At 33.5% G+C, this 72,089-nt stretch overlaps 3 protein-coding genes and 1 long non-coding RNA gene across 5 annotated transcripts; 1 reads left to right on the top strand and 3 right to left on the bottom strand.

Annotated features, from left to right (window-relative positions):
* Positions 1–44,959: 44,959 nt before the first annotated feature.
* On the bottom strand, positions 44,960–47,917 carry LOC131649884 (uncharacterized). The gene is made up of 2 exons (XM_058919628.1): positions 47,426–47,917; positions 44,960–47,287 (listed from the first exon to the last, which is right to left on the bottom strand). Exons 1-2 carry the CDS (start codon positions 47,915–47,917, stop codon positions 44,960–44,962), a joined length of 2,820 nt encoding a protein of 939 aa, XP_058775611.1.
* A 908-nt stretch (positions 47,918–48,825) lies between these two features.
* LOC131649883 (uncharacterized) lies at positions 48,826–49,632 on the bottom strand. The gene has a single exon (XM_058919627.1). The coding sequence runs from the start codon at positions 49,630–49,632 to the stop codon at positions 48,826–48,828; it is 807 nt and encodes a 268-aa protein (XP_058775610.1).
* Positions 49,633–50,731: 1,099 nt separating this feature from the next.
* On the top strand, positions 50,732–53,774 carry LOC131646698 (abscisic acid 8'-hydroxylase CYP707A2-like). Its single transcript, XM_058916670.1, has 7 exons — positions 50,732–50,999; positions 51,095–51,410; positions 51,611–51,997; positions 52,099–52,273; positions 52,530–52,636; positions 52,726–52,844; positions 53,172–53,774. Exons 1-7 carry the CDS (start codon positions 50,797–50,799, stop codon positions 53,263–53,265), a joined length of 1,401 nt encoding a protein of 466 aa, XP_058772653.1. The 5' UTR covers positions 50,732–50,796; the 3' UTR covers positions 53,266–53,774.
* An 8,696-nt stretch (positions 53,775–62,470) lies between these two features.
* On the bottom strand, positions 62,471–64,373 carry LOC131646696 (uncharacterized). Of its 2 annotated transcripts, XR_009297590.1 has the most exons (5): positions 63,853–64,373; positions 63,342–63,446; positions 62,998–63,140; positions 62,787–62,848; positions 62,471–62,674 (listed from the first exon to the last, which is right to left on the bottom strand). It is a non-coding gene; the product is annotated as an uncharacterized LOC131646696 (long non-coding RNA). The 2 variants fall into 2 exon arrangements; XR_009297591.1 differs by lacking the exon at positions 62,787–62,848 and having other exon boundaries at positions 63,853–64,371.
* Positions 64,374–72,089: the final 7,716 nt, after the last annotated feature.

The raw sequence follows: 72,089 nt of genomic DNA, 5'->3' as shown, positions 1-72,089 counted from the left end.
ATCATAAGATTTCGTTTCTTATTGATCTTTGAGAGTTCCAAGACTGCTGATTAACGTCATAATCATTGATGACCCTGTTCCCGAAACGTCTTGTCATTTTCAAAGATGTCTTCTCATAACTTACATTCCCACGTTTTTTATCTTACTTCTTGATCATTACTCCTACATACTAGGAGTGAAGCTAATTTATTCGACCGCCGTCGGATTAAATCACCAGCCGCCACGTGTTCTTTGGGTTTTACCCAAAAGATTTAAAAAGGGTTTCCGTTAAACCTTTAAATACTTGGTCTTGCACTTCTATACAACCTTTCATTCCTATTTCTTCATCTTCTTCAACAGAAAAACCAACATCCTCAATCTTTTCAAAATCTTGCTTTCTCAATCAAAAATCTCTCTATGGCTTCATCTTCAAATGTTCTTCAACCTGTTCTGAAGCTCCAATCAACAACACGGTCTGGGGAACAAGAGCACATTCCAAACCTTAACACCGAAGAAGTACTCACTATTTACGCTTCCCAGGTAATCATTCCCTTTGAACTTTCTGGAAAATCTCTTGCTTTTATGGGTCCGTTACCAGGTGAAAATATTTCATCTCTGAATAGATTCTTCCCTGCTTATTACAAGACTAGACCATTAGTTAGCAAAACTAAGATAGATGAAGATGGTTGTTCTCCCTCAGGAGAATCTGCTAACATTGAAGAAACTTCAACTGTAACCCCTTTGGCTTTGACGAAAATTAGGTTAAACTATATGACCCACTTTTTAAAAGTGTTTAGGTCAATTCCTTTAGCCAAAGATCCTGATTTGTACTATGCCTGGTTAGAAAAAGTAGAGAAACAGAAAGAATCCTTCTGGAAATCGTTAGGAATATACGATTTGATTCAACTGTCAAAAACAGGCTTAGAATATAACCAACCCATGCTAGTAGCAGCGGTTCACTTTTGGGATGCTTCTCACAACACTTTCCATCTCCCATGTGGAATGGTTACCCCCACTCTTTTCGATGTGGCTGCGATTACAGGACTTCGACCAACTGGCGAAACCTTCGATCCCAATGAGATGGATACTGATACTATTGGTTTTAATGACTCGCTAGTCACTTATACTGCATTCATCCAGAAGCACCATATCACCACCGAAACGGCAGTATCCGCTGAAGAGCATATTGCTTTCTTAGCGCTATGGCTCTCACGATGTGCCTTCTGCTCAAGATCCATACAAGTTGCAAAGAGATACCTTTGCATGGCTAATCAGTTGCATGCTGGAAAAAAGCTCAACCTCAGCCAACTGCTTTTAGGGTTTCTTTATGAAAACCTCAGCGAAGCTGCAAACCTTACCAAGAATTACAAATCCGGTACTTTGCTTTATGCTGGTCCTTTCTGGATATTGCAACTGTGGCTTAACGCTACATTCGAAACTCATCTTCCCTTTCGAGGAAACATCAATGAGGAAGATAGCAAAATCAAGAATCGAACTATAGAAGGGACCAGGTTAGCTTACCTAACTCCAAAAGAAGAAACTGGGAAGCTTCGTGAACACTTTCTGGCGTATTCAATGATGTTTGCCCAGCGTAATCAGTTCGATCCTTCTATGGCCCCGTTTGTACACAGAACAATAGGTCCCGAATGGTTTACTCGAAAATTCCCATCAACATCTCAGGATCAACAAACTGAGTCTATGGAAATTTGGGAAGCCTTTCTGACTCCAAGGTTATTTTCTCATCACCTTCGACCATCAAAAGGTCAATGTATTCTCGTGTGCTATCAACCAAATTTGGTCTCGAGACAGTTTGGGTTGGTTCAAATAAAACCCAAGTGCTTATATGAGAAAAGGAGCCATATGTGTTTCCATACCTTGTACTTGACTGAAGGAGAATGTGAAACAAAAATCAACAAATACGTTGGCACCACCAATTTTTCTCCTGTTCCTTTCGAACCTGCTTTTTACTCTACACCAGATTTTCACCAATGGTGGACGGATTATTATAGCTCCCAAATCTTTGATGCCGATAGTCTTGCTCAAGAACTAACTGCAGCTTTTGCTGATGTGCAGGAGAATTTTCACAAAGGTACTTCAACTCATATTAAAGAAATCCAAGCTTTTCAAAAATTCTTTGAAACTATCTACAGGCCTGATGATCTTAGTCGGACCGTTCGTGAGGCTGCAGTCATTTTGCGCGAAATGTTTTCTGCCAAACTGGATAAGTTGAAATTGCCCTCGTATGTTCGACCAGAACTACGTTATGAAGTGGCTTTCAAACTTAATCCTCCAAAATTCCCTCCACTGCCAAGTGCGGATTTTGGTGTGGCTTTGAGCCCTCCTTTTCCAAATTGGTTTGTGTGTGGCAACGTTCTAAAAGACCTTCAAAACAGTACTAAAAAACGCGCCGAACGAGTGGTTCCGACTAAGCATACCTTGGATACTTTCAAAGGACATCTACATATAGATCTTGAACATGTTCGTGTCTTGACTCCAATACCTGAAGGTTTGGATTCAGACAATCTTTTCGACTGACTTTTCTTTTCTTTGCTGATATACTGATTTCAGTTTCAACTACAGCTGTTGCACGAAGGAGGAAGATTAAGGAAGCTCCTGCCCAAAAGGATTCTGGGACATCTAAGAGCAACAAACCAAGTGAGAGTGACTCCATCGTCACTGACAAGAAGCCCACGGTACATACCCATCTCATATTCTTAATCTTGTATAATCTGTGAGTAGTACTCATCTTACTTATCATCTATTTTCCAGAGCTCGAAACCCCCAACAGGTTCGAAGCGGAAAGTTTCTTCGACAGCTGCCTCAGATGGCGAAGATAAATCCCCTCCTCGTACTAGACAAGGACACAGGAAGAAACAAAAAGCTGTTACCCCTTCAAGAAAAGGGAAAGGGATAAGTCCCTCTAAAGCTGCTTCTCCTAGCGATAAGGCATCCTCTGAAGAGTCTCCTTTGAAAGTTGCCAGCAATGCTTTCGTTGTTGAAAGTCATAATTCAAGTCCAGATAATATCCCAACCAAGGTATTTGGGTTTCACCCCACACATTATCTTGTAATTTTAACTAAATGATTGAACTGACATTTTACCTTGTTATTGCAGGATGATGCTGGCACTGCCACTTCAGGTTTTAAGGATCATGGCCTTACCATTAATGTTGACAAACTTTACGGTAATCGCCAATCTTTAACTTTCGTCAATAAACCCCTCAAAGGCTTATCTTTATGACTAACTCTGCTCCGTTTAATACAGATACCTCTCAAAACAAAACTCATGTTCTCTCCCCAGTCTTCGAAGATGTTAGGCCAATCGCCACCATATTGCCTAATGAACCAGTCGAAGAAAGCCAATCCACTGACGAATCCCCACCTACTCACCAAGACAAAAATTTGGAAGAAGATCACCCATTCTCAGGCAGCGACAATGTGAACCTACAACCACATGACAGCGAAGATACTGCATCGGAGCAAGATGCTATGGAGGAGACTTCTAAACCAGAAAAACAAGATCCTCAAGGAACTTCGACTCTTGATACAGAAGCCATTCCTAGGACAACTTCGACGCTTGCCCCTGCGAAGCCTACTCCTTCGGAGCTGGAACAACTTAAGCAAACTGATCCTCTTAGTTTCCTAAAGGCTATTATGAATGTGAATACTTCTTCGCCTTCGGAACTTGATGTCTCTCCAGCTGTGACTGTAGAATCTGGTGACAAGGAAGATATTCCTAGCCTCCTTCGACAAATAAAAGAGAGATTCTTTGGGGTCAATCTTGTGGATGTTCTCAGCCGGGAACCTATTAAGAGTCACAACTTAAATCAACTTTTAAAGAAAGTAGATTTGCTTCAAGTCTCCACAGAAGTTTCAGAGGTAATTGTTCTGCTAGGTTCTCTAATTGATCAACTCCAGGCCAACATTCTTCAAAAGCAAAATGTCGAAAAAGAGCTATCTGAGACAATGGCCTCTCATGACTCTTCATGGAATTCTGCTGTGGATGCAACGAAACAAGGTGAGGCCCTCAAGCTTAAGCATTCAGAAAATCAGAAGGCTTTTGATGATTATGAGAAGAACATCAACTCCTGGAAACAAGAGATAAAGGTACTCGAGGACAAGATAAAGGAAGCTGAACGTTGTCAGGCAGCCATACAAAAATCCAACCAACAGGATTTGCTCGAAGTGGTGCAGTCGGGGATTAAACATTTCGAGACTACACAGAAATTAGTGCCAGAGATCGAAAGATTGAAGAAACAACGGGCACTAATTGAGCTTCGTATGTCTTCGTGGGAAACTCAATACTTGAAGATCAAAAACAATCTCCCTGAGGATTTTAACTAGCTGTTTCCAATCCTGCAACTTGTTGTATTTTCGTTTTGTAATCGAAGCTTTTGTAGAAACATCTATTCGTATGCTTGACTTCTATTTTCTTCGTTTATATCTACAATGTTCGCCAGCACTATTTTAGCGAATCTTTCAATTTCTGCCAAAATATATCTTTAGATTTTCTACAGTGCTTTTATTTAATGCAACGTATAGACCCTGAACATCCTTCGCAGCATCCTTGCCTCTAGACTTGACGTTTCCACTTCTCTAGCCATAATCATTATTGAACAGTGACGTCACTTTCTTCAAAACGTCAATTTAAGACGTGCGTGCATCAGTTTCATGATTACTTCTCAACTTCCAAGGGCGGGAAACGGTGGAAGCCATAACTTCTCTCTTTGGAAAACCAAACGCAGTCCAATCAATCATTAACAATTTAAAACCACCCTTCAGTATCCCCAGTCTATATAAAGGGTCTAATATTGCCTTCATTTCTTTATTCATGCGCTTTCTCTCCAAACTAAACACAGAAAAAGAAAACACACAACTTCTTTCTCAAAAACCTTTCTTTTCCTTGCAATGGCTGAACCTCTTTCCTTTAATAACATCAAAGCCCTCATCAAGAACGAGTTCAGACTTTCTGAGGATGAACTTGTTCGTAACTTCATCAACATCGAAACCCTCTTTGTCAATCAAGAACTGGACTTCTATTTTGAAGAAGTCTTGGAGGGTGCTATCTACCCTAACATGTTGGCAGAATTCTGGATGAATGCGTCCCCACGCATAGATCCTGAAGGTAGGACCACCATTGATTCTGATATTCGACATGCTCGTCTTAGCATCACTCCCACCACTATTGCCAACCTAATGAGATGCAATAACTCTGGGGAAACTTTTGATGACAACAGTTTCAACATGACTACTCATCTCATGTTGAGAACTCTTATGGATAACGACCGCTTCAGTGCCAAAGTTATCAGGATCTGGCACCAGATGCTCGTGGGAAACTTTCAACCTCGGAGGATTGATGAAAACAACATCATGGTTGAAGACTTGGAGTTTATCCTCTGTGGTCTTCGAGGGAAGAAAATTAACATTCCTTTGATGATCTTTAAAGGACTTGTTAAGGCTGTCTCTATTGGTGTCAACCGTCAAGGGAGTGTGACCTGTCTTCCATACGGGAGACTCCTCAGTTACATTTTCCTTAGGAAAGGTGTAGTGAAGAGGATGCGCAATTCTGGAGCCATGGATATGTTCGAAGCTGAACCCTCGCCTGTGCTGTCCTTGGAAGGTTTAGACCAAAGGATTAACTAGCAAGTATTTACCTTAGGTTTTTTATGCTTTCTTTTTCTTTTGTAATCTCAGATCCTGTTCTTTGGATCCTTTTGTAATGCACATACTCCTATGTTTTGAATGAAAAATATCTTGGTGTCTCTTTAGACTCTTTTCCTTCCATTTAACTATCTATTCTGATTGTAAAGCCATTTTGATCAATGTGACATATATGTTTTGACACATGCCTGACCATTTTGGCTTTCGTAGTACCCTGAGTATCTACGTTTTTGCAATCTTTACTTCGTACATACTTGGTTTATATCTCTTCAAATATTTCCCGTTTACTCTTAAGATCCTACGATCTTCTGCTAACTCTTCAATTTCGTAAGCATTGTTCGAAAATACTTTTAAGATTCGAAAGGGTCCTTCCCAATGTGGGGACCATTTACCAAGTGCCTGATTCTTTCGATCTATAGGTAAAATAACTTTCCAAACTAAGTCATTATTAACAAAAGTTTTACCTTTCACCTTTTTGTTGTATGCTCTGGACACTCTTTCCTTTTGCCTTTTTATCATTTCCAGTGCTCGAAGTCTGTCTTCGTCCAAATCTACTAACTCATTCATCATTAACTCCCAGTACACGTTGGGAGGAATGTCTGCTTGTCTTTGTATTCTTACCGATTGCAAATATATCTCAATTGGGAGTACTGCATCATGTCCAAATGTCAACTGGAAAGGAGTTGTATTTGTAGCTTCTTTTGGAGATGTTCGACAAGCCCAGAGTGCTTGATCTAAAGTCTTATGCCAGTTCTTGGGTTTCTTTCCCACATGTTTCTTAATAAGGCCAATTATTATTTTGTTTGCTGCTTCAACCTGTCCATTTGCTTGAGCATAGTAAGGTGTAGAAGTAAATAACTTGAAACCTATTTCTCTGGCAAAGTCTTGCATTTTTCGTCCAGTAAAGACTGATCCCTGATCGGTTGTTATACTTTCTGGGATTCCAAACCTATATATAATATGTTTCTGAATAAACTCAATCACAGCCTCTTGATCCACATTTGCCAGTGGTATTGCTTCGACCCATTTTGTGAAATAGTCTATTCCTACCAAAATGTACCTTTGACCTTTAGATGACTTGGGGTGAATTTCTCCAATCAAATCTAATGCCCATCCCCTAAAAGGCCACGGTTTTACTATCGTACTTAATTCGTTTGTTGGAGCGTGTTGGATACCTGCATGTTCTTGGCACTCTTGGCACCCTTTCGCAAACTCTATGCAATCTTTTAACATCGAAGGCCAATACATCCCATAACGAAACAAGAGCCATTTCATTTTGTGCCCTGCTTGATGTGCACCACATGCCCCACTATGTACGTTCGACAGAGCCAAGTATGATTCTGCTTCACCCAAGCATTTCAACAATACCCCTTCAGGAGTTTTCTTGAACAATTCATTTCCCATCAGGAAATATGACAAGGCTCTATACTTGATTTTCCTGTCTGTATCCGTCGAAGGATTTTTCAGATAGTTAATAATTGGACTCCTCCAATCTGTGTCTGCCAACGAGTCTATATTTAGTACTTCGAATTCTTCGTCGTTGGCATAACCCAATTGTGAGTTCTCTAGATCACTTGGAGAAAGTTTAGTAGACATTGCTCTTCCTCTTACTTCAATCAATTCCTCCAACTTTTCTTTTGATACTTTATATCCTGAAGCTAATTGTGCCAAGTCGTTTGCTTCCTGGTTATTCACCCTTGATACGTGTTTTAATTCCACATATTCGAATCTCTTGAGTAGCCTATTTGCAATGACAAAATACATGATCAAATTCTCTTTGATGCACTTGTACTCCTTTGTCAATTGTTTGATGACCAATTCGGAGTCTCCTTTAATTTCGACTCTGGTTGCCCCCAATTCTAACAAAGCCTTAAGTCCAGCAATTAATGCTTCGTATTCAGCTTCATTGTTGGAGCATAATGGACCTTCGATTTTATACTTGAGCTTTGTTGGAATTCCATCAGGAGAAATTATCAACATTCCAACTCCAGTACCCTCTCTATGTGTTGAACCATCGAAGTATAACTTCCAAGGTTTTAAGTCTACATAATGCTGATGATTCTCAACCACCGCATGGTCGACAATGAAGTCTGACACAATTTGACCTTTCATTGCCTTGAGAGGCTGAAATATTAATGAATATTCAGTAAGGGCCAAAGCCCACTTGCCAATTCGACTATGTAGTATTGGCTTAGATAACATATGTTTAATAACATCACAATGAGATGAAACGTAAACATCAACTGGCTTTATATAATACTTAAGTTTGATACAGGATAAATACATGCAAAGGCAGAGCTTTTCTATGTCAGTGTATCTAGTCTCTGCATCATTGAGTACTCTACTTAAGTAATAAATGGCTCTTTCGATGCCATTCTCATCTTCTTGTGCCAGCATGCTGCCTATTGTTTTATCTGACGCTGAAATGTATAGGCGCATGTGCTTCTTCCCATTTGGGGAAGATAGAATTGGTGGACAAGTCAAGTATTGCTTTATCTGATCGAAAGCTTCTTGATGTTCAGCACGCCATTCAAATTTTCCTTGCTTAAGCCGTAGTAGAGGTGAGAAAGCTTGCGTGCGTCCACTCAAGTTAGAGATAAATCTCCTTAAGAAATTTATCTTACCCAATAATGATTGTAGTTCTTTCTTCGTGGATGGAGACTTGGTTTCCATAATGGCTTTTGTCTTGTTCTGGTTAATTTCTATCCTTTTTTTGTGGACTACGAAACCCAAGAAATCACCTGCCTGCACAAAGAAAGCACATTTGAGGGGGTTCATCTTCAAGCCATATTTCCTTATTCTTTCGAATGATTGGCTCAGATGATCGAGATGACTCACACCCGAGGTAGATTTTACCACAATGTCATCTATATATACTTGCATGAATGTTTCTATAAAGTCATGAAATATAGAATTCATTGCTCTTTGATAAGTTGCCCCAGCGTTTTTCAAACCAAAAGGCATCACAACCCATTCGTAAGTGCCTATTGCCCCTGGGCAACGAAATGCTGTTTTGGATACATCATCTTCTGCTATAAAGACTTGATTGTATCCCGAATATCCATCCAACATACTCAAATACTCAAAACCTGCGGCTGAGTCTACTAGCATTTCTGCTACATGCATGGGATACTCGTCTTTAGGAGTAGCTGCATTAAGGTCACGAAAGTCTATGCATACTCTTAATGAGCCATTCTTTTTAATTACAGGTACTATATTAGCAATCCATTCAACATACCTTGTAGTTTGGATAAATTTGCAACGCAAGAGCCTTTCGACCTCTGCTTTAATCTTCGAGTGAATCTCTGGCGCGAATCTTCTGGGAGTTTGCTTTATAGGCTTCTTCCCTTCTTTTATTGGTAATTTTAATTCGACTAAGTCTCTTCCTAGACCAGGCATCTCATCATAATCCCAAGCAAAATAATCTCTGTTTTCTTTCTGCATTTTGATGACCGTTGCTTTTAATTCTGGTTCTAGTTTCGCGCTGATATATGTTACCCTTTTTTGATCATTGTCTCCAAGATTTACTTCTTCAAGTGGATCTTGGGCCAACATCTTTATATTCGACGCCATTGGGTCTTTTTCGAATCCCAAAGGTTCCTCGTCGTATATTGCATCTAACCTTTGATTTGGTTCTTCTCTTATGATCTCTTCGTCTGGAGCCGTGTCTTCAGAGAGTTCGAAACTCGTACGTATCTCCAATTCTGTTATTCCTTCTTTGGTTAGAACTGCATCTATCTTTGTATTTGATAGTTCGGCTTCGAGAGCCACCTTCCTTTTGTTCTCGGCCACATAGGCCGAAATCTTTTCGAAGAACGAAGACTCAGACATGATTAATGTCATCGTCCCAGCCTGTTGGCCGTACTGTTGGATAATTCTCCAATGGTGCTGTATCTGCTGGACCATCCATGATCTCTCTATCCCATTGGAATCCATTTGGGTGTAAAGTTAAATAGTACAATGCATTTTTATTTGGGGTATACATCTCTTCTGCAGCATGACAAGGGCCTATGTTTGCCAGGTTCCTATCGAAGTTGGTTTTATTCACCTGGTTGACTTCAGCCATATAGTAACTCTGATCACCTTCGATATTCTCCACTATACCATCTTCCCTCCAAATTGTCACCCTCTGATGCATTATTGAGGGCACAGCTGCTACCCCATGAATCCATTCCCTACCAAGCAAAAGGTTGTAGTTTGCTTTTGCTGGTATAACCATGAACATAGTTGGCCTGGTAACTGAGCCTACTGTCAAATTGACCTGAACGACTCCCAGTGTTTGTCCTATTTTGCCTTCGTAGTTAGATAAAACCATGTTATGTGGCCTTATATCCGTATCGAACATACCAATTCTCTTTAGCATGTATTGAGGCATTAGGTTCACTGCTGCTCCCCCATCAACTAGGACTTTATTAACGCCAACATTCTCAATCTTAGCCCTGATATAGAGTGGCTTCAAATGATTTCGCATACCCTCATCAGGCCTTTCGAAGAAAGCATTCTGTTCTTCAACTGCACCATTATTCAGCACATAGTAACACACAGGTCTGTGTTTTGCCATTTCTTCGATATCAGCCTCTTCACAGTCTTCCACTTCAGTTTCCTGATTAAACTCGTGAGGGAGTACGGATACAACATTGCAATTCAAGTTTATAGATGACACTCCATCAGAATCAAAATCATTTGTCATTCTATCCTCTTCTTTCCAGGAATTTGAACGCATCTTTTCTTCTTCATCCAAGAGTTTTTCAGCTTCGAATAATCTGCGTTCCACCGGAGGTTTGTTTGACTTTGCCCCCTGGTGTGGGACTTGGTTGCTACTAGATTCTCCAGTTTCTCTTGGCCTGTATTCCTTCTGAGCCTTTTTTATTCTCTGATGTCTTCTCCACTGGGACCGAGACATAGGATTTTTTCCTTTATAATTCTCCAATCGATACGCCTCTCGATTTGGTCTTTGAAATTGTTTCCTATATGCCATTGCAGTTCTCCCTCCTTGGTCCCAACTTCGCCATTTGTTGGTTCTTGCATCAGCTTGCACCCACCTATCCCTGGGTGCATCTGCGGGGATTTTGAATGTTACCCTTCGAGCTCTGGGGTGTGGGCTATCAGGCCTCTTTGTTGGAGTCCATATGTCGAAACCGTACAGGTTAGGACGCAACCCCTGAGTTTCTCGACTCATGTAGCAGTACACACGTTCGAATGATCGTGCTAGCATTTCATCATAGACTGCCCCACATCTGGGGCACAGAGCAACTTCAGTGTTTCCTTTGTGGCATCTGACCAAAAATCCTACTAAGCTTTCCTCCATCCTTGGGTACAGTTGTAGTAGGGGATTTGGCTCTCTTCCTGGGTGTTCCCATCTTTCACGTCGAGTCCTTTCGAAGTTGGCTTCGACCCTTCGATTCAGCATGATCGAACACCTTGGACACATCCATTGTTTACCACCATTTCTCTCATGGCAATTCCAGAGGTAGTCTTTGAGGCTCTCAGTTTTTGGAGGAACTTCGATGCCCCCATTTTGCCTCGTCAGCCATGTCTCTAGTTCGCCAAACTCAGACACTGGGCGTCTGGCGCTGACCATGTTAACCACTGCTGGAGGAACTTCAGAGATTTGGATTTTCTGGAGTTTCATCCTGAGGTCTTCAGTGGCCTCACTGTTTTCTTCCTTCGATGCTTCAGTTATCTCTGTCTTGGAAGATTCTTCAACATCAGTATTGAAGACTATGTCACCATTTAGGCTTTCAGTAGCCTGCTTTCCATTGAACATTGTTTTAGTTTCCACAACTTCGACTTCAGATGCCTCCACCATGTTGATATCTTCTACCTCACAGAGGCTAGCGTCAGCAATGTTCAGCGGATTGGTATCGACCCTCATGTGACTCTTGGTCTTGTCAGCAAACTTCAACCTTCCATCATTGATAGCATTTTGAATTAGATCCCTGAAAAGAAAACATTGAGAAGTTTTATGGCCTAAAAAACCATGATATTTACAAAAACCTCTTTCTTCCGTTGTTCCAACGGAGGAATTTTGGAATTTGGAGGTAGTATCATTTGGCCATCTTTTACCAGTAAATCAAATATTTCATCACACTTGGTAACGTCGAATGTATAAGTTTTCTTAGGGAACCTATCATTCTTATCGTTTTCTACTGGGTTTTTTCCATTTGCAGGATTTAGCAATTTGCAGGCATAAGGTGGCGCTTCTTTCAACTCAGCCAAGTCTATTTCGACTTCTTCAGGGCTATATGAGTCATTGAAAGACTTATCATCAGCGTCCTCGGCTTCGACGTACGCTACCCTTTCCTTCTTATAACTTTTATTTGCCCTAACTTTTTCTGCTTTCAGACGTTCGACCTGTCGAACCCTGTCTGCTAATTGGGCCATGTCCCTAAGGTATTGGGTATCTAGTTTCTTTCTTATTGAATAATCTAGACCACCCGCAGCCATCTCGACAAGTTCATGCTCTGGGACTGTTGTAAAACACCTTGATTTCAACAGACGGAACCTATTCAAGTAGTCATCAATTGTTTCTGTGAATTTTCTCTTAATACTGGCCAATTCTTTCAAACTTATCTTAGTTTGGCCCATATAGAATTTCTCATGGAACAGCCTTTCTAAGTATGCCCACGCATCTATCGAATTTGGTGGCAAAGTAGTAAACCAAATGAAGGCATTCTTTGTCAGCGAACTAGGGAAATATTTGATCCTTCAATCCTCATTTCCCGCTAAGTCTCATGCTTCTGTCAAATATCTAGCAATATGTTCCACCGTTGACTCATTAGTTTCGCCTGAAAATTTTGTAAATTTGGGTACCTTAGTGCCCCTGGGCAATTCTGTCTGCATGATATAATCTGATATAGGGGATGTATAATTTGGACGTCTAAGTCCAGTACTAAGGCCATTATTGGCCATAACCCTTTCTATCATGGCAATTAAGTTATTTTCTGTAGCCAGATTTTCTCTTCTGACTCTTTGGACAACCTCATCTGGGTGTTCGTTCCTACCCACAACCCTTAATCTGGGTCGCTCTTCCTCCGTTTCCTGTCGAACGGGGACGGTTCTTTGATTTGAAGCCTCTAAGTTAATTACTGGAGTTCCTTCGATCGTCTCTGTTCTTCGTGAGGGGCCTACATCCCTAGTGGCTGTCCTAGATAACGGAACTATATCTTGTACACGTTCCATAATGGGCATCTCTTCTTGATTCGAAGGCTGTTTGTCTTTCCTTCTAGGTGGTGTTACTCCCATGAACTCTGCCATTCGATTCATTTGAGATGATATCTTTTGGAAAGTCTCCACGTTTTCCCTATTTGTAGTAGCAATATTTGTCACTAGTGGGTTTAAAATTGAAGTCAATTCTCTGGCCAAAGCCCCTAGCATATCATGGTTGCTTGCATCCATTTCTTGTCGAAATGCTGCTTGGTTATTTGTGGTAAAGTGGGGCATCTGGGTAGAAAAACTAGTGTTGTGTGCACTTCGACCCACTGAACTAACATTCGGTGAAAATGTCGCATTGTTAGTTGGGGCATATATAGGTCCTGCCCCTCGTACGCCTGTTCCATATTGGTATGGCATTCCATATGGATTATTTGGTCTCCATTCGAAAGCAGAATTCGTGCCTTGACCAAACAAATTGTTTGCAGCATTTGTCGAGGAAAACGGTACGTCCTCTGCACTTGTGGATGAGGGTGCGGTTGTTGACACTGAAACTGGAATAGTCCCTGAGGGTCCTGTATTATTTTCAGGCATAGCCTGGGATTTATCTGCAGGTCTCGATCCATTTGGACCCGTTGTATCCCGTGTTCCTTGAGTGGAAGTCGAATTTGCCGCTCCTGATCCTGAACCTTGTGGGGGATCTTGATCACCCCCTGCACTGGCCGTAACGACCATTTTCTTGTTGTACCTTCGTTTGGGAATCGGTTGTGCACTGTTCGTTAATTTACCGTTCCTAAGGTTCATACAAGGTCTTGATATTGTCTAGACAAAAATAAAGCAATTGATTAAAACAATCCGCTTGACACTGTCCCACTGGGCGTGCCAATTTGTTTACGGTGATTTCCGGTAAACAACCGCTAGTCTTCCAAACTATAATAAATATGATTTGGTTACTCGCAGGATCGACTAGATTGATCCTAGGACACATAGTCAAAAAGATTGTTATCAATGTTCATTCGAACCATATTCATGATTCGTCTCCTTCAATAAGCGTTGTTCGATTAAAGAACAAGTAATCTTGATAATCACTTTGTTATATGTAAGTATGATTTCAATGAAAAGATAAGTAACATAACATATGAAACTAAAAGGACTGTTAAAACGTAAAGAATCTTAGAATGCAGAAACGTTAAAGACTTTGAAAGTAAATAACATGAAAGTAATTCGAAAGTAAATGACATTAAAGTAAAGATACAGAAATGTAAATGGCAAGAAGTAAATGGAATGCAGTAATTCTGAAAGATATTTGAAAACGAAAGATAATACACATGTATTAAAGTGGTGGTGTCATACGTACATTTTCTCAGCGAACTCTTTCTCTTAACGCTTGATACTTGAGTAAATATGTGAGTGATTTGTACAAAATGAACACACAGAATCCTAACATTAAGACTCATATTTATACTAGTTTCGACCTTAACGGTCCTACACTAATCTGCTGCCACGTCTCTCATAAGAACTTCCAGCGACGCCATCTGTTACTTGGACAGTTACGAAACCGTCTTCGAATTTCAAATCTTCCCGCCTGAGTCCGTCTTCGACGCGTGGCAGTGTATTAAAAACACTACGAAAACACGCTAAGTAGTAATACTTGAATATATTTTATAAATTTTGTCTAAGTCCCCGAAGACACATACTTTCACTAGCTTTCAGTATTCATTATCTTCATAACGAACTTAGAAATCTTTATTCTCGAAGCATGGCCATCAGTAGCCATTCTTTTATTTTTAAGGGATGGCCATCAGTAACCATCTTTCCTTCGATTTTCCACTTCTTCGAAGGACAAATATTACAAGCGAAATCTTCAGCTAACAGGATAATAACTATATCCAATGTTGTCATTCAATGCGTTCCTTGATGCCTCAGATGTATCTTCAGATTTGGTCTCATTCCACATTTAATGCTTTTCTAGATGTTTCTCATGTATTTTCCAGAGTATTTTTCTCTTTTGCATCCAATATTTTTCTGGATGTCCCTAATATTTTTCTAGGGTTTGTCCCTTCCTATTCCAAGTATTATTGGATCTTCCTTGTCACCTTTACAGATCTTCAGAAGTATCTTGTGTTTCCCCAACAAGTTTGCTTACTTCTTTCAATACCTAGTAAAAATTATTTTAGGATTCATTTCCATAATCTCCACAGAGTCTGCATTCTATTCCATATTCAGAGTAAAATAAATTCTCAATAAAGTCCTAAAGACTCATTGCATTCTGTCATACCCCAAAATTTGCCCATACTATTTCTCTTACACAAATTCAAATCAATACCTAAAGCTCCTAGACATATTCTCCTAAGCAAATATCAGAGAATTAGGTTTTGGCTTATTCAAAGGAAAATCAGAGAATCAATGGCTCCAAGGCATCTCACATGTCTCAATATATCTCACATTACCTCTATGACAAGTAACAAGTCTCATCTCAAAAAATTGGTCACTCAATTGTTCAAAAAGTCAACAGTCGACTAAGTTAACCTAAAAGTCAACTGTGGTCAAAGTAAAGTCAAAACTCCTGATTTTTTATCAAGATCCTCGTCTTAAAGTATCATTCACCATTTGATCAAGAAATGATCATGGTTCATCAAGAAAAGATCAAAAATCAACAAATCAAAAGGTTTCTAAATTAGGGTTTGTATAGGAGAAAGTCAACTGAACTTTGACCAGCCATAACTTTCACATGGAACATCCAAAATTTTCCATACAAAGCTCATCTTGAAGGAAATTGGATTCTCTACAATTTTTTCTCTCACATGCCAAGTCTAAAAATGTTTCATTTAAGAGATATGGACCAAAACATTATAGGTCCTTTTCAAAAGTCAACAAAAAGACACTTTTTTCAAAAGGTCATAAAAGGAGCATGGAAAATAATTTTGATATGAGACCAAAGACACTGGTTAGAGGACTCTCTAGGGTTTCTAAAAAGTCCTAGAACACTTCCATACCTCAAAAATTGAGAGAGATAGGCCTTGTGAAAGTTGGACTATTTTGGAGGGAAAAATGTGAAAGAATTGAAATATTTTTGCAAATGGGCCCAAGTTATTTTGATTCAATCTTGATCCACAAGTTATCCAAGACCTAAGAACCAATTGCCACGAATTTAATCAATTTATTTTGATTTATTATGGATTTTTATTCATATTAAAGTGGTTAAATTCAAAACAAATCAAGGAGAAATTCAAAGATTTGATTTAATCAATCATTCCAATCAAATCCAATCTATATTTACACCAAAATACTCAATCAAGTCTGTGCAAATTGGAATTAAAAGCAATTGAAAAAAAATATTGGCCAAATTTTAGGAAAAAAATAAAATCAAATTTCTCCAATATTTTTTTATCTCCAATCTCTTGATTTCTTTCCAAAACTACTGCCCTAATATTGTTTCCCTATATAAACACAACAATTCCAGCCTTAGGGGGTCGAGTTTTTTGGGGAAAAAATTAGGGTTTGAGATTCAAGAATTCAAAGAATAGTGCAATCTTGGTGAAGCTTCTCCAGGCAATTCCAGAACTTTTCAGTCATCCAATTGCGTTGACAAGGTATCATAGTGTAATAAAGAATCTCTAACCAAGTCTCATACCGTTCATATTGCATGATCCATGTTCATAATGTTCATCATGTGAAATTTTCGTTCTTGATATTTTGCTGTGTTTCAATAAAATTTGATGCCTCTAATGTGTTTATGATGATGTTTAGAGAGGAATAGAACCTTTGATTCAAAGGTTACACGCATAAAACGCTTTATGCCATGGTTAGGGTTTATCACGGCCAAGCTTCGAAACCCTATGTTACGGGCCACCTCTGATCAAAATAACCGTATATTCGAATTCAGGGCGTGTTTTTATGTTGATCTGGGTCGAGCTCGTTTGTTTTTATCACGTTTTTGCAGGTTTGGTGATTTGCTACGAAACGGTTTGCAGAAATCATAGCAAAACCGTAGCAAATCCATAGCGAAATGTTGCAGGTTTCTTGGACGAAGAAGATGAAATCGTGGCGTGACGCGATTGGCCCAATTTGAATTTTGTTTGGCGCGCGAGTGGCTGGGAGGACGAAGGATCCTATGTTTCTCGCTCATCCGCTTACGATATACGCTCACTCAATCCACCGTTAGATCGCTGCCCAGTCTGATCCAACGCTGCTGGGATTGCAGATCCACCATACGCCCTCAGAGCCATGCAGCATTGGATCATAAGCTAAGTATTTTCCAAATTTTTTTATTTTTAATTATATAACATAGTTTTATTTTATAAATTTATTTCTTTTTCTTTTTTCTTTTCTAATATTAAGTTTATATATATATTTATAAAAAACTTTTTATATATATGATATATTTATTTATTTTATACATTTTATATAATATACTTATTTATATAATTAATATGTTTTATTATATTTAGTTATATTTATTCATATTAATTTTATTTTCTTAATTAGATATTATATATTTTATATATTTATTTTAATTATACATTTTATTATATGTTTATTTAATTATATTTATTTTCTTTTTTCTTATTTTATTTATATATTTAATCATGTATGTTATTTCAAAATTCATATATATTTTGTTTTTATTCTTAAAAATATATTTCATGCTCGATTTTATTTTCTCAAACCGATTTAATTAATTAGGTCGTCAGACCAATAGTTAATTAAATAGTTTTCTTTTTCTTTTCCATTCGTACCCTAATCAGGGTTTTCAACGATAGTTCCCTACACTAAAAATATCTGTTTTTCTATGCCTTTTTTCAGGTTCACTTCTCGAATACGCTCCGACTATGCGCCACATCAAAAGAATGAAGCTAAGTTCTAAACCTTTTTATTAATATTATTTACCTTTTATTTTGTTTAATTAGGGTTTAATCTCCTTGCATATAGAATTTCTCCTACATTCATTCCTTTCCTTTTTCTTTGCCAATTCTCTGATGGTCAGGGTCAATGCTTAAGGCTCGAGGCAAACCTTCACCTATCAACCTTCTTCAAAATCCGAAGCTAAGTATTCTATTTAGTTATTATGTTAAAGTCTATTTTATTCCCTTTTAAATCAGGGTTTGTCTTGCATGCATTCACTTTTGCCTTTGCTTTGTCATTTTTCAGGGTTAACCCCGAAGCTTCCCGCCAACCATATCAGATCAAATTCGAAGCTAAGTGTCTATTTACTTTATTTATTTTTAAATTTATTTATTCTTTATTTTTAGGGTTATAACGTTTGCCTCCGAACCAATAATGCACTTACCCTATTTTTGTTTGCCATTTTTCCCGCCTTGCAGGGTTTGCCAAAATGCCAAAACTTCGCATAGTCGGTAACCCTAAACCCTAATTATTACTTATGTTAGACTTATCTGTTTATTATTCCGCTGGTTTCAATTCCCCTCTCCCTCCGCTGGTTTCAATTTCCCTCTCCCGTTATTGCTTTAATTATTAATTGCTGTGGTTAGTAATTTTAGGGAGTGATAACTTTGAATTGAATCTAGAATCACTTAACTATAAGATAAATATCTGAAACTGATCACGTGATTGGTGCACACACGCACACTTTTGGGGTAACCTCTCTGTTGCCTGTTGCCTGTTGCCTTGTTGCCTTGTGTTTTTTCAGAATAGCCAGTCCCTCGAATACGAGGATACCTCAGCCGTGTTGCCTCGATTAAAGATCATGGTCCCTAATGATGCTGCCTTCGATATACATGATCTCGACCCTCAGAAGTTACCTACGAAAGGGCTGAGGTATCCTCTGGCTGCCTAAGAAAAGGCTATTCTAGTTCTTCCCTTAGACTACCTGCCTCTCTATGGCATGGGACAGTCTTAGGGCGAACGAACTCTCGATGACCCTTCAACCTCCAAATGAAAGGCTTCCTGCCCTCTTATGGCAAGGATAGACCCTTTCACCCTGAAAGGCTAAAAGAACTCCTTTTTCAAACTATAAGGTAATTGCCCTTAATCGCTTTTCCTTGCTCTAAAAAACTTTTTCATATTCTTTCTCATAAATCTTCAAAATGGCTACGCTCATTTACGAGCTAAAGTCCGCTTTCTTCTTCTACATTTCTTTTCAAAAAACGAGCAAGGCAATTAAGAGCCCATGGAAAACCATGGATGCAAAGGGTGCCTTACAGCTTCCCTTTGCATAATTACCCCCCGAACTCAGTTTTTATTTAAAAGGTTTTTCCTGTTCTTTTAGCCTTTCTGATTAATTTGGATAAAATAAAAGTCGGTGGCGACTCTTGCTTAACCGCGACATTTTGATATAAAGTCAGTTCACCGTATTACACATTCCATTTCTATCGAGGGACAAAATTTGGTTACTTCTGTATTTAATTATCTTTCGCTACGATACTATGAGAACTGATGTCACTCACACCACCTGGCTAAAATATAATTAAATAGGGAGCAATCATATCACAATTGTGTCCGGCCTGGTTCTAAGTTCACCTGATACGTGTCCATTTGCTAAATTTTTTCATTTTTTAGCCATGTGAAATTTTATCATCAAATAAGGACCACATAATCACACACACGTGCATTATAGTTCATTTCATTCAAATATCAAAAGTCAATAGTTCATGTATTGTGAAATTTGACTAGAAATTCATTCATCTTTGATCATTGTTGAAAAATAATTTATATCATGCATCTAATAAAAATTCAAAGAAAAAACCCACATTTTACATTTTGAATAAATTGACTAAAATTTCTTTTTTTTCATTACGCATTTTTTAAAAATAAATTCATGATCATTTGAAGTATCATCATAATATGCATTTGAGTTTTATTAATTATTTGCATACATCATAAAGCAAAAATCAAGTTTCTAGAAGGCCCAAAATATCTTTTATTGATTACATCATTATTTCATGGATTTATTGAATAATTATTCACTATTTAATTAAATAAGCTTCTAGAATGCACTCACAATCTTTCCACCTCCTTTTCTTAATTCATAAACTATCTTTTTTAGAGCCTATTAATAAACTCATTCTCATTCACAAATCTCATCAACAATCATTCAATAAGCTAAGTCAAAACTCTTCATTTTTCTCTTCATTTTCTTTCAAGTCATTACTTTCTTTTTATTAAATAGGTATGCTCTTATTCCTGTTCTTTGTTTAATTATATTACATTTTTACTCTTGCTTTATTTATTTATTTTTCTTGCTTTTTTTTAGAACCAGGAAATTAAGTCCATTTATTTTTTTTACTCTTTCACACTCTTGTATTGGTAGTGCATCCCTTTTCCTTTCATTATTTCTTTAATTTTTATTTATTTATTTATTTTATTTTTGTATTTTATTTCCTTTATTTTTTTAATTTTCATTCTCCCTATGTAACAAAATGTATCATTATCCCTTGCTTGTACTTTGTTTCGCTTTTAACTATTGATTTATCTTTGTTTAGATTGTTTGAATAATACAATAACTAAAAGCAATTTTTTTCCAAAATAAAAAAACACTCGATCCAATGTCGTGACTATTTCAAAATCAAACTCAAAAGTGAATGCAATGCGAGTGCTCGATCCAATGTTTCAAAAACATTCATAATAAATTTCAAACGCTTAATTCAACGTCAACTTGTTTCTTCGGAAAAAATATTTTCTAAACAAATAGGATTGAATGGACGAGCTGGAAGAATTTCCTACCAAAACACTTTAATTAAGCGAGTTAAATTCGAACTCAATAGACAATAAACAAGCGAGCTGGATGAATATCATACTTTTCTCATGAGTATTTTAATACGAGATGAATATCTCGACCTTTTGATACTCTCTCACTATTAAAGAGTTAAGACTAAACTAGTCTAACTCTTTTCAATAAAACAGGATTAAACGAGCGAGTTGGAAGAATTTCCAACATTTCCCCAAGTTTTTGAATACGAGGTGAATATCTCGGAAATTCGACACTTATATCCTATATAATCAATTTCAACATATTCAAACCTTTTTTCCTCTTGACTTTTCTATTCAAAACCCTTTTCATAAACCTTTTTCATAAACGAAAGACGCTCCCTCCATTTAGCGACGATGCAAACAATGCTTCCACATGTAAAAATCAAATGTTTTCCACTCGAATGTGATGATGGCAAGTGTAATACAGTGGGAAAACTGACTTTTTTTTAAAAAATGTTGCGGATAGCAAGAGTAGCCACTGACTTTTATTTTATCCTATTAGGAAAGGCAAAAAGAACATGAATGACTTTTTGAACGATTTTGAGTTCGGGGGGGTAGGTTATACAAAGGGAGGGTGTAAACACCCTTTGTATCCATGGTTATCCATGGGCTCTTAATTGCTTAGCTCACTTGTTTGTTTGAACTGTTTGAAAAGTGTCGTATGTGTTCAAAAAAGATTTTGAAAAAGGACTTTAACTTGTAAATAAGTGTAGCCTTTGAAATCATTTTTAAAAGAAGGTGTACGAAAAGTAATTTTGATTTTTTTATGAGCAAGCAATTAAAAGATACCTACCCTAAGCTAGTTTTTCTTGTTCTTTAAGTCTTTTATTTGAAGGGGCTATCCATACCAATTGTTAGGCAGGTAGTCCTTTCATTGGATGTAAAGGGTCATCGAGGGTCATCGTTTTTCTATAGGGATATCCATACCATAAGGAGGGTAAAAAGTCCTATGCGTTGATGAGAATAGTCATAAAAGGCAACCAATAAGGATACCTTAGCAATCGAAGGGACTATCATCATTTAATCGAAGGCAACATCGAGGGACGAGATCATTTTATTGTAGGCAACTCGAAGGGACTATGATCTTTATTCCGAAGGGACTATGATGATTTTTGAATCGAAGGCACATTTTTGCTAAGGTATCCCCACATTTTAGGGACTTGACTATTTAATCGAAAGGCAGCATAAGAGAGGATTACCCTAAAGGTGAGTGCATGAACAAAAAGTGATTGATTAATTTAATCCTTAAAATTAGGGTTATTCTAGGTTGATTTTAGTCTTGCCATACAATCCTATTAATCATACATCTAACAGTTAAAGTTCACAGAAAATTAAAGTGCGGAAAAGTAAAAGTTCCTACGCTATTACATGGCTTCGGGATTAGGGGATTACAAAACCAAAAATCGGGAAAAGGCAGATGCAGAAAAGTAAAGTGCGGAAATTAAAGTTCTAATTACTATTACAAAAAAAAACCTTTTGCGACCTATACATACTTTCTAAAATTTAAATGACGAAAATTAAATAAATAAAAAAATAAACACTCATGCGACAATCAATGGAGTTTGGAGATGAGAAGAGAATCGAGGAAAAAATTACGAGAAATTAAATTTTTGTGAATTTTTTTAAGTGCGAGCATAATTAATCTAATTCTAAATTAAATCTGATTAAACTAATTTGATTAAACCTAATTATTCATAGTTATCTAATTAACCTAAATTATATTAATCTAAAAAACCTAAACAATTGAAGAAAAAGAAAAAGGAATATTTTTTGTTGTCTTTTATGATTTTATGGTAATTAAATTAATTACTAACCTAATTAAACTAAAATAGAATAATTAATTAAAAAAGAAAACCTAATCCTAATTTTAATGTTACCCTAATTCTAAGACTAATGAATTAGTTTAGCTGTTAAAGGTTAATGGTTGGGATTAATAGTTTAATAAATAAATTAAAAAAGAAAGAAAATAAAAATAAGAGAATAAAACCAAAAAAGAGAGGTTGGAATCAGGTGTGATCGCTCCTTGCAGGTCCATCATGAGGAGGCGCCTTCGTCGTTATTGGATTTGGCTAGGTGTGCATGGATCAAAAACCAAACCAAATTGAACCATATATATGGTTTGGTTTGGATCTTAAAACCGTTTTTATAAAACCGGTTTATTTTTTTAAAATCGGTTTACATGTGGATCGGTTCAGTTTTAAACCGGTTTCTCACAAAAAACCAACTTTTAAAAAAACTAGTTTTAAACCGATTTCTCTCAAAACCAATTCAATATTTAAAATTAATTTTATTTACTTTGAATTAATATCAACTTATTTAACTAATTTGTGACTTAAATTATTTTATTTATTTTGAACGAATACCAACTTTTTAAAATCAATTCAATACTTAAAATCAATTTTATTTTAATTAAGTTAATATAACTTAAGCTAGTTTAAGTGGCAGTGGATAACATAAATTATTTGGAGATATTTTTTTTATATAGCAGTATAATTTATATTGCTAATAGAATTTATATTATATAGGTGAAGAGAGTTAGAATTGGTTTATAATATCCACTGCCAATATCCACTGTCAGTTTTTTTTATATAGCAGTGTAATTTATATTGCTAATAGAGGCTTCTCTCCCTTGCTCCATAGAGTCTTCTCTCCCTTGCTCCATAGAGTCTTCGATCCTTATGATTAATTTATGATTAATTGTTTAAAATTAAATTATGAGACGTGACCATTAGAATACTTGTAGGTTGATTATAGTTTAGTTTTCTGGGCATCCTTATACTTTTGTAAGGTTCTGAGAATTTCTTCTCTGCACTGTGGGTGCTGTTAATATTAATACATCATTGCCTATCAAAAAAAAAGGTTTCCATTTTCAACTTAGTATTATATAGGTGAGGAGAGTTAGAATTGGTCTTCAGTGAGAAATTTCATTTTCACTTAGAATCTTATTTGGATTGGCAATAACTCAATTTTTTATTGAGTCTCATAATCATATATTATATTAGAAATAACATACTGCAAGCATGTTTCATTTTAATTTAATAAATAATTGTTTAAAATTTATTTTTTAATTCAGGATTTATTAATTTGTTATCAGAGAAATTTAACTTTTATTATCATCAGTATGTGGTTAACCATGAAAAAAAACAAACATATAAATTTAATACATAATAAAATTTGGGTATCCAATAACTAAACCACATTATCATTGTGGATACCGGTTTATATTTGAATAACAAAATGGATACCCGATTTTATATTTTAACATTTGGATTGGGTTTTAAAAAGTGGATCAATTTGGATACTAATTTGGTTATAAATAACCGGTTTTTTTGCACACCCCTAGATTTGGCCCTAGAATGATCAGATGGCTTGTGGGAATTGGTGTACCGTATGTACATGCTAGCCTGTGGCCCTGGATCTGAAAGAGACAAAACATGTAAATGATAAAAAAAAACTTGTGCACCGCTGGGGGTTCGAACACACGCCCTATGCATTACCAACCCCTCTCCTTTTCCACTTGGTATGTGTTTTTTTGCTGCAAATTGAATGGTCATTAAACAATATATATAAAAACTAAAAAGCAAATGGGACAGTCAAAGCGTGGGCCCTTGGGGCATGTACTAGCCAATCAGAGATGGAGAGAGGGATTCAGACTTTTTGGCCAACCACTAGCGTTGCTCCATGAGTGGTGTGAATGGGAGAGAGAGACTGCCTTGGTTGACTGGCCAACCGTGTGGCTCAACGCGTATCGTTTTCTTCATCAAAACTCAACAACACTTTAGCTACGAATTTGCTGCGATATTGGCTGTGACTTGGCTACGTAGAATTCGTGGCTAAATTCTGTAAAATCAAACTCGAAAAAAAACACGTTAGAAAATCTTTAATCGTGCCCAGATCCCCTATTTGGACTCTTGCAAACCTAATGGCGCCCTCCGTTGGTCCTAAAAACGCCTGCAAATTCCAATACGCATAGATGAAAGCTTGAAGCTTCATCCATGGCATCTATGGTTTCCTGCACCAAAACTCGCGACTCACGCATCGAACATGTTCTAACGGTGACTGTTATGAATTATATGAAAGAAATAATCATTTATGATGCATGTATAGGAAAATTTAAGACCATGAAAGTGAGTGCAAACCGAAATTATAAGAGGTGATGGTTCTGAACGTTTTAAATCTCCAAGAGCGATTGGTAATGGTGCCTAACGACCTTAGGAAGAAGATGCAATGCTTATAACTCGTTGATATTGGTCGTGGAAGAAAAAACTTTGTGCCCTAAATTTTTAGATTTTGAATTCCCTAAACACTACTCCTTTGCTCCCCTTTTTCGTCCTCCCCTTATTCTGATCTTGTGGAGTGTATATATGGGAGAGAATTAGGTCATGAGTGGGCTTGGATCTTTAGGATATTTCATGAGTTGGAAATTTGATAAAAAAGATATGATTTTCTTTCTAAAATTTGATAGTATCCCTCATGACAAGGGCTGCATGTTTTTGGACCTTCAATGGTGATTATTTGGGCCTCCTAATGATTAACACCAAAGCCATATGAATTGATTCAATAATTTTATATTTTTATTTAATTTATTTGCTTTTTTAATTGAATTATAATACAAATAAATATAAATAAAAAATTTAAAAATATGGGAATGGGTTTAGAGGTCCTCATTTTGGTCAAGATCATGTTTAAAATCCAAAACTTAGGCCCATTAGCTTAAAAGTCCAAAATTGGTCCATTAGGGTTTTGTGTATTTCTCAAATTTTCCCCAACTTCTGTAAATCATAAATCCTTCTGAATATGGAACCTTTTTTTGCATTTGAGTATTTTATCTTGAAGATATTGCTCCTGACAAAAAACAGCTTTTTGCGAGCTTCTAGAAGGACCTGTAATGTATTAGCTCATATCTCTCAAATGATGCATTTCTTGGACTTGAGCCCAACATCAAAGTTGTATATAATTGAATTTATTTTAGAATGAGCTTTGGTTGGGGAATTTATGATAAAGTATGAGAGAGATATGATCAGTCAAAATTGACTTTTAGTTCAAAACCCTAAATTAGTAACTTAGACATTTGGTGATTTTGAAGCTTTCCTTGATGAATCATGATCAACTTTTGATCAAATTATGAATGTGACTTCAAAATATTGATGTTGACCAAAAATCAGGAGTTTTGACTGTGATTTGACCATAGTTGACTTTTAGGTCAAACTAGTTAACTATTGATCATTTGAGCGGTTGACTGAGCAATCTTATGAATCAGAGCTTGAAACTTGGCATTAAGATCTTTTGAAGCATATGAGAGGCCATGAAGTCTATTTGAGGTATCAGAACCTGATTTTATCTTGAGAAAAGCAAAATCCTAATTGAAGGGTTGTTGTTTAGGAGACAAGTAAGTGAGCTTATTCCTCAGTGCTTGAGCCAAATTATTTGAAATATGATGGGAAAATTTTGGGGTATGACAGGAAGAATTTATGCTGATCCATATTCAGTCATCCATTCTTGAAGTGATGATAGTGTTCAATTATCCATGTTTTGGGCAATAATGTTTTCTGTTCGAAGGCGACTTGAGAATCTTTCGCTAAAATAAATTAACCCACAAAGATTTGCTACCCAGAACTACGTAGCCTTGAATTCTCTATCTTACTCTGATATACGTAGGAGAAAGACACAAAGTCTTGTTAGACACAATAATAAAAAATTCAAAAACTATTTCTTTCTCTTTTCTCTAAAAATAATTAGAAGAACGCAAACATCACGCTAACACTCATTCGCTAGATTAACTAAATGGGTCCAAATGAGTACAACGGATGTGAGGGGTGCTAACACATTTCCCTTAAAAAACCAATTCCCGAATCCGCTCTTGGTTACGATGACCATCTTATCCTTTGTTCTTAAGAGGATTTTATCGATATTTTCCCTTTCCTTTTGGAATAAATAAAGTTCGATGGTGACTCTATTGTATTTCGAGCGTGCGATGCACTGAAGTATTTTTCGGGCCGCGATCATGTAGAGGACCACTTCATTTTTTCCTTAGGTTTATGTTTTACTGAACGATTAAGTCTTCTAGTTGAGTTGATTTAGAATAAAACTCTTATATTATAACATTTGGGTCGGATTTATTATTTTGAGATTTTCTAGGTTTGATATTAAGTTGGATCAAACACTCATTAGTGAAAAGTTTTATGCTATTCATGTTATTTACTTGAATGTGACACCCTTGATTTATAATGTTTCATTCCGTCATATTTATTATAAAAAAATTGTCGGGGTTTAGGGTGTTACAAGAAACAATATAGGTACACAAATACATTACCTACCAAATGAATACTTTTTCTTCATCTAAATTTATTGTGTACCTATGTGTCTCTAACATGCATAAAATTTCCTCATTATTCATCCTAGCATCCGATTCATGCTTTCAAGTAAATTAATTATACCCTATCACAATTTATCATTATGGAGCAATAAAGTTTCCCAAAATTTTAACCTAAATTAGGGCATTTATAACAAATTTATTGCAAAGTCCATAATGAATGAAAAATTTAAGCAAAATAGAGTAGAATAACATACCTAAGCAATCTCTCTACTAGATTAAAGTTCAAATCGGTGAACATTTACTTTTGGATGAATTTATATAATGTGTGCTAGGGTTTTTCAAATGTAGGAGATGTGAAATGAGTGATAAAAATTGATTGGGAAAGTTTAAATTTAAGTTTGTTCGTGTTCCCCAAGATTTTGAAACACACCTTTCGCTAGACCGTACTAGTTGAGAGCTCGTGTTCTTGACTTTTGGACTTTTCTTTAGGCGCGCTGGGCGAGAAATGACCTCTCCATTTTGCGCCTACCAAGCCCATATTTTTGTGGTTTGGCATGTTATTTTTTATCAAAGTTATTGAATTTGAAATTACCTAATTAAAGCCTAATTCTAAAGAAAATTGAAAAATACAGTTGTGTTTCCTCCCAACAAGCGTTTGTTTAATGTCAATAACATCATAGTGATATGTGTCATGTGACACCAATTACCTTGTAACCTCACATTCTTTGATTTCAAACTTTACTTCTTTGTCAATATCCACGAGCATCCTCGCAATCTTCATGAAAAGTCTTCCTAAAATGAGAGGTATCTTTGAGGCTGCCTTAACATCTAGAACTACAAAGTCTGCAGAAAATGAGAATTTCTCTACATGTATTAGTACATATTTTTTAACATGCTGGTGCGTTTGGAGGAAGCGAAATGATATTGTCTTTAACAATGCGGAGTTGGATATTGATGAGCTATTCTTCATGATATTGAGAGCTTCTTGGTGGTGGCTATCTATGGAAGCCAAGGATAGATTAGTATGTAGTTTTTATGAATGGTATAAAAATCCATTATTGTGTTTGTAACATAGCATTCTGGTTGTGTAAGGCTGTAGGTTTTTTCTTGTAAGGGTTGGAGTACCCCTAGTACTCCATTTTCTTAATATAAGAAATTGCTTATGGAAAAAAAAAAAGTACATATTTTTTAGCATTTTTGTCCTCCATTTGCAATTCTTTTCCATATGACTATCTGCAAATACCTAATTCTTTCTACCACTAATAGTTGAATAATATTGACACTTGCATTTAAGTCTTTAGATTCATTTCCACTTTTTATATTACCTATAGAGACATGTATTACAAGTACTCCAAGATCAACTACCATCTCAGGCATGTATATGAAATTTTCTATGCAGATTTCATCTTGCTATCCTTCTTCCTCCCGTTCTTCTTTAGTTTTGACAACAATAACATTATTTCCATGAACTACATTGTAGTTTTTCTTCGAATTATCCTTTATATATAACTTCACATTGAGTTATACTACGAGTTACACTCGTTTAATAACTTTACACCGGATAAATATTTTTTAAAATCAACCGTTGGATTGAAACATACTATCATATAAATAATACCTATAGAGTTTGAGATTAATCTATAATGATTTACTATACCATCTAGATATCCAAAGATTAACGTCAAAATAAACTTTCATATAACATTAATTTTGATGTAATTCAATGGCATAGTAAATCATTATAGATTAATCTCAAACTTTATACATATGATTTATATGATAGTATGTTTCAATCTAACCGTTGATTTTAAAAAATATTTATTCAAAATGATATTATTGAGCTGTGTAACTCATGGTGTAACTCTCCGGATGTAATTTGACGCCGGTACGCGCATGTGTATGTTTTTGTAAAATTCACTATAGGTTGTATTTTTGAGTTTGTATAAAAAAAATACAAAATATGAGATAATTTATATTAATTGAAAATGTATGAGTAAAATGTGTCATATAAATTATTCCTCACATTTAAGGTTTGTGATATAAATAAATTATTCGTCATATAAATTAGATGTATAAAACAAGAGTTTTTTTATGTGTCATATAAATTCTTTTATTATAATTTTAAAATTTATTTATATCAAGTGTCTTAATATGCAAACATTAAAAAAAAACTCTTGTTTTATACATCTAATTTATATGATTCAAGTCTAAAATAAAATTAAACACACTATTCACGTAGTTGAAATGTAAAATCGTGTCATTTTTATAAGGCAAAGTTACCAATGTGATCGCTTCTCATTACCGCAATTATATATATTTTTATTTAAATATTGAAAAAGTCAATGACTTTTTATTATTATACTCTTTTCTTTATGTATATTTTATTAGTTAATTAGTAGTATTATTTATTTAAAGAAAAAGATAATTTATACTACAACGTAAGATCTCTCTTTTTGCTAGTGCATATTATTATATTTGTATTTTTCTATTCTCTTTTATTTATCTAAAAATATAAAATTATTTTAAATTATTTTAATACATATAAATATGTTGGACCTGATCTAAATATCATAATTATATTTTCTTATAGTCGAATATCTTATCATTATTAATATATAATTTTTTTTATTTTGAAATATTTATTAGAGACAATGGAATTCACCTTTTAACTTTCAACGATAAGAAACTGAAATATTGTAAATTTGAACCCACACCATGAAGTTTTTACATACTTTGTCCCATCTCAAATATAAAACATAAAAAAAAAAATTTAAATATAAGAAAAACACATATATAATTATAACATTCAATATCATTAATTTAAATATACACTTATATATTTTTTTTAAAGAGTGGGTTTTTTATAAAATTATTTATGTATGAGACTTGAGGGAGTAATTACTAACTCATTAGCCTTAAATTTTCCATTATATAAGTATACTTTAAGAAAAGAATATATAACAACTTTTTTATTAATTTAAAAATTCACGTAGACTTTTGTTTTAGATCTAAGACAAGTCAAAGATAGTGAGGAGACAATGTCAAACATATTTAATAATTTTTTTTAATAAAAATATCAAAATTTGATGGCAAGTCAATCACATTTATTTGAGCTGGAGAAGTTGTCTAAGAAGATCCCATAAGGGTTGACTTTTATACTATGCAAATAAACACACTAAATTACAAAGTTATAATGCATTTTTTAGTTTTTTTTAAAGAATATTTATATTTAACTATATTTTTTAAAGTGTAAATATGTATTTGATTATGGTAAATATGCCGTTTTAAGTTTTAATTTTTGTTTTTATAATTAATATATAGTTTTTATTTTGTTTTTTTATAGGAGTAATTATATCATTTTGAAATATCTAATTTTTATAATTATTTTTTAATTTTATAGGAATAATTATAACATTTTTAAATATATAAATTTTATAATTAAATTTTTAAAGATGTATTTGATTATTGTAAATATATCATTTTTATAATTTTAATATTATATAAGGTTTTTTTTAAATATATCGTTTTTATGATTAGTTTTTTATTTTATAGGAGTATTAATTATATGATTAGTGTAAATATTTTGTATTTTATAGGAGTTAATGGTTTTGATTATGTAAAATATTTGATTTAGTCTTTTTAATACTAGTAATTCAAACAAAAAGAAATAAATAATCTATATGTTATAAAGATCACTTTTTATAAAAATTAATTTTAAAGATAAAAGCTTAAAAATAAAATAAAGATGTTGATAAAAATTAAAACTAAAATAAATAAATGATCAAAATCAAGGAAATATTACACTTGTTTCTTTTTTTTTTTTTTACTTGGCTAAACAATTTATTTAGAATTTATAGCATAAATAAATACTTATCAAAAAACTTGCATAAACCATTTTTTAAATAAAAGATAAAGTAAATTTAAATTATTTTTATATGTATAAATTATTTTCATAAATAAATTTTGAAAATTTATAAAAATATATTTCAAAATTTTATGAATAAATCATTTTAATAAACTCTTTTAAACACTATCACAAAACCTATAACATAAAATAAGCTTAAATAAATAGATCAAAACATATCTTAGATCAGAGATTACAAAAAGTTATTGTATCAACAAATTTCATGAGCTATAGCCTATAGTTGAAACTTGACATATAAGCTACTCTTGTTTTTGAGTTTCATTATATTTAGATTTGACACGAAATAGGTGATTAACATCACATCCTTGCATGTGTCATGTAGTACATGCGACGTGTAGGTTATGAAAATGTAAGCTTAGCTGGAGTATATATCTTGAAAGTTCCAGTGATTTAGTAATAATGTTTAGAGGTAGATATAAATTTGAGTATGTTGTTGACACCCTACCTTAGTGTCTTGAAATGGATGATCTTAGGACCATTGGAATTGAATACAACTTTATGCAATTACATTCTGAATATGATCGGTATGTTTAAGTTGGTGGCAGTCTAATTAATGTAAAGGCACAACTTACACCGTCGAACCTACATTCTTGAAATCTTCAACCTATGCTTCTTCATTTGAATATTTTTCTTTTAAAATTAAATTTTAAATTAAAGTTTAAATTAAATAATGTTTTAAAAATCGGATTGAATCGGTCGGTTGATCGATCAGACCGGGAATTGAAAGAGTCATCGATCTGGTCTGATTGGTGGACCGAGTACATTATTGAATCGACGATTCAAATATATGTTCTTTTTTCTCGCACAAAACGGCATCATTTTCATGATTTTTTTTAAAATTAAAAATAAAATATAATTAAATTTATTTCAATCTTATTTGGAACTTGTTTGCAATTTAATCTGATTTAAAATTTATTAAATATATGTTTTTGTTAATGATTATATTTAAATTTGAATATAAAGAATAAACATGTGAAATTAATATATTTTGAAAATTCAAAATTTTGTAGGTGTTGTGACATTTTTTAAAGACTTAGTCATTCAGTTCGGCCGATTTAATAAATATATAGTGTTACAATAGAGACTGATTTGTTCAACTGAATTATCCCGATTTAATCCAATTTCGTAATGCGGTTTGGGGTTTAGAGTTTGGTTTAGGGTTTAAAATTTAGACCGATTTTTTAAAATAATGATTCTTTTAAAAAATTTCATTCACATTTTTAGTTTATAATATTTTAAACCGTCGCAAACACTCTCGCTAAATTATAAATCGTTGCTAAAACCGTCAACCAATTCAACCGTTAAGTTGTAGAAAAAACCAAAAATATAAAAAAAGTTTATAAAACCATTTTTTAAAAAAAATATTTTGAAATACTAAAACAAAATTTAAGATATTTAAGAACAACACAAACATATTTATGTCATCATTCATAAATGATGCATCGACTATAAAATAATTATACCAACATTCAATAAACAATCTGCATGTCCATTAAATTTTATGCATATGAGTGACGAGAGAGTATATAAAATAATTTCACACAATTATTCAAAGTAATTCTATGAACAATGTACATCATGTTAAATCATACTAAAATTTTAAGATGATTTGAATAATTTAATAAATGTACATTACGTTAAATCATACTAAAATTTTAAAATGATTTGAATAAATTAATAAATTAATAATTTCTAATTAAATGATCGTATAAAGAATTTCTAATTAATAATTCCTAGATCCTGAAGCAGATGTACCCTCTCTCTCGCCCACGGGAACTCGCACACGGCGTCTCCGACCATGCTCCCGTCCCTGGGTCGACGCCAGCTGCGCCGCCGCCCGCTCGCGTCTAGCCGACGCAGTCTGGATCTCCCTACCCTGTCTGATGCGTGCTGGTTGGTTGTCTGACATGTTCTTGTAAACAATTGAAATCGATTAATATGCGAGACAAAATAAAAAACTAAAAAATTTGAACTTCTGATACAATTCGGAAGTTCATTTCCGAAAACTGGGATGGAGGTGTTTTCGGAAATGAACTTCCGAAACACCCCTGCGATGGAGTTTTCTGCAACTTCCATGGCAGACCCCAAAATCAAACATAAAACCAATTCAAAAAGCTTCTAAACAACCTAAATACTACTAACAACCAGTCCATATATCATTTATGCAATTGAAACCCTAAATAACATGCATTTGAATAATGAATCTAACAAATTCAAAACTTACAAATTGAGTGATTTGAGGGCTTTTGAATGTTGTTTAGCAATGTGATTGGAGCCTTGATGCAGCCTTGGAATTTTGTTTGCACAAATTTTCGCCTTTGCTTGTTTTTGATTTGAGTTAGGGTAAATGAATGGGGGAGGGGGAGTGTTTTGATAAATCTGCAGAAATCGCAGTATTTCGGAAGTGAACTTCGGATATGTTGTTTTCGGAAATGAACTTCTGAAATAAGACAATTTTTTCAAAAAAAAAATGCGCTTTCGGAGATGCATCTCCGAAAACACCTTTTTCTTGTATTTCGGAAGTGCATTTCCGAAGTCAAGAGTAGTATGGGGTTTTCACCAGAAGTGGACTAGAAGGTAGGGAGGTTGGTAAAGAAATTTTCAATTTCTTTATGGTGATTGTGAATGTTCATTAAACTCTTTGCGTATATGCTTAGAAACAAATCTAGGACAGGCAAGAGTCCAATGAAATCCCCACCCAAACTTTTCATACATATTATATATATATATATATATATATATATATATATATATATATATATATATATATATATATATATATATATATATATATATATATATATATATATATATATATATATATATATATATATACACTATTTTTAATTATATTTATGCACTATAAATATAAAATAATTTTATTATAATAGTTTAAATTTATATAACTTGCTTTCAATAAAATAGTTTATATAATTTACTATCATTTATATATATCATCATGTATTATTTTTAAAATCTATATATAAATATATAAATTATGAGATGTGATTAAAAATATGAATACAATTATTTTATATTAGTAAGCTATACATTATTTTTTTTGGCTATATGTATGATTCAGTTTTGAATCTTGACTAATATTTTTTTATATTAAGAGTAAAATTCTTAACACATGTTAATTTTAAAGATGTCACCTAGTCACATTAACACATTCTTGAGATTAGTTTTAATATAAAGAAAGATCTTGCCGTTGGTGTCTTAAAACGAGCTGCTGCTTCTACTTTTTGTTATTAAGAGGTGTTAGGCAGAAAGTTCAGTGTGCAAGAGAAAGAATATTGAAGCAATAGAACTCCAACATAATTGCATTAAAACTATTAAAATATTAACAGAATCCATCTGTACGGAAAATTGAAGTTTATGGTTCCCTTTTGGTTTTTATGAAAGGTCGCTTAGGTGTTAATCTCTATAAGTATGATTAATTAACTACTAATTGATCTAGTTATGATATTTTTTCAGCCGTCTTAGCCCCTCTTTCCCCACAAACAAATACACCACTCATTTTAATTAAATAGTTGAATTTAAATCACTACAACACGGAACAGCTTTCACAGCGCTTTTTTTGGCCTTTAACAGCGCTTTAAAGCGCTGCCATAGCCAGCGCTGGCGTAGGCTACGAAAGCGCTTTCAAAAGCGCTCTGGTAGACCCCCCCTTTAAGAGCGCTTTCCTGGAAAAAGCGCTCTGGTAGGACCCCCTATTAGAGCGCTTTCCTGGAAAAAGCGCTCTGGTAGATCCCCCTTTAAGAGCGCTTCTTAGTAAAAGCGCTGGCAAAGACCAGTAAAAAAGCAAAAAAAATTAAAAAATTACGCAGCATACAAAAGCGCTTTTGGAAAGCGCTCTGGTAGGCCCCCCTATGAGAGCGCTTTTTCCAGAAAAAGCGCTCTCATAGGGGGGCCTACCAGAGCGCTTTCCAAAAGCGCTTTTGTATGCTGCGTAATTTTTTAATTTTTTTTGCTTTTTTACTGGTCTTTGCCAGCGCTTTTACTAAGAAGCGCTCTAGTATGTGGACCTTTAAGAGCGCTTTTTAGAAGCGCTGTAGTTGCTAAATGAGGTATTTTTATGTGCAGCCTATAATTTAATCCTCCCAGTCGACCTGTAATGTTTTCGACCTGTAATATTTTCGACCTGTAATATATTTTCGACCTGTAATATATTTTCGACTATATTATTTCAGCCATCAGTAAGACAATATATATACTAATATATACCATTATAATATCCAAAATTATATATATACATCATTACAAAATTATATATATACATCATTACAAAATCAACAATATTATAGTTCAAATCTGCATGAAAAATAGCTTAATATAAAATTGACACAATTCCTCTTTGATTTCTTCTAACTTTAGCTTCGAGTACCCAGCAGCACGGAATTCGTCAAGGTACTATAAAACAAAAACATAATATGAATAATATATTTAGGTAAATGTAATAAATTATATGAAATTATCTTAAGTTATAACTTTATACCGTGGGAGGAATCTCTAATTGATTCGCCTGAATGATTTCTTTCATAAACCTCAATACAAAGTATCCGCAGTCTGAACTGTTACGCTGTAGCGGACACTACATAAAAAAACAAATAAGATTCTATATAAGTTGTCTTGTTTTACCAAGTAGCATAAATATTATAAGCAAATTTGTGAAAAGTAATGTACCTGCACTTCGATCCAGGTGATGTTGTTTGATTTAGTCCGGGATACCTGTGCGTCCCGTTGACTACGGAATACTTGTATTGATCTAATTAACAAATATATAAAAGCATATGTTTAGATCAATCCCACAAATAAGTAAATATATAAATATACACGAATATATATTTAGAACGATCCTACTTACAAATCAACGATTTCCTTCATGGCCGGATAATTGGTCCATTCACCCTTTACCGAATTCAGATAATACACGACTTCCCTTATCGGGTTGATAGCAAGCAGCAACCAGTGTGCTCTATAAATTAAAACAATAGGTTATATGAAAATATTGCTATACACTAAAGAAACAGAGATTAGATGAATAAAGAATGAGAAACTAACCCTACTGGTCGGGTATTATACGCCCAAAGATGCAGACATTCTGTATTGCCGGTGGACATGAATCTATCGACTAAGCGCTGTCTAACAGATTCCGGATCCGAAACAATTTCCATTCCGCTGCAATGGGCGGAAGACACGAACCGGAATCTGTTAGACAATGCAGTCCCGCGCAACACTCTGTCATACAACAACCTTAAATAAAAACATAATAAACATTAGATTCTTTTCATTGAAAAGTGTAAATAAATTATATTGTGGGACTAATTAAATAATATATCGGATGAGTGAATATTACCGGATGTATGAATGCATATTACTGACGCCTAGTTGATCTTGGTTAAAAATCTCTTGCAAGTCATCAATTGTAATATGTGACTTGAACTCAATACCGAAGACACTTTCATCCATATCGATTTCCCGTAAAGCACCATCCTTCATATCGGACATATCAACCATTGTTGCGAGTGTCGCCCGGTATCGAGGCACAAAAGCACCGCCTTTTCTTGCCGCTTGCTTCGGAGGACCACTGGGTGGTACGCTACGAACCTGCTGCGTCACTTGTTGTGACTCCCGAGCGGATGCCTAAAAATCATATAAGTTAGGTAAAATATAAAATCATGCATATTTTGATTCAGATTATATATTAACACTTTAAATGTACCTCTTTTAGCGATGCAACAGACTCCTCCTCCTGTAAAATCCCTTTACCCTTAATTGCGGGTTTTATAGGAGCAGTCTAAAAATAAAATGTAAAACATAATTAATAAACGGTTTAGAATTGACATTCGAAAACTAAATGATTCATAATCGTTTTCAATTTACCTCATCACTAATGGTAATGAGCTCCGAGGGCCATGCAACAAACGATCCTATTGCATCTCGCAGCAATGTCGTCTCTGAGACCATGTCAGGTACCGGTAGAATCGCATCACGATCTAATACAACATCCACCGATACTTTCAGGTGTCCATCCGGGAGCGGTCTGTGGTGAAGTAAATCTCCCGAAGTGTTGTGCACTTTTCCCTTGCCAACTAGTCGATAACTCGGTTCCGATAAGTATAGTTGGCAAGATGAAATGCCCTAAACCAATAGTAAATATAAAGTCATTATCATTAATAAAATAGAACAATTTAAAAGGAAAAAAAATTATAATTACCTCGGGAAATTTCCTTTGATAGTTGATACTAGCCTTATCACTAGTTTCTTTCACCGATGAAGTGTTGCATTTTTCTCTCATATACGCCTCTTTATCTCTTTGCAATTCAGAGACTTGTGCTTGCAATTCCGCCAACTTTTGCAACACTTCTTCATTTGAAGGATTTCTTCTCCTAGGACTCTTGTAAAAAGAGGTTGGAGTCACACCATGACCCTTACCCCTCACCCGACCGGGATACTCGGGAGCATCTAGTACTCTACTAAGTACGCTCTCCTCACCGGTGGATGCCGATTGCGACAAGGTCTCCTGTAATTCATTTACATTTAAATAATTATTAGTGGAGATAAAAAGTCATTTATATATTAAAAAACATTTGATTTAATTAAAGACATAGTATTATACTTACACATTCAGTATAAACTCTCTGAACATCGGGATCGACAGCGTGATTCTTGCCCACACGAGCTTCCTTCCACAACACATGTACAGGAAGTGAAGCTTCCTCACTTTTAGTCTCCTCCAACTATGCATTGACACAAACGATAAAATCGTCAATTAAAACATGCACATGTAGACAATTAATTAAATCGAATTTCTATTTACTTACAATTTTATCCTCTAAGCGTGCATATCCCAAACGCCCTTTTTTGTATGGATACGCGGGTTTGGATGCTCTCTCCCTATTCGTGGCACTCTTTTTCTGAAAAGCTTCATCTCTTTGCTTTACAAACTCAGCCCAATCTGCTTCATCAATGAAGGTCGCATACTTTGTTGGCCGTCCCGGTGCATTTTCAAGAAATTTTCCATCTTTATCCTTAAGATAGGTGTTTGTCAAAAAACTTTTCCACCCTCTATATCTCTTGCCGGCCAAACTAAGTATGTAGCTTTTACGTTCATCTGGTATCTCAAAAGTCCTCTGCAAAAAAACGTACGCATAGTGTGTTAGTATAAATAATTTAAACAATTTATCGTCAAGATAATAACAACAATTAACCATATATGATATATACCTGAAGCTCTTCCCAAATCGCTTGTTTTTTCTCCTCCAATTCTAAATTTTTCGTTTTCGATTTCCAGGTAGCTATGGAGACCGGAATATGCATACGGACAAGTGTACCAATATAACTTGTCAACTTTGCAGAATTAGGACCAATTGGTTGTTTATCAGAATTCCATTCCAATCGGTACACTAATCCTTGGTCTCTATGTCGTATGATACTCCTCATAATAGTGATGCCTCGTGCAACCTCTTTTGCTTCAGTATCAGGTGGAGCATTTGTATCCGAAGCAACTCTTTCTTGTGAGTTTTCTTGTAAGTTTTCAGGTGGGTTTTCAGGTGGAGCATCTCTATCTGAAGCCATTGAACCTGTATCAAACAAACTAAAGCACATTAGTACACTATTAATAAGCTAACAATCTATACAAGTCAAATGGAAGTCAAACCATGCATGTACAAGTAAATCGGAAACGAAATCGGTACAAATCAAAATAAGCGTAAAAAAGAAAGTTATCGGAATTGAACGAAATTTACATGGCTATGGTAAAACGTCGCCACGGACTCAAAAACAAAGTCGGTTTTCCGAAATTCAGACCCTAAGCCCGACTTTTGATTACGGGCAGAAGCAAAACCGATAAAAAAATAGTCCCGAAATGTAAAGATAAGTGCATGAGCAGCTCCGGAATCGTCAAAATAGTATAGTTACATGTAAAGAAGTCAACAAGCGGATACATGGTTCAAAAGTTATGTACAAAACGAGAATATGCACCAAATTGAATAAAACAAATTAGTCGGACTATGTATACTATTACCTTTATCACTAACGTCTCTTTCTTTTCTTGGTAGGTTTGTGTACTACGCGTCTCTTAACAATGCGGACGGTTGGATTGATCCAAATACCCTCATTATGATCATTTCTAATACAAGATTCATTCTCATTTTGATCGTTTCTTGTACAAGATTCAATGCCAACACCAATATCACCTTGATCTTCAATTTTTTCATCAACTATTTTGTTAGATAAAAGCACTATAGACCATTTCGTACTTGTCGGATCATTGACATAGAACACTTGTTTAGCTTGAGAGGCTAGAATGAAAGGCTCATCTTTGTACCCTACCCTATTGAGATCCACTTGCAAAAATCCTGACTTATCCATTCGTACGCCACTATTATTTTCAACCCACTTGCAACCAAATACAGGAATCTGAAACTTCGCGTAATCAAACACCAAAATGCGCTCGATAACCCCAAAATATGACAAATTTGCAAATTTCGGATTTAAGTCATTCGCACTTGATATGTGCATAGCTTCAGCTACCAAGGTTACACCACTATTTTGCATAGTACTTTTATCATCCTGTTCTTTGGTATAAAATGTGTATCCATTAATTGCGTATGCGCTATAAGAAAGTACAATTACAGATGGACCATAGGCTAAACATCTCAACCTTTCTGTTACTGAAGCAGGATCTGAACGATACTTTGAATAAATATGATCTCTAAACCACGGTATGAAACTTCGATTGTGCTCTCGTACTATCCAGTTCTCATTTCTATTTGGATTTAAATCTCGGAGAACAACTTTGTGCATTTCAACAAACGGCTCAACCTCAATCTCATTGTGCAGAACATACAAGTGCACTTGATCCCGTTCGACCATTGATACTGTCACAACTTTATTTCCAATTAGCCTTTTTCCTTCTTTTTTTTCGACAATATGAGATTTGGGGAGTCCAATTGATTGAACATTTGACAGATATTCAGTACAAAACTCAACCGCTTCTTCAGCAACGTATCGCTCGGCAATACAACCCTCCGGTCGACTTCTGTTTTTCACGTACCCTTTTAATATTTTCATATAACGTTCAGCAGGGTACATCCATCTCATATAAGCTGGTCCGCACAGTTGTGTCTCTTTCACAAGATGAACGACTAGATGAACCATTATGTCAAAAAACGAGGGAGGAAAATACATTTCAAGATCACATAAAGTAACAACTATCTCATTTTGCAATGTTGGTAAGATCGCGGGATCGACCACCTTACTGCAAATAGACCTGAAGAAGAAACACAGCTTAGTTATTGCGCTTCTTACTTTTTCTGGCAGAATAGAACGTATACCTATTGGTAAAAAATGTTCCATTATAACATGGCAATCATGCGTCTTCAAACTCTTTAACTTGAGGTCTTTCATGGACACAAGTCTTCTAATATCTGAAGAGTAGCCTTCTGGAACTTTTACTTCACTGAGGAACTTACACAATGTTTTCTTCTCCTTTCTAGATAGAGTGTAAACAGCAGGTGGCAAATATGTTCGTCTTCCTTTCGTCACGGGCGCCAATTCAGTTCTCATCCCCATGTTTACCATGTCATTCCTTATGTTAACGCCATCCTTAGACTTTCCTTGTATATTGAGTAGCGTACCTATAACGCTGTCAAATACATTTTTTTCAATATGCATAACATCCAGGAAATGTCTTACGTACAACGACTTCCAATATGGAAGTTCAAAGAAAATTGACTTCTTCTTCCACCCACCCTTGACAATTGAATGTGCAAAAGGCTTGCCAAACTGAGTGCTCACATCTTTCACCTTTTCAAAAATTTGATCACCTGACAAAAAAGGCGGGGCTGTACGATGTTCGGCCTCTCCATTGAATGCTTTTCTCCACCCACGGTAGTGATGATTAGAATTTAAGAATCTACGATGGCCGAGAAAGACATTCTTCTGACAAAGCGCCAATCGTGTCGTATCGGTTTCATCTTCACAAACAGGACACGCCTTTTGACCCTTGTTGCTGTACCCGGATAGATTTCCGTATGCTGGAAAATCATTAATTGTTCCAAACAACATCGCCCTCAAGTTGAAACTTTCTTTCCTATACCCATCGTAAACCTCCACACCTCTCTCCCACAAAAACTTTAAATCTTCGATTAAGGGTGCCAAGTATACGTCTATGTCATTCCCTGGTTGTTTAGGCCCAGAAATTAGCATAGATAACATCATGTACTTACGCTTCATACATAGCCACGGAGGTAAGTTATAAATCATAAGAATCACAGGCCATGTGCTATGCGAGATACTTTGAATACCATGCGGGTTCATTCCATCAGTAGACAATGACAACCGAAGGTTTCTTGCTTCTTTTCCAAATTCAGGATATTCAGTATCAACTTTACTCCATTGTGGTGAGTCTGCCGGATGTCGCAACTTTCCATCAATAATTCTTTCATCTGCATGCCAAGTCAAGTGTCTTGAATCGGTCTCACTACGATACATGCGTCTAAATCTCGGAATTATAGGAAAATACCATAAGACTTTAGCAGGAGACAACTTTTTCTTATATCGAGGGGCACCACATTTAGGACACTCATTCAACGCTGCATACTCGTTTCGAAACAAAACGCAATCGTTTGGACATGCGTGTATCTTATCATAGCTCATTCCAATAGAAGACAACATCTTTTTGGCTTCATACGTTCGATTGGGAAGAACATTATCCTCTGGTAGCATATCTTTCATAAGGGCTAATAACTCTGTGAAACTTTTATCCGACCATCCATTGTCCGCCTTTAAGTTGTACAACTTTAACACCGCAGACAATCTTGTGAATTTTGAACAACCATCATACAACGGTTTCTCTGCATCGCTTACCAACCTCTCAAACATTTTGGGACAATCCGCTAGATCTTCTTCCAGCGCTTCTGCAATCTCTTCGACTCGATCACAATCGTATGTGTCTGTGCAATCGTCGTTTGAAGCATACTTCCTATTACACCTCGACCCAGCATTCCCGGTACTTTTCTCACCATGCATTGTCCAACATGTATAACTTCTATCAATTCCAAACCGTAGTAAATGAGATCCCAACTGATTCCCGTCAACCTTACCCCCGGCATAACAGCAACCCAAGCAAGGACACGGCATTCGAAGCGGGTCTTTGGAGTTCGCAACCGCAAACTCAACAAATTCCCATACCCCTTTCTCGTACTCTTTCGACAATCGGTTTGAATTCATCCATGTCTTATCCATGTCTTAATTAAGCTAAACAAATGCTTCTTGGTTTCTCTATCAGGTACTAAGGAATTCTGTCAAGATAATAAATAGCTATCATCATAATAGAATACCTAATCAGAAAACCTAATCAGAATACCCGAATTCTTAAAGAAGACATTACCTTATTTCAAGGTAATATAAGTCCACAAACCAAAAAATTGGTTGAGAGACACTAAATTGATATTAAATAGAACCATAAACAATAAACTATAAGCAGAAAATAACAAACTATAAGCAAGAAGAAAGGGATAGTAACCTGAGTTAGACTTGATGTGGGAGATGGGTAGGTTTGAATCGGCGTTGTACAAGTAGAAACCAGAGACTTCAAAGTAACTGTAAAATTAAACACACACACCATGCGGTTAAATACACCACTACTAACAAATATCAAAATAAACCCAATCTAGAACTCAATTATTTAAAATGATATGAAATCAATTATCAATTAGCTAGTAACTACAAACAAGAGAAAGAACAGATGCATACATGTGTACCACGGCTTGTTCAACATACATTGGTTCGTAAATGAGAGGCTAGTTCATTAGTCCTAACAATTAACCTCAACTAACAGTCTAACTTTATAACTAACTTACAACATAACCACCAGTAGGATTAAGTGATAACTAACGGTCTTTTTAAAATAGAATCTTAATTTATTTTCATACATTACTTTTAATATGAAATGAAATAAATATCGAATTAGTAATGCTTTGAGATTATAAGAAATCAAATTAGACAAAATACATATTATCACTTTCAAATATATATGCATTTATACAATTAAACAAACTTTAGTAACAAAGGTCTCCATTTTTCAAAACTCTACTCCTTTTAAGAAATGAAAGAATCCTCACTCATATTTTAGAATCAAGTAAAACCATAAAACATTAAAGTGAACGTAGTTTCTCTTAATAATCATTTGGTGTAGACAAGTTATTAACCCTCAATTGAACTACCCATTACAATTCAAATAACTCAATGATATGACAAAGAAGAAATTATGCAGCAAGTAGTTCATGCTTTCATAATATACTATAGCTTTCATTTCATATCATATACTATAGCTTTCATTTCATGCTTTCATTTCAAACAACCCATTATAATTAAAAACGAAAATGGCACTAATGTGTTCTATTCTTGACAAATGTGTTTGCAATTTAGATATAAAAATATCAAAGTTCTGTTTTTAGCTAAAATAATGGCACTAATGTGTTCTATTCTTGAAAAATTGTGTTCTTCAGCACAACACATTCAGTACCCAACAACAAAGCAACAAGAAATTGTGTTCATGGATTATAACCTATTAAGAAACATAGCCAGTCGAACAAAAACAATTAAAAATAAAGCAAAAGAAAACAAGGTGACATACATGAAGATGAAGATGACGGCGGCGGTGGAGGCGAGATGCTACACGGCGGCGGCGGCGGTGAAGAACTTTGAGTTGTGGGAGACAAAGTGGGGGAGACGAAGTGGAAGAAAAAAGATGGGGGAGACAAAATGGGTTTTCTGGGTTTTCTGGGCAAGTTAGCGTCAATGGGAGAAAAAAGATGAATTAGGGATTCTGAACGCGTAATATCAAATTTTAGTAATAAGGCTACTAAAGCGCTTCTGGAAAGCGCTCTCATAGCCTGGTCTATACCAGCGCTTTTGACAAAAAGCGCTCTCATTAAACACCCCTACCAGAGCGCTTTTGAAAAGCGCTTTCGTTCCCCCCCCGTTCCCCCCACCTACCAGAGCGCTTTTGTAAAGCGCTTTCGTACCCCCCACCTACCAGAGCGCTTTTGAAAAGCGCTCTCATAACCCCCCCCCCCTACCAGAGCGCTTCTTAAAAGCGCTTTCATACCCCCCCACTATTAGAGCGCTTTTTTAGCGTGTTTTTTAATTTTGTCTTTAGCGAAGCCTATGCCAGCGCTTTTCCTAAAAGCGCTTTCGTAGGGGTGCTGCTAAAAGCCAAATTTGGCGTAGTGAATAGTTGAATTTAAATAGTTAATAAAATTTAATTAGATTTTTTTTTTTAATGAAACCTTGTATATATAAAAAGGAAACATTACAAAAAAACGGACAAATAGGTAAACCTAAAACTAGGCATTCTAAGCCTATTACGAACAAATTCCTTCCTAATGCCCAGAGGAATAGAATCAAAAAATAAAAGAGAACTACTAGTAAGACCTATGTTAGCAAAAAAATCGGCACAAGAGTTACCCTCTCTGAATATATGAGAAATGAAAATCTGCCTAGAAACGAAATAATTTATACAAAAATTCCAAGCTACTTTGACTTGCCAAGGGACGAGCACAGGCTTTGAGAAGGCCTGAACCACCAAAAGCGAATCTCTTTCAATCCAAAGCTTATTCCAACCTCTCTCCATAGATATTTCTATGGCACGGATAACTGCGATGAATTCAGCTATGTAAGAGGACGACCAAGGAACTGAATCTGCAAAAGCCAAAAGGAAATTCCCCCTATAGTCTCTGAACAAACATCCACAAGCCGCGGGGAGATTGTTGTGATTGTAAGCGCCATCACAATTACATTTTATCCAACCTAAATTTGGAGGATGCCACAAAACCTCCTTGATCATTGGAGCTTTAGGCGGCCTAATTTCCAGATTGAAAGCCTTCAGAAGTTTGAAATCATCAATAGAAGCATGAGAGATGGCAGAAGAATTGTGAGACACGAGGCAAATGAAGCTGTTAACCCTTTGAATGATGTTTTTCAGATTGGGTTGCACATTGTTGAATCTCTCGAAATTCTTGGCCTCCCATATACCGTACAGAATGTAAACCGTAGCAGCAATGAGAAGCATTTTACATTGCTCAGACCTGTCCCTGGAACAAAATATCCACCAAGATTCCATATTTTGCGGACAATTTTGCAGCATAGCCTTGTTGATAAACCATAGCCAAATCTTCTTTGAGAAAATGCAGTAAAAAAAAGGTGTTATGCTGTTTCCAAAGAGGATCTGCATAAGCTGCAAATAGAAACAATATTACATCCTCTTATAGTCAGATTATCATCAGTGGCAAGTTTATTCATCATCAGCTTCCAAACGAAGATAGATTTTGAAGGAGGAATGTCCTTATTCCAAACAGCCTTGGTCCAGACTATAGGTGCGGAAGGGTTTTTGAATTTATAAGCCTCTTGAAGGGTTAAAATTCCAGATGTACAGTGAGGCCATATGCAAATGTCTTCCACCTCCAAGTTACTGAGAAGATTTGGGTTGAGTTTATGCTCTAAAAAAGGGAACAAATCTGACCAAATTAAAGGAATGTTCCAAGAGCTGTCATGAATAAAATCTCTGACCTTAGACTTGAGGGAGATGTCGTGAAGGTTTAGAAATTCCACAGACGTGCTCAGGACCAGCGGATTCCCGCACCAGTTATCTAGCCAAAAATTGATGTTCGAACCATTGCCCAATATCCAAGCGCAGTTCCGAATCAAAGTAGGCCACTCAGCTTTAATAGATGACCAAATTGAAGAGAAAATGTGGTAGTTTATCGTTCCAAAACCTTTAAGAACCCTGGCTATGAGGATGACAGCCCACTGCTCTACACTATTTCTAATATCCCAGGCCAACCGAAGATTAGAATCTTCATTTATTCTTAAAAGAGATCTTATCCCTAAACCTCCATGAAGCTTAGGTCTGCAAATTTTATTCCAAGCAGCAACACAGATTTTTCTCTTGACCGTGGAGCCAGACCAAATGAAATTTCTCGCTGCTTTCTCAATCTCCTTCAAAATAGCTACAGGCCAATCATAAATTGCAATAGTGTGATTCAGCATCCCTTCAATAATAGATTTAACCAAGCAAACTCTTCCCGCCATAGACAGTGTCGAACCTTTCCACCCTGCCATTTTGGCCAAAATCCTATCCGCAATCGGTCTCAAATGAATTGTCTTGGGCTTACCTTTAAACAAGGGCACACCGAGATACATAAAAGGGAGAGAGCCTTTAGAAAAACCAGTTTTGTTAAGAATATTTTGAATCTTGGAGTTGCTGATGCAGCTAGGAAAAAGAGAAGATTTGGAGCTATTCACAAATTGGTCAGAAATCTTATAATATCTTGTGAAAAGAGAAGTTAAAGAATTGACATTAGAGATCGAAGCTTTGCAGAAAATGAGGATGTCATCCGCGTACATGACATGAGAAGGAATAACTAAGTTGTTGCTGGTTTTGATAAGCTTGAGGTTCCCAATAGTGATAAGCTTGGTAATACTCCTGCTAAGAACGTCTTGGGAAAGACAGAAAAGAAGAGGAGAGACGGGGTCACCCTGCCTCACCCCTCTCTTACAATTGAAGAACCCTTTGGAAGCTCTATTAAAGGAAATTGATAGGTAAGCAGAATGTAGAATACTTTTGATCCAGCTGCAAAAAACATGATTGAAACCATAACTACGAAGAACATGCAGCAGGAAGTTCCAATTAATAGTATCAAAGGCCTTTGTAATGTCCACTTTTAGGGCCATGTTACCACCAAAAGCTTTGTTGTGAAGATGGTTGATAGCTTCAGATGCAGTGCAGATACAGTCTTTTATACATCTGCCTTTTATGAATCCACGTTGCTCAACAGAAATAAGTGAGGGCATGAGAGTTGCAAGCCTATCACTCAAGATCTTGGATAGAATTTTGAATTTGAAGTTGGCAAGGGCGATTGTTCTGAAAGACTCCATAGTGTCAGCTTCCTTGTGCTTAGGCAGAAGAATAATATTGTTGGAGTTATACTTAGGCAATATCCAACCTGTTTTGAAAAACTGAATTACCGCATCAATAACCTCTTTCTTTATGATACTCCAATAGGTGTGGTAGAATATCCCTCCAAAACCATCTGGACCAGGGGCACCATCCTTGTTCAACTTGAAAACCGCATTTTTAATTTCCTCTTCAGAAGGGATACTGGTTAGGAATCTGTTCATGTCAGCATTCACCAGGTCAGGGATGACCTCATCTACCATGGAGAAGTCATTGATTTGATCACCTGCAAAACAAAAAAGATTAGTGAAATAATTGACAGCATGAGCTGCCATAGCATCAGGATCATGTAACATTCCATCATTGGTTCTAATGTGGGTTATGGTGTTCTTTGCCTGTCTGATCTTAGCACATTTATGAAAATATGATGTATTTCTATCTCCCTCCAAATGCCATTTGATCTTTGCATTGTCTTTCCAGAAAGATTCTTCCATGATGAGGAGTTTCTCCAGGTTCTTTTGAGCAGTTAACTCCTGATTTTTTAGAACAGAGCTGTCACTATGGATAACTAATTGTTCCTAAATACAAGCAAGAGAAGCAGAAGCATTCTTGACCAGCATATTTATGTTACCAAAGACCTGCTTGTTCCAAGTTTTTAGCTCAGACTTTATGATTTTTAATTTCTGAGTTAGAATATGCATTGGGCAACCAATGACCTGAGTGGACCAGACTTTCTTGACGAGGGCTTCACAACTGTCATGCAAAATCCACATCCCAAGGAATCTGAAGTTGGAGATATGCTGAACGTGTGAGAAGCTGAACTCCAGCAGAAGAGGAAAGTGGTCAGATTTAAGCCTATTCAGAGTGGAAACATTCATAATGGTGGCACTAGAAATCCATAATTGATTGCAAAAAGATCTGTCCAATCTTCTTTGAATGAAATCTCTTCCCACCTTACCATTGGACCAAGTGAAATAATTTCCTTTAGAAGGAATGTCTAATAGATTATTTCCATTGGACCAATTTGAAAAATCCATCATGTGAACTCTATTAGGATTGTGGCTGCCTTGATGCTCATGAGCTCCTTGAATGGCATTGAAGTCCCCAACAATGCACCAAAGCAAAGCATGATCAGATAAAATTTGGGAGAGGTTGTTCCAAAGATTTCTTCTAGTAGTATGGCAATTGGAAGCATACACAGTTTCCATACCTATAGTAACAGTGTTGATACATAAAGAAAAAGCAACATGTTGCTCAGAAATTGAAAGAATTTGGGGGGAGAGGTTGTTGGTGCAGAGGCACCAGAGGTTGGGAGAGAGATTGAGCCTTTGATTACAAGCAAAAACAATGAGGTTGAGGGAGTCAAAAAAATTAAAAGGCAAACTATCTAAAGACATCCAGGGCTCAGCAATAAAACAGAGATCCGGTTTGTGCATAGTTATAAAATTCTTAAGGACTAATCTAGTAGGGTGATTAGCCAAACCCCTTGCATTCCAAAAAATACACTTCATTGGGTAAGGTTAGTGGTTCCAGCCTTTGACCCGGTTAAATTCCCTTTTCCTCTTGAAATCAGTCTAACCTTCTTTTTCTTTGATCTAGAAATAGCTAACTGAAAACCTTGTTGCTCATGTAAATCTTCATCCGATGCAATTATGTTATCTTCCATGTCTGCCATATTTGCCCAAGATTGTTTTAGAAAATTTTCAGCCTCCTTAGGATCATGTGTGAATCCATGCTTATTTGTTACAATCTGTGTGTCTTCCACAAATTCAGATTCGTTGGAACTACTAACCTGTACCAGAGCCAGGTTGTTTTCATTCTCCAAACTATTGTTGGCCAATTTGTTGGATATTTCAGCAACCTCTGCAGGTTGTGTTATAGAATGTGTATTGGAATGCACACTGTTATCAGCCTGAGCAACAAGATCATTTGTATCTTTCTCTTGACTTTCCATAATTTTTGTTGTATCCTCCTTATTTTGTTTTTGTTGGTTTGTAACAGGTACATAAACTTTGTGTCTATTGACTGTGGAATTTCCCTTAGCAGTCTCTTGTGGCAAGTTTCTTTTCCTGCACACACCTAAAGAATGACCAATAATCTTACAATGTGAACAGTATTATGGGAGTTTCTCATATTCTACTTCAACAAAGAAAGCAAATCCTATCCTCTCCACCAGGATTTTGTAGATAAGATCCTTAGCTAATTCTCTGTCAACCAGAACCCTAACAAAATGGCCGAAAGAACGATCAAAAGCTGGCTTACTAGAAGTCGAGTCAATACAAATGGGAGTCCCTAAGCTGCTGGCAATAGCGAAAATGATGTTAGGTCTCCAATATTCTTGTGACAGACCGTGTATCCTTACCCAGACTTGGGCAGAGGTTAGGTTAACATTGGATGGCACAAAGTCTTTTGTCCATGGAAAGAGCTTGAGAGTACCTGGGTTCAAGTTCCAAGTGTTGACAGACCTTACTCTCCGAGCATCTTCAAGGTTGGAAAAGGAGAATTCGTAAAAACCTTTACCAAGCGAAGTTATCCCCCACTTGGATAAGAACGACCATTGAGAAAGCAGCGTAGTCCTGATGCTAGCAACAGTTGTCGGAGTAGAACCTCTGGGCCAAACAATCCTACCATGTAGGTTGTGTCGGCAGGCTTGAAGACCAATCTTGTATTCCTCTTCTGAAATGGTGATTGTTATCCTGTCTCCTTTTAAGCAAGGTACTGGAAACTGACTTTGAGGTATATTGCAGACATTGGAAACAACGTTGGCAAAGGTTTTGGTTTTGGTGTAGTTTGGATTAGTCTGAGCATTTGGGAGCGCTGTTTGTTTTGATTTGTCTCGATTTTTAGGGTTGTCGTTCTCCGGAGATTTAGAGGAAGATGGATTTTGTGCTATTTTAAGGAAAAGAAATGAGGTGTTCTCCATGGCAGATGGTCGTGAAGAAGGGGTGGCGGAATCGTTAGGTCATCGATGGAGTTCGAAGGAGGTGTTCTTCATATTTATAATCTAATTTTTCACACTTAATTAAAATTGAAATTTTTGTGTCTTTTTTAAAAATTTATTTTATTGAATGATTTTAAAACAATTTTAATAGATTATTGTTTATAAAGAAAAAAAATTAAATGCAATTTGCATTCAATTTTTTTTTAGGAAAAATATATTTTTAGAACAAAATATTTAAATGAAATAAAATTAATGTATTTTTTATATTTGCGACAAGAAAACTATTTATTTTTTATCCATTAATTTGTTACAGAAGGAGTAAGAAAAATTATTTGCAACAAGAGTGCTTGGAAGAATTCAAGTTAAATTAAAATAATAAGAGATACAATTATTTATTATATTTTAAATATTTTTGAATACGACTCATAGTCTTAAAAAATATGACAAATTAAAAAAATGAATAAGTTAAATTATTTTATACGATTATGTCTACTGTGGGAGTAAGTAAAGGATGAGGGAAACAATAAATTAATCTCTCTATTCTAAACTATAAGTTATTTTATCTAAAAAAATTATATTAAATTATAAATTATTTTATCATTTCAATTTTTTCTAATATATTCTCTATCATTTATTACTATATTCTTACGTTTTTTTTACATTAGGATTAGCATGTAATTTATATTGTAAGATGAAACCCTAACACACGTAGTTGTAGTTATTGTTCTAACACTTGTCTTTTGACCGAACTCAAGTTCATTCTTGTGAGAACCACATGGTAAAGATAGATATTAAAAAAACGACACCACTCACTCTTCATGCCATCATTCAACCAAACTCTAACTCTTAATACTACAAACTCTTCTGACACGTGCTCTCTATTTTTTTTTTCCACCCCCCAAATGGAAATTAAATTAAACCAAAAAATAATTAAAAAGTTTTATGAGCTGGAGGGAGTTTACGTGTGTGTGGAAATCGAGCTGTACCCTAAAACTTCTTTCTTCTTTCTCCATTTTTTTTGGCTCACAAATTTTTACAAACTCTATAAATACCTCTAATGTTCAACTTATTTTGTCACAAACCTTCTTCTTCTTCTCTTTCTAGTGACATAAAACATAAACATAAAACATAAACGTAATCAAAAACATGGAACTAAGTATCATGTTATGTTTTTTGTTTAGTTCTTCTATTCTCTTCATTGTTCTCTTTAGAATATTCATCAAACAATTTGTCTCCAAAAGACAACACTTGCCACTTCCACCTGGTTCAATGGGTTATCCTTACATAGGAGAGACTTTTCAACTTTATTCTCAAGACCCAAATGTTTTCTTTGCATCAAAAATCAAAAGGTTCATAAAAAAACTCTTCAACTTCTCAATCTAGAATCTCTTTTCATGGAAAATTTTCACTAATACAAAAACTCAAATTTTGTTGTATATTTTAGGTTTGGTTCTATGTTCAAGTCACACATTTTGGGGTGTCCTTGTGTGATGATTTCAAGCCCTGAAGCTGCTAAATTTGTGTTGAATAAAGCTCAACTTTTCAAGCCAACATTTCCTGCTAGCAAAGAGAGGATGTTGGGAAAACAAGCAATCTTTTTTCATCAAGGAGAGTATCATGCTAACTTGAGAAGACTTGTTCTTCGCACTTTCATGCCGGAAGCCATCAAGAATATTGTTCCTGACATTGAATCCATTGCTCAAGATTCTCTTAAATCAATGGAAGGTCGCTTAATCACCACTTTCCTTGAAATGAAAACGGTATGTCTCCAAAACAGAGCAACAAAAAAAACAGAGCAACAAAAAAACAGAGCAAAAACAGAGCAAAAAACAGAGTAAAACAGAGCAAGAAATAATGAAACTAAATTGTTGAAAAAATGAATTTTTTTATTGATTTTAGTTACCAATTTAGAAAATAAATAATGGGTTTTTGTTAAATTTTCAATTTTTGATGATTGCAGTTCACATTCAATGTTGCTTTACTATCAATTTTTGGAAAAGATGAAGTTCACTACAGAGAGCGATTGAAGCAGTGTTACTACACACTTGAAAAAGGGTACAATTCAATGCCAATAAACCTTCCTGGAACACTCTTCCACAAAGCTATGAAAGCAAGGAAAGAGCTAGCACAGATCTTGGCTGAGATAATCTCAAGTAGGAGAGAGAAGAAGCAAGATTTCAAAGACTTGTTAGGTTCATTCATGGATGAGAAATCAGGACTGAGTGATGAACAGATAGCAGATAATGTGATTGGAGTTATTTTTGCAGCTCGTGATACCACAGCTAGTGTGCTTACGTGGATTGTCAAGTACCTTGGTGAAAATATCAATGTACTAGAATCAGTGATTGTGAGTGTTTGGGGTCCTACCCTTTGTTATCCTTAAATCATTGTTTTTGAAACATTGTTGTTTGGTTTCTAAAGTTGGTTTTTTTGACATGTTTTGTATAGGAGGAACAAGAATCTATATTGAGGAACAAGGAAGAAAATGGTGAAGAAAAGGGTCTTAAATGGGAAGATACTAAGAAGATGGTTATAACTTCTAGGGTTATTCAAGAGACTCTTAGAGTTGCTTCAATTTTGTCTTTCACTTTTAGAGAAGCCGTTGAAGATGTTGAATATCAAGGTCAATATTTTACCAAATTTTATATGATATTAATGTTTTAAAAAACGGTCGATTATTGCAAAAACGGTCGCGACAAAATGATATTAGAATGTGATGATATCGATACTGTTATACAATATTTTTGTGATTAAAATTGTATTATAGTTAATTCACGTCGCGATGATCACTTTCAGCGGTCGTGACTGTAATACTTTAATTTTTTCATTTTTTTAACCTTTAGACTCATAGATTTTGTTTTTGTGATTGTGTTTTTTAGGATATCTTATACCAAAAGGGTGGAAAGTATTGCCTTTGTTTAGGAATATACACCATAGTCCAAACAACTTTAAAGATCCAGAAAAGTTTGATCCTTCAAGATTTGAGGTAATTATTGAGCAATGAACTATTGTGTGCATTTTACTATTTACCATAGTTTTATTTTGTTCTTATTCATGTGTTAATCATTTTGCCAGGTTGCTACAAAACCCAATACTTTTATGCCATTTGGAAGTGGGATCCATGCTTGTCCTGGCAATGAATTAGCAAAGATGGAGATTTTGGTCCTTTTACATCATCTTACCACAAAATACAGGTTGGTTAAAATTTGATCATTTGTAACACTTTCACTAAAATATCATATTTGAATGATCTCTAGTGCAATTAGGACCGTTGGATCTAAGGCAACGAAAAATTGAACTTTGATCCAATGGTATGTATAATTGCACGAATGTAAACTCATTGATAATGAGTTTGACATAATTACAGTACTTTTGAAGATTTCATAAAAAAATTATAGAATTACTATGATTTCATTAAATTCGGTGCGATTCTAAATAATTTACTAAATTCATTGTTAGAAATCATGTAAAATTTGAAAGTTTGGAAATTTTCTAAGTGTTGTTTGCATTATTGTGTGCAGGTGGTCTGTGGAAGGTACAAAGGATGGGATTCAATATGGTCCCTTTGCTCTTCCCCAAAATGGATTGCCCATCACACTATATCCAAAAAAATAGATATCATTCCAACAAAAAGATTGATCTAAGCCAAAACCATATTCTATAGAATCTTTCTATATATGGAAATAATGACTTGTTATGATAGCTTTCAAAATTGGTTTTAACTCATTCAAGGAGAGACAATGTTGCAAATCTTATAAAAAAGAAAGGGAGATCAATTCAACTTTTGCTTTCTTTTTTGGCCTATAGACACCTAAAAGGGTAGTCTTGAGAATAGCATTCAAATAGGGATGGAGTTTGTCAAGTGTATATAAGAGGTTTCAATTTCATAGCCAGAGCTAATAGTTTAAGTTTATTTAGTCATTTTTGGACTTTTCATTTTCAAATTTGAGGAAAAGTCCTCAAAAGATTGTATTGGTAGATGTTACTTTTTACATTTTTATCTCACTTTGTAACCTACAAATAATATTAGGGTGTACTATGTGTCCTAAGGACATTGGTTAGAGACACCTCATTAAATATTTTTAATTACTTGAAAAATAAGTCTTAATATTTTATACTTTTAATGTAATGCATTTCTTTCTTTTTTTTATAATCATTTATTTTATTTTATTAATAATCAAGATCTTTCAACTTAAAAATAAGTCTTACATATTTTGCTCATCGAAATTAAGATATTTGTTTATATTCATTCTCTTTTTTTTTTTATTGTAACCATGTAATTTTTAATAAAGATATAACTTTTAATAAAGATATAAATGTTAAAAGAACGATAAAGTGTTAAATCATTTATAAACCTATAGAATAATAAATATATACAATAAATAATTCATATATTTAATATTTTAAAATGCTGATTGAAAATCTATTATTTTTTTCTTTTGTGATTTTGCCCTCTCCATCTCCTTCACATTTTAAAATGTAAATGATCAATATAAAAAATTAAAAAAATTAAATTATCATTTAAAATCATGTTAAAATTAAATAAATTAAACTTATTATTTTAAAAAGTAAGTTTACCTTCAATAAACTATACACATATCTCATAAATTTAGAGAATTTCTTTATTGACCTTCCTATGGGGTGATCCCAGCGAAAACCCAAATTTATCACTGCTTCGAAGATGCATCTCCGAAGTTTTTTTTTTTAGATTTTTCTAGATTTCGGAAATGCATCTCCGAAAAAATTGAAATTTTGATTAATTCGGAGATGCATCTCCGAAAACGCAAAAAAAATTTGGAATTTTGATTAATTCGGATATGCATATCCGAATTAATCAAAATCCCAAAATATTAAAAATTTTGGGATGTTAATCAATAGCGGAGGGATCAAGCTTAGTAAAATATTTCTTTTTACATATGACCAATAACCTTTTATATCTATCTAATCAATTTTATATATTAACAAAAGATTATTTTTCTCTCACATGAATAATCAATTCCAGATAATGTCAAATAAATAAATAAATAAATAACACATAAGTCTACTTTTACAAATATGAATTTAATTATTTTTTTAATTATACATAACACTACTAAAAATTTGATCAACTAACGTACTTTTTATATTACTACTAAAAATTTAATATCATATTGATGTTAATGAAAAAAAATTCTTTTTTTAATTCTTAAACAAATTTCTCATTATTTTCTTCAATTTTATTTAAATTAAAGAATAAAATTAATATTTATATGTATAATATATTTACATACTAGAGATTCACTTAAATTTTAATTTTATTCACTTAACAGTACTATTTACATTTACTACTATAATTTCTATCAAATTGATTTTATATGCAATAAAAAGTTTCTTTTAATTTTTTTTAAAATATTCTCATTGTTATTTAATTTTATTAAAATTAAATTCTATTCTATTCAATTAAAATAAAGTATCAAATAATATATTAATAGATAGTTTTCAAAATGTGCATAAAAAATTATTGAAAAAATTTAATTATAAATAATAACTACAAAATATTTTAATTTAAAAATAGATGTTAATAATTATTATTATATTCATTAATAATATATATTTAATAATATTTTTTAATTAATACAATTAATTATACTATTAATTGTATTGATTCTCCTTTATTTTAATTTTTTAATAATTATTGAGTTTTTTTCGGAAATGCATATCCGAAACATTCCAAGACCAAAAATTAGAATATTTTGGATATGCATCTCCGAAGACACCCGCTCTCCAAAAAAAAAGGTGATTTCGGAAATGCATCTCCGAAAACACTTTTTTGTGGGAAATTTCTTTCCCTACCTCCCTCTTTTCTTGATCACCTCTCGTGAAAAACCCAAAATACCCACACTTCGGAAATGCATTTTCGAAACGCTTTTTTTTTTTCAAAATTTGTCTTATTTCGGAAATGCACTTCCGAAAACACGTGTTTTCGGAGATGTATTTCCGAAAACACCCCTTTTTTGGGTTTTCGGAGATGCATTTCCGAAAACACCTTTATTCCAAGACCAAATTGGTCTTGGAATGTTTCGGATATACACATCCGAAAGAATTCAATAATTATTAAAAAATTAAAATCAAGTTGAATCAATACAAATAATAGGTATAAAATCAAGGTGAATCAATAAAATAAAGGTGAATCAATAAAATCAATGTGAATCAAAATTTCCTAAACAATTTTAAAGTTAAAAATAATTTTTAACTTATATAAATATATAATATATAAATATATAATAATTAATATATAAATATATAAATATATAATAATTATTATAAACCACTCATTTTTTTAATTTTTATAATTATTATATAAATATATAAATATATTTATACTTAATATATAATAATTATTATATAAATATATAAATATATAATAATTTTTATAAATATATAACAATTATGATAATTATTATATAAATATATAAATTAAAAAACTCATTTTTTTATAAATATATAACAATTATTATAAATATATAAATAAAAAATTATAACCTATTTTGTAAGTGAAATTATTTTAATTTTTTTAATTAAAATTATTTTAAATTTTAAAATATGAATCAGGATTGAAATATATAATAGTTATTATTCATAACTCATAAATTATATCAAAATATATAATTATTATTATTCATTACTCATAAATGGGGTTTTCGCTGGGGGTGACCCCCATAGGGAGGTGGGTAAAGAAAAAATCTTTTTTGTGTTTTTCGGAGATACATCTCCGAAAACACTTTGTTTTGGTGTTTTCGGAAGTGCACTTCCGAACTCAACTTTTTAAAAAAAAGTGATTTCGAAGATGCATTTCTAAAATATAAAAATATTCTAAAAATTTTGCCGCAGATGACAAAAAAATTAGGGGTCAATAAAGAAATTCCCTAAATTTATACTACATGAAAATTGAATAAATAATATTTTATTAAAAGTTGTGAATATCTATGAAGAGAGATGGTGATGTAGGTGATGATGTCAAATTAGAAGATCCATACTTTAATTGATGAGTTTTGTACCCATTAGAAAACTCCAAGGTCAAAAAACAAAGTGAATTATTGGAACTTAGACAAATCAAAAAATAAAACAAAAAATATTGGGATTAGTGCATGCTTGAATGTAAATGAATCTACTCCTATAAGATATGCAAATACACTTAATATCTAGAACTACTATTTTTCTAAAAAAGATAAGATAGCAACAATGAAAATAGAAAAGAGAACCTAATGAGTCATGACACTACAAAAATTTTAGCTGTGATTATTCGTGCTTCCCATTTTGTAAACATGCTTTCAATTATTCAAATTTATATGATATCATATGTTAAGGTTGAATTAAAACTAAGTTCTCTTAGATCTGGTTTACACATGTCATTTCAGGAATGTAAGTTGTATTATCCAGCAATGTAATGTTAATGGTTTTGACATTTGTGCAGTCTTATTAAAAAAACTACAAAGATCTCAATCTCATTTTTTCTCCACTCTCAATTTACATTGAAAATGGAGGAGTTGAAAATTATCTTTGATAAGAATAACTCATCAGACCTGATAACTTTTGTGTCAGATATATCTATCTTGAATAATACCATAGCCTACATAGAAATTATTCATTATATGAAGTTCAAAATCAAACGAAAATTTGATGATATATTCTAAAGTTAGATATTATCATGGCTTACGGCAAAGTTGTCACAGATTATCATATTCATTTGAGTTCTTTAAGTAGGACCCATTTAATTTTTAATATTATATCACACTTTTACATTTTTTAAACAACTCAACTATATTTTTCAAATAATATTACTTATCAAAAACTCTAAAATGGTCCCACAATATATCCCATATTTACAACTCATCAACTACATTTTTGTAATTTTCATTAATTTATAATCAAGTGGCCCACATAAATATAGCGTAGAAACCTTCTCACATTTGAGAACACTTGCAAATGTAGAAACGACAATTGTGACCAATTATCCATTTATTCTTTTAGCATGGCATTGAATATTGTGTAGAAACGGTAGTATAGCATCCGATATTCATGCTCTAAGATAGGTTTTTCATAACAATGAATCTTATGAGCTATGTTGTGTGTTGAATATGTTAATTATTCTATTATTTTTTATGATAATGTTGTGAGACCAATAACACCCGACAAAAGTCTGCGTCAAAAAGATCCTCCTTCTCCTTGTTCATCATTTGTGCTCAAAGGATTTTATCTCTTATTCGAAATGAAGAATCTAGAGGGAACATACATAATGTCAAAATATTACAATATTCTTATAATCTTTTACATTTGATTTGTAGATGACTATTTTTTCATTTTATTTTATAGGGACAAGAATCTTGATTTCATAACAATGAAAAATATACTCATAACCTATGAATGACATAGGGACACACGGGAGATCAAACGAACTCAAATCTCTACATTCCTAATCAATGTAGAATTTCCCCACACTACTTACACTTATAATTCTTTTTTAACAATTATTATATATTACCTTATTTCCCTGACCATGGTCAGAATTGAGTTTCCTCTATACTTAAATATATTACAAATTGAATTCAGACTCTCACATGTGTTATTGTATATAATATGGTATAGTTTGAATCATTCATGTCTTAATGTTAGGAATCAACAGAAGGCTTCCCTTAAGATTAGGAAATAGTTATACAATCAAATATCATTTGTATCTATAAATACTCAGCATTTATGGCTGGAATAATATAAAAAATATCATTCCTAGGCCTTTATGGTATTCAGAGCGTAAAGCTTAAAAGAATTTTTTTTCCCGATCCTTGTTATGCCTTCTGAAACTGAACCGACGCCCACTATGTCATCACCCACGGACAAACTGATCATCTTGAATGCTGCTTCTCAACTCTCCATTAAACTCGATGGAGACAATTACCCTTCTTGGAGAATTCAATTCATGGCACTTTTAACAGGCTACGAACTTCTAGGTTATATTGTTGGAAGTAAGCCTTGTCCGTCAAAATAGCTCGCGAACGATACCACGACAGTCAATCCAGCCTTCACGCATTGGGTTCAACAAGATCAACTCATTCTACATGGTATTGTATCTTCGGGGGTTCAATAGTGGTCACACACATAGGAAATGTCAAAAGTTCCAATCAAGCATGGGAGATCCTAAAAACCATGTATGCGGGCCGCTCAAGAGTGCAGATTATCGCGCTCAAACAACAGATTTCCAATTTCAAAAAAGGAAACCAATTGATGGCTACATATCTACAAGGGCTAAAGGAAATTTTGCATGAACTCTCAATCATTGATCATCCTCCTGATGAAACTGATCTTGTTATTCACACTCTCAATGGTTTGAGTGCTGAGTATCATGAAATTTCTGCTGCACTTAGAAGAAGAGAAAGTCCGATTGCATTTGCTGAACTTCATGAGAAACTGATAAATTTTGAAACAATTCATCACCAAGATGATCCACTTGCTGTTGACAATGTGATTGTCATTGCCAATGCAGTCAAAAGAACTAAAAACTATCACCACAAAAACTAAACAATCGCAGCTCTTCTCCAACTCTACGTAATGGCAAAAATAAGGTGGTCTGTCAATTTTGTGACAAGGTTGGTCACACTGCTAAGGTTTGCTATAGAATTAAGCGATTTCCAAAATGAAATGGCCCTAAACCAACAACGAACTTTGCTCAGAATCAGGCTACAACACAACATGGTAACTAGGTCATGGATACATGATCATCTCATCATATTGCTCAGGACCTGCAATAGTTCAATTTAAAAAAATTCTATCTTGGAGCAGATCGAGTGATTGTTGGTGATGGAAAAAGTTTGAAAATTACTCACACTGGCAACTCTGTTATTAATACTTCTGTCAAACCTCTTCATCTTAAACAAGTCTTATGTGTTCCCCAAATTTAATCTAACCTTCTGTCTATCTCCAAGTTATGTCAATCTAATGGTTGTTCTGTTGAATTTTTTCCAAATCATTTTTTATCAAGGACTTGACCTCTGGTTAACCACTGCTTCAAGGACCACTTAAACAAGATCTTTATCATTTATCCAATGCATTCAGTCCATCCAGTCCACCGCAAGCATTGCATACAAGCATCCATTTTACATCTACACGACATCATAAATTATGACATCCTTCTTTCAAAATAATAAAGCATCTGACTGACAATCATCATCTACCAATAAATCTTACAGCCTCAATGAGTGTACTTCTTGTCACTATGCAAAAAGCCACAAGCTTCCTTTTTCAAATCATCATCTCAAAAGCAGTAAACCTTTGGAACTTTTGTACTCTGATGTTTAGGGCTCAGCTCCTGTTAGATCATTAGATGGTGTTTATACTATTTAATCATTGTTGACCATTTTTTCAAATATGTGTGGTTGTACCCAATGAAACATAAGTCAGATGTATTCTCTATTTTTGTTCAATTCAAGTCCATTGTTGAAAAATATTTTAATTTGCCGATTGTTTCTCTTTTCACTGATAATGGTGGAGAATTTATCAAATTAAAATCCTTTCTTGCCAATAATGGCATTTCTCATTTAACCACACCACCTCACCCACTTGAGGTAAATGGAACAACAGAGAGGAGACACAGACATGTTGTTGAAACAAGTCGTGCTCTTTTGCATCATGCTAATTTACCCTCCCAACTATGGTCATTTGCTTTCACCACTACCATGTATCTTATTAACAAGATGCCTACACCAATCTTTAATATGGTCTCTCCCTTTGAAGTATTATTTAAAACCAAACCAACTTATAATAAACTTCATTCATTTGGATGCTTGTGTATTCCTGGCTAAAACCATATATGCCAAATAAGCTCCAAACCAGGTCTAAACCTTGCATATTCCTAGGCTATTCAATGTCTCAGCATGTATATTTTTGTCTTGAACCATTTTCAAATAGGATATATGTATCTAGACATGTCAACTTTATGGAGACTTCATTCCCATATCAATCCATAATTAATTCGTCATCTACTTGTCCTTTAATTCCATCACATGCCTCTTCGGTACATAGTATTATTCATGTTAACCAAGATCAAAATTTAGCTCCGGAACCAAACCAGTCCATAGCACATGAGCCATCTATGCATGTGTCATCACTTCGACCTATACCTGTATCCAGTCCTGCACCAATCCTTGCACCGAACCAAACACTGGTACCTTTGTCACCTGTACCTAATTGTACACTTATATCTGAGTCATTCGTCCCGATAACGAGTCCTACACCAGTTCCAGCATCAAGTCCTCCACCAGTCCTTGAGTTAATGCGACCTATCGAGTCATCTGTAACAACAGAGATACCAGTGACTAGTGATAACTTAACAAGCTCTACCACCACATTGCATCTGATCTGGTTCCAACTTCAACGACAAATAATCCAGTTCAACGTGATCCTATAGTAACAAGGTCACAAAATAATATATTCAAACCCAAGAAAATATTTATTGCCACTAAACATGATTTGCAGGAAAATCTTGAGCCATCTACCATTACTCAAGCATTTAAAATACCACATTGGAGAGATGTTTGTTCTGCTGAATTTAATGCATTCATGAATAATGATACTTGGACCCTGGTTCCTCGTCAAGCTCACACTAATTTAGTTTGTTGTAAATCGTTGTTTCGGATCAAAAGAAATCCTGATGAAAGTGTGGCACGATATAAAGCAAGGTTGATTGCAAAAGGATTCACTCAAACACCTGGTCTTGATTTTAAGGAAACATTCGCTCCTATTTTTTTATTTATTTTTCTTTTATTTTTTAATAGATTAATAGTATTTTTTACCTTTCAATTAAAATTTTCACTTACTTTTTAGAATAATTTTTTATAAAGCATCTTTTAAACAAACTAGTGTGTATACCCGTGCGAGGCACGGGTTTAAATTTATGAGAAAAAAATATTTTAGGTTTATTTATAATTTAAAATAAAAAAGTTTTAATTGTTCATAATTTTATATATATATATATATATATATATATATATATATATATATATATATGTATATATATATTGTATTAATTAAAAAAATTACCTAAGAACCAATATTACATATAGATAATAAAAAATAACAAATAGATATTTAAGATAAAAATTTGTTTTATATTTTATAATTAAATGTCTAAATAGTCATTCAATAATTTAAAAATACAAATCCAAAAATATATTTGTGTTTTTCATAATAATGTATCAAATAAAAAAGATAGTTCAAAATTTAAATATAATAATAATATGAAAACATTGTTCATATTTATCAAATAAATCATATGATTTCAAAAAAAAAATTATTTAACATAACATTTGTAGTTTAATTATTTATTATTAAAAATTTTAAAATGATACTCAAATATATTTTTATGCAAAGTTACTAAAAATGGTTTAAATTTAAAAAAATCATAGGAAAAGAATAAAATAATTAAAAATATTTTTTGTGAGAAACTATTTAAACCAAAAATTATTTTATTTTAATTATATTTTAAACAAAAATTCCAATACTATAAAACTCATGTTTAGCAAATCATAACAAAGAGGTACCTCTTTTGTTTCCATGGGTTTGAATTCTTATAACGGAGCTCGTTACACTAATTATTAGATCATTTTTATTTGCAGGCTAAGATTCTATAAACACTTTTAAAAAGTTAGACTACTTATAAATTAACAATTATATGATATAAAAAATATTTATAATAATAATAATAAAATATTTATATATTAAAAACTGAAAGAAGAAAATTAAAATATTGAGTAAGAATAATCTTTAGCAGTCTATATTAATCTATCACCAACCGTCCAACTTTTTTGAACACACAAATATAACTAATGTTACTAAATTAAACTTGTAAAACACTAAGTAACTATTTAATTACATTAGCAATAGCTTGTTATATATGTTGACCAAAAATATACATTAGTTGTAGATTAGTTTTTAACCACCCACATCCTCATAAGGTTTTACTTGAAACTTTATTTGATTGTGAATCCTATAAAACCTGCAAAACAAAACAAAAAAGGATAAATTACACATAAAATCTTAGTATGATGATGTGCTTGTAATTAGCATAAAAAACTATTGTTAAACTAATAGAGACAAATTGCACATACCATTTATAATAACATCTTGTATTTTAAGATAATAAATAGTTGATCATACTAAAGTTTAACCACTGCGAAGTAAAGAAGCGAGAACTGAAGTCATCATCTCAGCAACAACAAAATAGAAATAACAAAGAGCAATCACTAAGAATCAAAATAAATTGGAAAAATTAATAAAAATTACAACATGAAAAAATTTCACTTAAAAATTAAAACAAACCTGAATTTTAATAGCAATCATCTCCTATTTTATGTCTCTTGTTTTTCTCTATCTTACTCTCATTTTTCTCTATGTAGTAGTTACTTGTATTTGGTAGAATATCTATATTTGACTCCGCCATAGCATTAGCAGGTTGTTGTTACCTGAAACAGAAGTTGAAAAAAAAAAGAGAACAAATATTTACCACATATAAAGAGAAAGAGGTGAAATAAGTGAGAGATGAGTAAGAAAAGATTGAAGAAACAGAGCATGATTCCTACCACCATGTTGATGACACTATGTGCCCTAATAACGACACTATTTTTCGAGTATGTAGAACGGAAATGAAGAACCATAAGAGTTACCTGAAAAAGATGAAGACTAAATATTAAATGCCCTCAACAACTCCATCTAAGGCATTAATATCCTTAATCCAATCAAGTTTATCATCAAAATCCTTCCAAAGCTATCTGAAATTCAAAAGAAACCCAGACCGTGATTCAAAATAAATAATTTATCGGACAAAGAAATGATTCAAAACAACAACAACCCAGACAAAAAAATCTAACATATGAAAGCAATTACAAATATTATAACATTGATTTACATGCATTTTACAAAATATTGTATTATGAAGAACAGAGAGAAATTGGCGAGAGAATGAGTGAAAGTGAGGCACTAAAGAACGCCTATAATCAAACAACAAAATAAAACAAAAAGAAGGAATAGAAACTAAAAGCAAACAAATTAGAACAGATCCACAATACTCATCAATGCTCTCTGCTTCTTTTAACTTCCATTTCTCTCTCACTCAAATTAATCACAACAATCACATCCACACACAGAAGAGTCATGAAGATGAAGAAAAAAGTTTACCAGCTACGGTGGCCTGGCACGAAGAATATTTAACCGTGGTAGTGGATACAAGCAAGGCACGATACAGGTGAACGCCGATGGCTTGGTGCCGAAATGAAGAGGGGTCGTGCGGTGTAGTCGTTGATTGGTTGTGGAGGCGTCGGCGCCGCATGTCTGTTGAGATGTTGCAGCTTTGTCGGTTGAGGGCGATTTTCCGTCGTGAAATCATCTTGCATCCATCACCGGAGATCGCAACCTTACCACCTCCAAATCACACAAAAACGCACAGATGCGCCGCCACCGGAAACCGCAACCTCACCACCTACAAATGAAATTGTGAGAAAAAGATGAGATGAAATCATGAAGAAGAACATATATTTGATTTCTCAGATCTGAAAACATCACTTATCTTTTTAATAGATCTAAACAACACCACTAATTTCACAAATTTGAAATATCATTGATATAAAATTCACAGTTGTTCAAAACGATTCAGAAAATATAAATAAAAGAAATCAAAGTTTGAAGATGGAAAGAAACATTTGAGTTTCAACATTGTTGTTGAAAATACAGAAATGAAGAGATAAGGGAGAGGAAAGAAACGTGGAAGAAAGAAGAGAGGAAACTATGAAAGAGAAAAAAGAAGAGAAAATGAAGAGATTCTGTATGTTTGAAAAATTAAAGATAGATTGGATTATTATTATTATTATTATTATTATTATTATTATTATTATTATTATTATTATTATAACAAAATAGATGACTTTAGTGAATAAAGACCAAATATAAATCATTTTGACGTGTTGAAAGAAAATTATATAAGAGTAGTTCAAGCTCCAATGTGTCTTTTGAGTACTCTATGCATGGAGCATAGTAAAAATTTAAAATGACATTGAAAGTTGGAAAGAAACATTTCAGCTTTTTGTTTTTCCACTATTTTGAGAAGTTAAATAGAAACTTAAATGGTTTTTAAAGATTAATAAAATTAAAAACAAATTAAAAATCAATTTGAAAAATGATTTTGATATTAATAGAAATATTTTCTTTTATAGAAGAAATATAAATAGAAGAATGCATGAGAGAGTGCCAAGTGGCAAACTTGCCAAAGAACTCATCTTGCTTTATTATATTCTATGATTGTACCTAAAAAAATATTGCATATATTGACAAATAAATGTATAAAATAAAACCATCAAGAATTTGAATTACTAAAATTAACTAAAAAAGGGCGGGCTTAAGACGAGACGAGCTTAACGAATAGGTGAGACGAGCTTTAGCGGGCGGCGGGCTTTGGCGGAGCGAGCTTAAACAGGCGACGGACTTTGGTGGACGGCGGGTCCAAAATTCCAACCCAACCCGTCCGGGTGCGTGGTTAATCCGGCGGACCACCGCCCGTTTTGCCACTTCTAATGTATAAATACTCGGCATTTATGGATAGAATAATATACATAAAAAAATAGCGAAATGCTATTGATACACTAAAATATGACACCGTATACGTTTTACACCGTAGCCTTAAATATTAATTGCACTTTGACACAAGTTTCAATGCACCACAAATTAATAGAATAAAAGAAAAATTGAATTGGACCGTATAGACATACGGTGTAGTGTCAAATATGAATGTAAGTTTAGCATATCTCAAAAAAATATCATTCCCTTTATACCTTTGACACTGTACTAAAATGAACAATATTTGTACATGCTTCCTTAGGCACTTATTCAAATATGTTCACTCCTTCTGATCTTGTAGCTTTCCACCTTGCACCTCTCAATTCGCTGTCTTTCCATTTCTTTGTGAAATTCCTCTGTAGATGCATAACATAACACCTATGTGAGGTTCCTAGCATCACCTCTTGTAAATTAAAAATGAATAAGTCTCTATAAATATTACACAATTATTATAAATATAACACCCTATAAATATTACACAGTTAATATACAGATACAATTCCTTGTAAATATTACATAGTTAATATAAATATAATTATTTGTAAATATTACACAGTTAATATATATGTATATTTGAAGCAAACCTCACTAAGAAAACCGAATTGTATATATCTAATTAGTCTTGTTGAAAATTTGAAGCACTAGCTTTATACAAAAGTATATTATAAAAACATGATGTCGTATTATTTCAAGGATATATAATTGGATAGATGCATATATATACTTTTCAATAAAAAATTATCAAAGTGATTGTATTCTCCATCCAACAAACCTTTTCAAATTATCAAAGAACTCTTAAAACAACACTTATCACTTAACTTTTCTTACAATATGTTCTCATGTTTTCATAAGCCAAAGTATTTTTGGTAATATCTTTGACCCCTCATAGTTCTATAGCTTTTTTTATACTACTTTTGTAACTAGTTCTATAATATTTTGATGTCTTCACTGGTGGTACCATCCATCTGTATCCACATATGAAACGTATATAATTCGTAATTGTACATGTTTGTAACTAGACAAATTTCTCTTTAAACTTTCACCAAATTGCATGCTACCAAAGTAATTGCTTTTGAGCATGTCATAGTTATCAAATTCTACACTGCATTTGTATGCATAGCTAATTCAGATATACACCAATTCAACTTTACTACAGGTATAATATGTTGATTCAATTGCATTGATATTTCCACACATTAAAGTTGAAAACAAAAACTTGGTAGGTTAAGTGGGCCTTGAAATTTCAGAGCTTAGCTGTTAATATAGAATTATCATACTTCAATTTGAAATTTGTGTATGTATATATATACACGTGTAAAAGAAGAGCACTTTGACATGCATGTGATATATTTCATACAATTAATAATTTGATATATACGTGTAAGCTAACTGAAGTGACTATCTGTACCAGAATCAGAAATTTTCTTCATGAAAGAAAGAGTTGAATTGAATATTCACACAAATTGTGGCCTGTCGGCATGGCTCAATATATGAAAGAATATCTGAATGAAAGAAAGAGTTGAATTGAAGTATACATAACCACACAAATTATGGTCTGTCGGCATGGCTCAATATGAAAGGTACGAAGAGGTAAGAGTGAAGAAAACCAGCATGAGAAACAAGTGCCCTTGTTTCTACTAAGAGTACATAACTCTATACTTTCATGCAATACCCACCGTCCAGATCAATCCGCTGTCCGCATGGTTGTCGGGATCTCGCTCTAACTCTCAAAATATTACGATCTCACGCTCCAGCAACCGGCCACCGATTTAAGTGGCACAAAGATCTTAAATTTGGCTGGAGCTTTGAACTCCTAGAGAAAGATCTTTAAATCGTAGGATCTTGAGATCCCAACGATCCATTATTTGTTTTTACCTGCTTTAGACCTGTTTCGATCAGATCATTAAACAATTGGAATCGGCCCATAAACTGACTCATAATTAACCCTGTGTTTATCCAGAAAAATGGTAAACAAGCGCTAGTTTCCTTTTTAAAGGTTACTTTGCGGAGTCAACTAGAATACTCCAGGACTGATTGCTTTATTTTGCTATGTTATGTGTATCTGATTTGTATTAAATGTAAAATAGTGACTTTAACGTAAAAGTAAACACTGAAATTAAAAGCTTTAAAGTAAATCAAAGCAATAAAAAAAGAAGGCAGTAAATGTGCACTGAAAGATAAAATGTAATGTAAAATGATTGCATTGAATTAAACTGGTGCGCATACGTACATTTCAAGGTTGCACTCGTTACTCATTGCGCAGAGATTTGAGTTTTACTTGTGTTTATGTAGAAAATGCGGACCCCTAACTATTCCTATAAAACTTGCTTAAATAGAAAAATAAAATAACTACTACTAACGGTCGACTGGCTATCAGTCAACACGTGTCTTCGACATGCAAGATCTTCAATTGTGAGACTTCCACGCGTCCTGTGAGAACTGCCAGAAAAACTGCCTGGAACTGCCTCTTAACTTCTACTGCCTCTCGACCTCCACTTCAGTTTCTGCAGCCAAAAATCCTTAAGTCTTCGCATCCTTTTGGTTTGGTCGAACGCTGGAGCCTCTGATCATCTTTCTAGTCGAACAACTTCGACTACTAAGCGTTATTTGGTCGAACCACTTCGACCCAAATGGCAATGTAATTATTCAATTGAAGCCCAATTACTAATTTAGGGCCTTCTCACCAAATTGAGGCCCAATTGCCAATTTTGGGCCTTAGTTGCCCATTTATTTAGTAAGTCGAAATCCTAGGGTAACACCCTGACTATTGTGCACACATACTTTAGGATTTTGGGACTAGCAATGTTTTAAATGACCTTCTATTATGTTTTTTTTTATAAAATATTTGTTATTAATGATTAAATTAATGAGAATTTTATATCCTAACGATCTTGCGATTTACGTTTTTTTTATATCCTAACGATCTTTATCGAGATCCCGATTTCAACAACCATGGCTGTCCATATGACACACAACTTTCGCAAATGATTTTAACGGCTTTTAATATATAAAGAGAAAAATACATCATTTAAGAGAAATACTTCCTCCTCATCACATATGAAACTCAAATCGAGCGTGACAAAATGCTACTTCATTATATATATATATATATATATATATATATATATATATATATATATATATATATATATATATATATATATATATATATATATATATATATATATATATATTAAAGAGATCAAATTACATCCAAAGAGTTACATTCGCTTATAACTTCATATCAGATAAATATTTTTTAAAATCAACGGTTAGATTGAAACATATTATCATATAGATCATATCTATAAAGTTTGAGATTAATCTATAATGATTTACTATACCATTAAGATATCTAAAGATTAACATCAAAATTAACTTTCATATAATGTTAATTTTGACGTAATTCAATGATATAGTAAATCATTATAAATTAATCTTAAACTTTATAGATATGATCTATATGATAGTATAATTCAATCAAATGGTTGATTTTAAAAAATATTTATTCGATGTGATGTTATTAAGCGAGTGTAACTCGTGGTATAACTCTTCGTGTGTAATTTGATCTCTCATATATATATATATATATATATATATATATATATATATATATATATATATATATATATATATATATATATATATATATATATATATATATATATATATATATATATATATATATATATATATATATATAGAGGAGGGATCAAATTACACCCGAAGAGTTACACCACGAGTTACACTCGTTCAATAACTACATCTCGAAATAATATTTTTTAAATTCAACCGTTGGATTGAAACATAATATCATATAGATCATACCTATAAAGTTTGAGCTTAATCTATAATGATTTACTATATCATTAAGATATCCAAAGTTTAACGTCAAAATGAGCTTTCATATAACGTTAATTTTGATGTTATTCAATGACATAGTAAATCATTATAGATTAAGCTCAAACTTTATAGGAATGATCTATATGATATTATGTTTCAATCCAACGGTTGAATTTAAAAAATATTATTTCGAGATGTAGTTATTGAACGAGTGTAACTCGTGGTGTAACTCTTCGGGTGTAATTTGATCCCTCCTCATATATATATATATATATATATATGTATATATATATATATATATATATATATATATATATATATATATATATATATATATATATATATATATATATATATATATATATATATATATATATATATATATATATATATATATATCAAACTTTATAGGGAAAGGGAAAGTGATATGATAATAAGAAAGTGATTAAAAAACTAATTAATTAGAGATACAAACTACATATTAAAGTTAATAAAATCATTGGTCAACACATTATGATTTTTTCAAAAAAAATTTAATCAAATAAATTTAATCAAATAAATTATCAATAATTAATATTTAATAATAATTGACTATAATTTATTATATCAATTCATATTTAATTAATAAAATAATTAACATATTATTAATATAGTATTCTTCCACTTTAGAGATCATAATTAGTATTCTTGCACGTGTATGTAGAGATTAATCTCTCAATTAAAGAAAACTACAATGAGCAACAACAAATATATATGATAAGAAAATTTAAATTGGGTTGATTTCGAACTCCAAATTTCTGATTAGGTTGGAAGAACATCTTATCTTCTCATTCATATGCTATTATGTATTAGTAAAATAATTAATTATTAAATAAAAATAAATTTTAATAATACAATATCAATTATGGTAAAATAATCAACCAAAAGAAATTAAATTTCAATTAAGCAGAAATTGTATTCCTTGAATAAATTAAATAATAAATTTCAAACTCTTATATTTTGTAAAAAAAATGATGAAGTAAGAGTAATATAATTTTGCTTTAAAAATTTGGTATTTAACAATGACACAATATGAACCACTAATTCTAAATATCGATAACTTATAATACCCCCGCATAAAAATTTGATATTAGTGATTTTGCTAATTTTTAATTTCATAAAACTTGAACCACTATTAAATTTATTTTTCTAAGTTAAAATATAATTATTCTAAACTCACCGTTCGCATTTAAAATATAAGTCGTTAACATGAAAACCATAATTAAATGAATATATAGCACCATACTTCAGAAAGATAAGCAAAAGCTCTTAATAATTTATTTTTTACTTAAAAAAAGATAGACAAACATATGACACACATTTAAATCATACGTCCTTTTGGTCTAGCATATCTAGCTACGCTTACGGACCACCAACTACAATTAATAATTTAACATAATAATAAAAAAAAAGTCAAAATTTTCAATTATTTTGTCCTTTTTTTTCATTGAAATAATTTTTCAAAAACTGAAAAAGACTTTGTACATTATGACTTTTCCTATAAATCTAAAATCTTAGCCAGAAATGCTGACTCACACCTATTACGACTAGAACACAAATGTTACACGTGTGTTTACATATTGAAAAAAAAAGTTAATACTTTCTTTTTCATATAGTGCAAAAATGTTGATATATCATTGATAGATATTCTTAACGTACCACATTTCAAATCAATGCCAGCTATATAAAACGATTCTTTACTATTTTCTTCATATCTTATAGTGGTGGAAATATAACAACAGTGTCTAACTGTTTATGATATTGCTTTCAGAATTTAAGGTGCAACACTTCTTTTAGGCCAACCTTAGCTATAAAACCAGCATAGGATCCTATTAAATTACGAAAAAATTACTAATAATTTACATGCACGTGTATATAATATGTCACGTATTAATTTAGTAATGTAATTAGTATTGTTTGTTTTGAACTCTAAATTAGGGAGCACTATATAAGATATAAGATAAGCTACATATTTTATAGAATGAAATATGCGTAATTGGTAGAAAGTACTAAAGCAGGTGTATAGAGAGTGACAGAGTGTGACATTGGTGGTAGAAACAAGAAACACGTATAGTATAAGTGTCTATTTTAGGTACAAAGTAGTCCTTAACAAACTTCCACGTTTATTTCATTTGTTAATATAATATTTAATCACCATGGGTGTGTTATAAAATGACAAGAAAAATATCTATGTGAAGTTTGTATTTTGAATATGAAAATAGACAACACTTCGTGAAGTGTTGCAATAGGCAGTTTGTAATTTGAATTAGAAATAGGCAACACTTCGTGAAGTGTTGCAGAATGAAAACATGTCACTCTTGGTAAATGTTGCAATAGACCAAGCATTGTAATTTTTGGAAAAGGAATTGTTTCACGAAGGGTCGCTACCTTATGAAACAATACAAAAGTGGCCAATAAAAACCTCATTCTGGATTCAGAAATCAATAACAAAAATGTACATATGATAAGCCTATTATCTTCACTAAAATTTCAGACACTCTTCGCTACATTCGAGTTTTCGCCGGTCTTACGCAAACACGATAAAAGAATGAATTATCTTGGGTATTCCTGTGTTCCAACTCTAAGACATATTGAGAGTGCTTGAAATACTTATAAGAAAAGTGATTTCGTTCACGATTCTAACCTCGATCCATTCGATTGAAATTGATTTTCTAACAATCTTATAAGTATTTATATAAACGGCTATTGAGGTTTCAATTTCAAGCATCAAAGAAATGAGAGAATAAATCAAATCAAGAACACTGAAAGAAAGAGCACGAGGAAAAATTGGTATTAACTATTCGGGTACGTTTTGTAACTCTTCCGTAAAAATGTATATAATTGTGAAAATCGCAATATTAAGATAAATTTATTATCGCACTACAAGAAACAAGCTCTTCAGCCGCTTGATATTGTGACGTGAT

This window comes from Vicia villosa, linkage group LG2 (assembly GCF_029867415.1).
Source record: "Vicia villosa cultivar HV-30 ecotype Madison, WI linkage group LG2, Vvil1.0, whole genome shotgun sequence".
Lineage (NCBI taxonomy): Eukaryota > Viridiplantae > Streptophyta > Magnoliopsida > Fabales > Fabaceae > Vicia > Vicia villosa.
Note: the sequence above shows the minus strand (reverse complement) of the source record. Positions and strands in the feature narration are given on the sequence as shown.

What these genes read in the sequence shown, in the direction of transcription:
- LOC131649884 (XM_058919628.1), bottom strand. Translation starts at nt 47,917, where the DNA reads ATGGAAACTGTGTATGCTTCCAATTGCCATACTACTAGAAGAAATCTT. An exon ending in AGAAAGTCTGGTCCACTCAG is followed by an intron (nt 47,288 to 47,425) that starts GTCATTGGTTGC and finishes GCTTGTATTTAG; the next exon opens with GAACAATTAGTTATCCATAG.
- LOC131649883 (XM_058919627.1), bottom strand. Translation starts at nt 49,632, where the DNA reads ATGGAGAACACCTCATTTCTTTTCCTTAAAATAGCACAAAATCCATCT.
- LOC131646698 (XM_058916670.1), top strand. Translation starts at nt 50,797, where the DNA reads ATGGAACTAAGTATCATGTTATGTTTTTTGTTTAGTTCTTCTATTCTC. An exon ending in TTTGCATCAAAAATCAAAAG is followed by an intron (nt 51,000 to 51,094) that starts GTTCATAAAAAA and finishes TGTATATTTTAG; the next exon opens with GTTTGGTTCTATGTTCAAGT. An exon ending in ATGTACTAGAATCAGTGATT is followed by an intron (nt 51,998 to 52,098) that starts GTGAGTGTTTGG and finishes TGTTTTGTATAG; the next exon opens with GAGGAACAAGAATCTATATT.